At 38.0% G+C, this 50,781-nt stretch overlaps 2 protein-coding genes across 2 annotated transcripts; both read left to right on the forward strand.

The window, feature by feature from the left end:
- The first annotated feature begins 797 nt into the window (after nt 1-797).
- Nucleotides 798-14,745, forward strand: LOC104262160 (prostatic acid phosphatase-like). The gene is made up of 10 exons (XM_009818426.2): nt 798-911; nt 2,246-2,341; nt 4,883-4,969; nt 5,608-5,760; nt 7,904-8,002; nt 9,115-9,210; nt 11,674-11,806; nt 13,063-13,145; nt 14,010-14,116; nt 14,589-14,745. The coding sequence occupies exons 1-10, from the start codon at nt 798-800 to the stop codon at nt 14,743-14,745; spliced, it is 1,125 nt and encodes a 374-aa protein (XP_009816728.2).
- An 8,411-nt stretch (nt 14,746-23,156) lies between these two features.
- LOC104259950 (prostatic acid phosphatase) lies at nt 23,157-42,460 on the forward strand. Its single transcript, XM_059818636.1, has 11 exons — nt 23,157-23,270; nt 29,205-29,300; nt 30,685-30,771; nt 31,726-31,878; nt 34,462-34,560; nt 36,053-36,157; nt 37,170-37,302; nt 38,680-38,762; nt 40,533-40,639; nt 41,212-41,381; nt 42,342-42,460. The coding sequence occupies exons 1-11, from the start codon at nt 23,157-23,159 to the stop codon at nt 42,458-42,460; spliced, it is 1,266 nt and encodes a 421-aa protein (XP_059674619.1).
- Nucleotides 42,461-50,781: the final 8,321 nt, after the last annotated feature.

Genomic DNA, 50,781 nt, shown 5'->3' on the forward strand with positions numbered 1-50,781 from the left:
CTCTTGATTTATGCATGCTCTAACAATGAGAGTGTTTGCAGCAAGAGAAATTTGAAAATAAAAAATTACCTAACTGTATGAAATTCTGGGGGATAGTTCTAGAAAACTGTGGCACAAGCTTTGCCATTAGAGACATAGTCAATCTACTGTAGAGGTGAAAAGTTCATTCATGTATCTTTATTTTTTTACAGTGAATTTAGACTTATCCCTGCTCCCATGCAACAAAACCTTCTGCTGTTTATTCCTCCTACAGACCACAGCCGAATCTGGGGAAAAATCCAGAGATCTTTATAAAAGAACAATTGTCAGCACTGCACCTCCTAGCTTTCTAGTACAAAGGGTTCAGAGAAGACTGTGTGAGCACTAGGAATGAGGATGGTTTACTAGCTCTTTTGCATACAGCAAGAGACAGCATATCTGCAGCATTCTGAATTTTGAGAAGGCTGACTGACCCAGACTAAATCCTAGCTTAAATAATAGAAGGCAACTTCTAGTTCTTTATGTTCACCTGCCTTGCAAGTGCCAGGGGCAGGAATTAGAGGGCTCAGAGATTTCACTTCATGTTATACATGGGACACAGAAGTTGAGTACAAGTGCAAAATACACTTTTCATTTCACAAATCCCCTGAAAAGCACCAACCCAAGAAGGGAAAAAAGGGAGGAGGAGGCAAGCCCACAGCCCACTTTCGGACCTCACTGAGCACAACTGACTCCTCCCCTCTTAGCCACATATCTACTGTATCACCACATCCAGCCAGGGACCTTGGTGTGCAAAATAGCTGAAAGCTACCCTCAGGATGAGAGCAAGGCAGCTGGTGTGTGGTATTTGGAGTCTGTGTTTCATGTTCTGCCTTTTCTGCATCTTTCTTCACCAAACGACAGCTAAAAGAAAACTGAAGTTTGTGTCGATAGTAAGTAGATAGTTCATGGGCAAATGGAATTTCTTCAAAACTTGTCACTTACTGCTTTTCTTCTACTCTAGGGGAGGGGGCACTTTGTGAATATTTAAGTATTTCCTGCATATTCAAAATTCACTATTGCATTGTACAAAAAAAATCCTCAATTTTAAATAAGTTGTTATATTTTATCTCCTTTGTGCAGTCCTAGATGAACTTAACTTTCTGGATTGAGAAAGAATGTTTTTTTAATAGCACTAAGAGAGGAATCACATAGGATTCATTTTTAAATTGTAAAAGAGGATTTCATAACTAAATATCAACAGTGCAAAAACCCCCTTTACCATGGAAGAGTTTCCATTTTCCAGTGGTTTCAATGGATTAACATGCAAAACAAATTTTGTTATGTGAAACCCAAACAAGTGTACAATGGCATTGAATAAGCAACATATAAACAGTGCTGTGAAACTGATGCTATTTGCAATGATTATGACATACCGCTTGTTTGCAGGAAGACTGAATCTTGTTCTGAACATCGCACATGCTTGTAAATCACTTATATACTTTTTGTGCTGCAGTTTTTGATTTTATTTCTCCCTAATTGGATTAAGAAATAAAAAAAATCTGGTGGTAAAATTTTAAAATTATGTGACACATATCTACAGGAATTATGCTGGACAAGGAAAGAATTCATTGCAGGAATGAAAAATCTTGATGTATCTTTATAGATGTATCTTTTATCTGAAGTGAAATTCTGGAATAGGTTCAATGTTTTCAGAGTAACAGTTTAGTCTGTATTTAGATATTAGATGACAGTTTCATCACCTCTTGTGATGAAAAAGTCAACACGTGGCTTTTTAAGGCTAATTTCTGCCAAGAAAGAACACTTCACAGCAGTCAGCCACAGAAACTGTATCTAGAGTAGTAGTTTGGGGTTTTTTCCTTCTGAATTCCCAGTTAGTCCTACCAAAATATTTATGTTCTAATATTTCTGGAAAATTACTTACATGCTTCTGTTTGTTTTCTGTTTATTTGATGTTGTGGTCTATACCTCCTAAAATATATAAAGCCTCTTTAAAATATATTAAGATATTCTATAGTTTTTATAACTTGCAAAAATTTATTTGAGCTAATTACTTTTCAAATGCTAGGAAAAAAAGACGAGTTACATTTGTCTAAATAAATCAAACAGTTCTTGTAGCTATTTAGACCCAAGAAAAGCACCATGAATATATTTATCATCTGTCAGATACAGTATTCACTGTCATTGCATATTCCTTGTGACTGCACTGATTATATCCATCACAAAAATCCCAGTAATGCGAAGGGAATTCCATCTGTTTTATCAGGTATTTCGCCATGGTGATCACACTCCACAGGAGTTTTTTCCAACTGACAAGCACAAAGAAGTTGCAAGGCAGCAGGGATATGGACAGCTTACCAAGGTGCGTTTGCTTACCTGGGCCAATATACTGAAATATTGGAATGTGGTCTGTTGATATCTGGTTTTTGGAACTTTGTTTTCACTTGGAGAAAGCCCATATTAAATTGCCGTATACAGATCTCCAAAAGGACAGCCAAAGAACTTACTAGGAAGCTACAGCTACGAGCAGTCACTGATTTTAAATTACACTGAGTCAGCCTGTTCTAGTCCAATAGCAGCATATGTTGAGCTGTTTGATTGCAGACTAGGGTCTTCTGGGAGGAGCCAGGTACTGGTGACCATAACAGTTCACCTGAGACCAAACATGAAGCTTTAACCATCAGTAGCATAAGGTGGTGGAAGTGCTCACAGACCACCCTCAATCTCTGCTGAGTAGGAGTGCTTCCTAGCTCGTGAACTACTAAGATCAGTACTAGCAGAAATTTCTCCCACGCTGTGCCAGGGACAGCTGATTTAAAGCTCAGCTATTTTAGTGCAGGCATTGGTGGAATACAGCAGAGCTGAGCTCACACACAAGTATCAGCTGATGGTAGTAACTAGCAGCAGCTAAGGCGGCTGCGGAGTTTAGCTGCAGAAACTGTGTCTCTGCATTAACTGTAATGTGTATTAGCTGCCTCCTCTTGTGAATGGACACATGAGTGAACTCCTGTACTATCAGGCTGTACGGGAATATGTGGGCACCAGGTGGTTTTAACCCTACTTCTGCTCCACTCACACCAGCACGACCTACTGTGTCTGTGCTTCGTTCCTTTTTCCCCAAGATTGTTTGGATGGAAAAATTCACAAGTTATTTGCCCAGGATTCTGGGAACCAGGCAGCCTCACTGGAGTAGTTTAGATGTGCCAAAATTCTGGATGTCCCAGATAAATGGCTATTGTGCATGTGTAGGCAGACTGTGAGGTGTGTGTCTGCTATGCTGCTGCAGAATAAGTTCACTCACACACCTAATGACCAGTGGGTCCAGCACAATGCACATGTTTCTCTCTCCTGGGGGAACTAGTCACTTGCTAGGTCTCCACCAAAATCAGAATAGAACAAACTGCCTGAGGGTTTCCTCTTCCTCGCCATTCTTAGGAGGCCAAACTGATCTCCAATGCAAGATCAGGCCTCTTTCCTCTCACATCACCTCCCTTGAAGAAACTGGAGTAACAGACCAGCTTCCTATGCCTTAACTCAGCTGTGGCTCAGTCATTCCACATATACATTATGCAAGTTCAGCACTACATGCCAGCTTGCTCCAGGGCACGGAAGGCTGCAAGACCCAGGTGTCAGGATTTAACAACACACATATTAGGCAAGTTGGGGCAGAAGCCTAGGACAAGCATACACCCTAGGAAATGGGATGCACAATTGCAGCAACAGAAAGAGGTGATCACATACACCCACTGTGGGCCGTGCCTGGCCCTCTGAGTAACTTGGTCTGACCTCATAGCTGACTCTGCTTCGAACAGGAGGTTGGACTAGAGACTTCCTGATGTCCCTTTCAACCTGAATTATCCTATGATCCTATGACTTAGAAAAGGACTTTAGGAAGCAATATGTAATCACTGTACTTGAGATCCCAGTGCAGAGTAGTGATCACATGAGCAAAGCTGAATATATTTCAATTTAGGCCAGGAAACACCAGGTACAAGTAAAAAGATGACAATATTGAGGCCATTACAGGGACATTGCATGCAATTCTAATGTCATCTGTTTACAAAATTATGTTGGTAAGTTGGAAAATGTTCAGCAAAGAGCTACTAAAACGCTGAGGCTGGAAAACCCATTTCGCTGTGAGAATAGAGAATTTTCATCTATTTAGTTTAACACAGAGATCAAGGGACTTGATTCTATCTTATTGGTTATTATCTTACTGGGAATAAGATCTGTGATGGTAAAGAATGTGCCATTCAAAACCGTAACAAGATCCAGTGGCGGAAAGCTGGGGACATAGTCAGGCAAGAATCAAGAATCAAATGTTTCAGCCTGTCGATATTAATTAACCATCGCAGCAAAATACCTGAAGGCTTGGAGGACTTTTACTTGAAGTCTTCTATTCAAGATTTTCTGTCTTCCTGAAAAATAAGATCTTACTCAAGCTAAAACTGTAGCCTCCATACAGAATCACTGGTGATATTCTATGGGATTCATATCCTGGACGTGTCTTCGTGGACAGGTGGTTGCTCTGTCTGCACTTCCAGTTCATCAGCTGTAAGCCAGCAACAGAGCAGAAACTAGAAAGACAGTCTTGGGACATCTCTATGCCTGCTTTAAGTCACCCTGCCCCTCAGCCAGTCTTACTAGCTTGGATAACACACACATAGCTTTCCATAGAGCAAAATGCAAAACTGCATCCATCAGGAAGACTTATCTAATACTATCCAATACTGTAAAGGCAGCAACTTTACTGCTTTTTTCTCCTGTCTTCTTTCCTCCTTCATTTTAGAAAGGAAAAAGGTATTTATCAAAATAATATGAAATATTATCTAATTTTTTCATTGAAGGAATAGATGCATAGCACACTTCTTGAGCCTCTAACACTATTCTGTTACTTCTACAGCTTGGCATACAGCAGCAGTATGAGCTTGGCCAGTACATACGGAGGAGATACTCTTATTTCCTGAGTGTTGTATACAAGCAGTGTGAGGCAAGTACTGGATCTGGGAGGGAGGATGTTTTTCATGGATGTTAATGGGACTTCCTGAATGCATGAGAGTCTGAACCTGGTACGGTTGGAGATAACGTAATACCCATTTAATTCAATGTAATTTCAAAGTATCCCTGAAACTGTGGCTCAACTTTTATACAGGCTGATGGTTAACTGAAAACCATGCGAAAGGTTTTTTAGGCTGTCTATCAGGTTCAGATGCCTCACTGTTGTATGGCAGGGTATCTGTGTCGGATATCTCCAATTCTACACTTCCATATGGGGTGCAGATACAGCTTAGTTTTCATTTAGGACACATTTCATCAGTGCATACATGATGTCCCAAAGCCTAGATCGTCAAATAGAGTCAGTCTTATGCTTTTCACTAGGACTCCTAAGGGAACTGCTACCATATTGCAGTTCCCTTGTCCACCAAAATTTTATCCCAAGGCCCTATTCCAGTTTCGCTATTTCTCCCTCCCCCTTCTTTCTCATGGTCCTTCTTCATCCCACTCTACTTTAATGCCGTCTTTCCCAGCACAGTACTAGTCCCCTTCTTTTCTACCAAGAGAAAAAAAAAACTAACAGGAGAAATGACTGTCCAAAACTTTTTTCTTTTTTTTTTTTTCTTGCTTCAGATTTATGTTCAAAGCACTGACTGTGATCACACGCTTATGAGTGCTCAGGCAAGTCTTGCCGGGCTGTACCTACCAACACAAGGCCAGATTTGGAACCCCAGAATCCTTTGGCAGCCAATTCCAGTTCACACGGTACCACTGTCACATGATAATGTGAGTATAAACTAGAAGCATTTGCTTTCCCTTAATCATTAGTAAAATACCTAGGATATGAGGTGAAGGGACAGGATAAAGGGCATGGTAAAGGCAATGAAAAGTACATTATTGTTACAAGCATTGTGCAGAAAAGGCCTGATAAGCTGAGTAGAAACATTGTCAAGAGTTTCCACAGGAATGGACTTACATATCAGAGACCTGGAGTTAACAAAAAAGGAAGACAGACAGAAGTCCTAGGTACAGAGAAAAAGAATTAAGCTATAATGTGAGTAAACCACTATAGAAGTATATTAATCCTAAACTTATCACAAACATTACTTTTTTTGTGTGAGAAGAGGAAGCATACCTATTCTCACCAGTGCTTCAACATTTCTTAGTCTGCAGCCAACAGAAAAGATAAAAGAATTATTCTGGGATTTTCATTACAGCGAGAATTGAGTCACAGGTTGGTTTTTAATGCACTTTGAAGGTCAGTGCATGCATTTTGAGGGTTGGTGGAAAAAGTAAAAGGGAAAAGGAAGGAGGACTCGGAGCTTTTGAGAGCATGAGTTCATAGGGCAATATATTTATTCATCTCCCTTCCTTAACTCCTCACCTTGGAGCTGTAAGGAATTGTGGGGATAGCAGCTCTGTAGCCTGCATATACTAGTCCTAGAGGGGAAAGCTGGGCAGCTGAGTGGAGCTGGAGTTTCCCATTTGTGGATAACCTATGGTAAAAAGGTAGGAAATATCAGGCGTGTACAGTATGAGTCCCAGTTTGGGAGAGAAGGTTTGCACATGTGATGCAAGATAAATTGTGTGGGCTTACAAGTCTAGTTAACACAGTCTGTGATGACAGGGGAATCAGGTTAAATAGGGACATGGAGAAATGGTTGTCATCTCAAGGTGAAGAAAGCATGAAGATGGAGGATATGGAGACACGTGTCTTCCCGTACATGCACACAGCTTGGTGTAGAGTCAGGGGCTGCTTCTGACACTGGTACCCCAGCAAACAGTTAAGAATACCTGGCCAGTATTAGTATCACTAGCAAACTCAGCAAGCAGGTGCTGCACCTCATTCCCATCTAGGGGAGCAAGTAAGTTTATTCAAACAAATCATAAAGTCATGAAAACATACACATTTTTCATACTTTTTTCAACTATTTGTGTTTTAACTCTATTCATCTTTACTACATACACAGGCTAAGCTTGAGACCACATGTATCCTACTACCCAAAACAAGGGTCCATCAGGTATTGGTAAAGTCATGCCTGTTCATGAACGTATGGTTATAATTCAGAAATACTTTCCTACCTTCTGGAATAGATAATTATATTTCTAAAAAGATCAAGGAGCTGCTGTGAAACTTTCCAAGCTAATTATCCCTTCAGGACTCTCAAGTTCTTTTAACTGTGGGACTATATAGATAGAGCTTTATTACTGGAAAAAGGACAAAAAGCACATTAGAGAAAAATGCTAAGAATATCCCAGTGTCAAATTTTGTTTTAACTTTTGTTTAAAATGGAATACAAAAAACTTCAAACAAGAATAAACTCAGTTTAGCTTAGATAAATGAACGAACAGATTCTTAAGTTATCCCAGTCACATGTAACATTTAACCTTCAGATGTCTTGAATTAATGAAAGACAATTGAGTTATAGAAACTGCACAAGTTTCTGTGATTTAGATGAACTAAATGAAGCTGTGGTAAGTCCATTTAATACAGCTGAGTATGCACAAAGACTCCTATTGCTGTCTGCTTGCTGCTTGGTAATTTATTGCAAAAAGGTGACGATGTGTTTAAAGAAAGACTGAACATAGTGAGTGAAATCATCCCTGGGGAAGCCAAGCACAAAGCAGTTTGTGAGGGCTTGTGTTAGTCTTCTGTCAAGGGACAAATTTAGTTGTGTGCAAATGAATCCTTTAACTTTGAACTACTGCAGCTATTACTCCTCTGAACATTTAAAGATTATTTTGATAGTAGTCATCAGTATGACTCTTACAGTCCTGAAGATGAATATTCTTGAAAACTACATTCCCAAATTATTTTTCAGCTTGTCCTAACTAGTGCAGACAATCAGAACAACAATCCTGCAAGGGTATATTGAATTGCAGAACGAGAAGCACTTGCCTAACTAATGTTTTGCAATTTTCTTTTCAGTTGCTATACTTACCTTTCTCACACTGCCCAAAATACAATGAGCTTCTGAGAGAAACCTTTGCAACAAGGGATTTCCAAAGGCAACTCAAGCAGTACAGGGTAAAGTATTTTCAGTTCTGGAAATCTAATTAAAATGTACCACTTCTGTCAACATTGTCTAACAGGTAGGTTTAAAAAATGGCAGTCAATATGCTCCTTCCAGATCTCTAATCTTCACAGTGGGTGTAGACAACATACCCAAAAAACAATTACAACATTATAGATCCAGCTGGACTGGGCTATTCCCATCAACTGAAAGTTGCAAAGATAAATTATTGACTACTTTGCAAAAAAACAGTCCAAGTACCTTCTAGAAGAGCAGACAAAACAAAAACTCAGATCAAATCAGTGCCAGTATCTCTCAAATCACTCCAGTACCTCTCTCTGTTTACTTCTACGTAAAGCAACTCCTCTGATGTCTCTGACTATATAACTCTCTGCTAGTTCAGATTCCTCTTCCACCACAAAACGCTCACAGCTCAATTCCCCAGATTTTCTACAACAGCCTCGGTGCTTTCTTCAAGTACCTATTCATGTCTCACACCCAAAGTCTTCAGGTGTTCACTTATGTTCTGTTCTTGCCTCTATATGGTATCCTTTCCTTTCTTTCTCCACCATCAAAATCTTTGCCATGAGTGTGCAATCACTTGTCTATTCTGCTGCAACCTTATTCTTCACAGGTTTATGCAAAATGACACTAACAAACTCACCTGTTTTTCTATAATCTTTAACCACTGACCTCAGTCATCTATCTCCGGCTCTGCATCTGGGTATTATATGCAAGTGAATCATAATTCCCAGTTTTACCAAATTTACATCATACCTCCCTTCTGCTCAGTACCAACATCAGAATAATTCTGTTTCTCATGCTTCCTTTAAGCACTTTTTGGATTTCTGCCAGACTTCCTCATATAGCTGTGTCCCCTCTGTAACCCCTTCTGAGCATTGCCACCAAGCATAAACCACCACCATACTTCAAATCTGAACGCAGGTCACCAACTTTGTCTAGATGAAGAGGCCAAATTGTCTTACCACTAGGCGATGGTTCATTGCTTAAGCGCAAAGTGGAAAGACTATCTTTTTTCTAAAAATTATTATGTACTAGTATAGCAATGTGTAGAAATGATGTTAAAAGGCCCTGTGTACTACAAGTTTGCTTTTTTGTATTCCAGCCATTTCTGAAGTTTTTAGCCACTCATACAGGATACCCATTGAAGAAGTTGAACACTGAAAGAATTTGGAAGCTCTCTGACACTTTACAATATGAGGTAATTAATATAAAGAAAATTCCCAAGGTCCAATAGAAATACTTACAACTTCCTCAAAACAGGTTTTAGCTCTTATTTCTATTGTTTGTTAGACAACAAAAGAGCGTAGGTCTGTGCTTCCAAACTTTTTTGAACCACAGACTATTCTCAGCTTCTTCCCCAGAAACCCTCACCTAACATCAAACTTACAACTGAAAATCCTGTAAAGACACTATGACTGTGTGAGGCTGCCGTGGGTCATCCACCACTATAAGGAACACCAACTAATGGCCTACCAAATCCAATATTCTGTCAGTGACTGCATATGGAGAATTAGGCAAAAGCATACCTTTGGATTAAATTGTCTTGTTACTCCTCCAAACTCCATCACAGAGATACACGGGAACAAAATTTGTTGTTGGCAAAGAAACATAAGCATCCTTCCACAAAGACTTTATGCAAATTGTGTAAGCAAGAGAAGTAATAATTTGCATATGGACAGTAGTGGTCAGAGTATTTTCAGGAATTAAGCACCCATTGGAATGACACAAATGGCTATTTGTGCAAGTTTTGGAACCTGTTCTTAGCAAAGGAACCAGGCACATCACAAAGCAGCATGGATTTTATAACAAAAGGGATACTGTAGTGCCCAGCTGTCATGGGTATTTGGGTCCCACAGTCCAGTACCTCTGACTGGGATTTGAAAAAATCCTGAGTGCCCTTAATTTAGCAACAAGCCTCACTTCATGTCACTTCAAAGTCTAGACTTATCTCAGCTGAAGGAAGCAAAAATTGCAGTCTTGTGTTAAAAAGTTTTTGTTGCAGCCAGCATTTGCTACAAATGCTTTAATGCATAATTATTTTTAAACTCAAATATTAATGATAAATTGGTACTCAGATATCCCCTAAAAAACTGAGGCAGTTTTAAGGTGGATTTCACAAGCAGCATGTAATACTCGGGTGCGATGGTAATGAATTTACCTCCGTCCTGCAGTTTCTGCAAGGTCCAACTTCGGTGAAAGCAGTCTTGAATGGAATGTTAGCCAGGGCCTTAAGTTAAATGAAATGCTAACATGCTGGGACACCTCACCATAATTTCAGTGAGGTCACCCTTCCATATTTTCCAAATGCAGGACTGCTCAGGACCACAACTTTTTATTTCAATCGTTATATCATACTGAGAAACCTGTGTCACCAGAGAAATGTGCAAAATTGACAGCTACCATCAGGGATCTAGATAAATGCTGGAAGACCAAACCAATTAGTTGGGTTTTTCCTTCCAGTGTTAAGAGTTGATCAGCTTTGGTCTTTCATACTACCCAGTGAAGACTCTGGGGGTATCAATTAAGACATCTGCCATAAAAGCCACTCTCACCCTTTCAAGCATACAAAGAAACCTTTCTTACATAGCTTTTTAAACACAATTCATGAAACTACAGTAGCATACATCTCTATGTATTTGTTATTACTGGCTAAATGTCATCTGACTTCCAGGTGACCTGGAGACTGAGGTGCTTGCTCACCTACAGCACTGTCTTAAATAGCATGCAACTAGCCAATTCTTTCCTCAAGACACAAAGCACATTTGTTAAAAGAGAAAATGATACATTGTGACCTGAGCTGGTTTAACATAACATGTTCTATTGTTTCACTTGTTTAAACAAATCCTTTAAGTAGTTGGCATTTTACTTGGAACTTGTTATTACACAGGCACTGCCTCTGGTGAGCTTAGTCCAATGGCTCACATTCACAGAGGTTACATTGAACTAAAGGAAAGACACCAACCTTGTTTCAACAGGAATTCAGGGTAGTGCAAACCAGGAGTGTTGGGTATACCTTTCCTTCTCACAGTTGTGACCATTAACATATCTTGGGCTGCATTTCTAAGGAAAGACTAATCCATTCCACTTTATCTTCAGGACTGCATCAGTATCCAATACACCTGGTATACGTAGGTATGAATTCCATCTATATGTCTAATCCCTATACATACACCTCATACTCCGGTACATCCGAATTACAACTATAAATATTTCTACTTGATCTCTGGATCTCACTTATATCTCACAGCTGCCAGCCCTTGAAATCCTGGCATCTATATAGGATTTGTTTCAGTAAAGATCTCAGATACATCTCAGTAGATGGCTGAAAAAGAGTCATAAAGTTAATTTTTTTCACCTGACAACTGCATTAGCAATTAGCATAAATAAAGCCAGTTGCTTTTTGCATAATAATTTTTAGTATCATACTTTCTCTTCTTGTTGAACATTGCCCTTCAAATTTGTTTTAAGCAGTGTGATTCTATAAATAAGAATTCTACAGCTGTCTAAATGCAAAATACAGTCATCATTTTATTATAAAGAGAAAACGTTACTTGAGTGAAACATTCAGAATTTGTTCTGACAAGAATTTTGTGCCACAACAAACAACATTTAGCAGTAGGAATCAGTAAGAAAATCACCATGTTTTCTTTCTTCACTGTAGGATATTAACAATTACACTTTACCTGTTTGGGCTACTCATGGTGTCAGGACCAAGCTGATAAAGCTCTCAGAATTGTTATTGCAGGCGGAATTCGGGTTCCACAAACAAATACAAAAATCACGTGTGCAGGGAGGTAAGCTGAATTCTTACCCCATTTAAAATCAAGAGTAGAATGAGAAAGAAGAAAGGGTATATAATAAACATTGCTACTGATTCCATAGTAGAACTATGAAAAGATGCCATGATGTGGATATTGGTGATCAGCACTGAAAGATTTTGATTAATGGGAAGAGAGATGGTGAGGATATGTATCACGAATATCCTAATCCAACATTATAAAGGTGATACTGTTTTCGTTACACTGTATAAGAAATCCAAAGTAATACACAGATTCTTGCTGAACTGAATCAAGTCTGAAATTAATGTAAGCCACCATGCTTAACTTACTTAACAAGATATCATTTGTAATAATCTCTAGGATGGTAACTTTGTTGCCTAACAGTCTTCATATTCTATTACTTAGAGTACTAAAACGAGATTATTAAACTGCTTCTAAACTCAGCAAATAGTAGCTGAAATTTAAAAATAGTTGATACCTTTTTAATCACTTACTCTCCTCCATTCATCCACTGTCACTCTTTGGGCCTTGTTTTTGTTTTATATGGACACTGTACTGTCAGGGTCTGTGAGCTACAAGGACAAATCACATATAAGCATGGATTAATTTGTTTGCATTTTTGGACCTCCAACTTACAAAACTAAGCACAAAGTTCAAACCTCTGCTCTTGCTTCACTAACAATTGCTATTAAAAAATGTGCTAGTGGCTCAAGACAATACATGTCTAATTTTGCTAGAGTGTATAGTTTTTGTTTTAGGATTTTAATTCGTTGAGATTCCAACCTTATGCTAACATACTAGCACAGCCATTGATTTAATTCATATAGTTTGTCTTACAACTTTTCAACAGTTAACATTAACAAACTACAGACAGCCACATAATTTAAGAATGCTCAGAGTCCAAAGGATGTACTCTTTCTTTTTCTCTGGAAATCAGAAAGTCAATGGTGTTACACACGAAAGAGGGTAGTATTCATTACCATGCTCTTCTTGCACTGTTCTGCTGGCACAAAGCAGCTCTGAATGCACTGTTTGGAGCTGTTGAGGCTATGAGGGATCCCCAAAACATTTTACACAGAAGCAAAATAGGCCCACTCTTCATATAAAAGATAGTATCAAAATTAACCAGGGCACTCCGCACAAATTATCTATAAAGTCAATTGAATAAACCTGGTGGATTTAAAGACAGATTGTGTTAAAACAGTAACAAATGATACAGATGTTAACACAAGCATCCCTTTCATTGTCATTGCTTCCCCATTTTCTTTCAGGTATTCTTTTAAAAACTATTCTAAAGCATATCTCAGGTGCTAGAAAGCCTTCACACCAGCAAAAAATGGTTATGTATTCTGCGGTGAGTCAAGTCCTTTCTGTTTCTGCTATACGCCCTTTCTGCAGTTATCAAATACAGTGACAGCCATGAAACTTTATTATTGCCTTCATGAAATACAGCTACAAGCATTTTTTATTCGGTTAACCTTAAATATCATTGGATTATTTTCACTCTTTAATGAACAAATACTACTTTGAAACCTGCAGGATTCCATTTTCCACCTGATGTCATGTTTCATTGTAATATTGTTTTGATTGAGCAGAGAACTGGAAAAACCATGCCTCATGTTTTATTGAACCTCTATCACAAAGATAATTTAGAAACAAACCTCCTGCTTCTTGCATCTTTTTCAGATGCAAAAGGAAAAAAAAAAATTAAATTAAAGTTAGTTATTTTAGAAGTTCTTATGAAGGCTGTTACTCAATTGTGACTTTATACTTCTGTTTAGAATGTGCAAACACTGTTATTGGAGAAGGAAACTTTTGGATTGCTCTTGATGAAAAGCTCTTATTTCTAAACTGCAGTTAGATTATGACCTATCAGGTATATATCAGCTGATCTCGAATACTGTTTATTTAACAAGCAAAATCACTAGTTCTTTTTAAAAGAAGTTTTAACAGCTCATACTAACTTTGATAAGAACTGCAAGTGACTAAGACTTCTTAAATATTTACATATACATATCCTTTACACATGCAGCATTTCAGTTTGTACAGCCATAAAAGGACAGTATTTGCTCAACATTGCAGAGGGAAGAGAGCAAGTATTAATGAGGCCACACAATTAATGTTAAGTGGACAGATAATGTGTGGACATATTGTTAAATAATAGGTACATGCAATCATTTTCAATAGGTCTTTAATTAAAGGTTTCTTGTATTTACAGCATGCAGCCACTATTGTTGCCTTACAGATGGCACTTAATGTCTTCAATGGGAAATTGCCTCCTTACAGTGCCTGTCATTTTTTTGAACTTTATCAGGAAAAAAATGGGCAAGTATCTGCAAGCTGCACTGTTAACATATTCTTTTTCTAAAAAGCGATTTACTGATACCCCAGACTAATTAAACTGGATACACAAGGTTCATTACACAGGAAAAGATTATAGATTGATTTTAATTATTATAATTGGACTCAATTTAGCAGTTATTGACAGTAGCAGAATCACAGCACTGCAGCCTGAAAACCCTCTATATATTGCTTCATTGCAGTTACGAGAGGTTTTACTCTACGCTTTTTATCTATTTAACTCCTTGACTCTCTACCAAGAAGACAAACTACATGCAAATTGGTGCAGACCATCTGTTGCTTAAAAAGATCTCTTCAGAGTACTAATGATACATACTAATAGCCAGACAAATAAGCTAGCTAAAAGTTTTTCCCAAAGTACGATCACTACAACATGGAAAGGCTGATTGGTTCTGCACACCTAACTTTATTTTGACCCTTCTGTATTTTGAAACAGGCAATACACCATAGAAATGTACTATCGGAATAATTCTTTGAGAGATCCTCACCCCCTCACTCTCCCTGGCTGTAAATTTCGCTGTCCACTGGAGAGATTTACTCAGTTGGTCTCCCCAGTCCTAGTACACCATTGGACAAGAGAATGTATGATGTAGGACATAAAAAGAGGTAAGTTAAGTGTTTTGGGCACATGTATCCAAAAGTAAGGTCAGGGTTACATCTTCTGCCAAGAGCTCATTTGCAGTATCAATCATTTTCACAAGGGTCTGGTCCGAAATGAAAAATATTCAGGTCCTGCAAGACAGATTGTACTCATGGCCATAATTTCTACTCCATTGATACATTTATCTATTCCAGCCCAACTTCCTGGTGAAATGAAAATAAGGCTGATTAGACTTCAGGGTACTATTTTTCATGGGATTTTTTGTTTTGGTACAGTCAAAAAGACTTTCAGTTACTGAGGAAGCAGATACAAATGCACTGAATTATAAAAATTCACCTTATCTTCTCTCACTGTAGAGTATTTGTCTGAGCTGGTTAACAACATTATGCATTCCCTTGACTTTAGGAGACATTCAGAGATCAAACCAGGTAAATATTGAATAGTATACCAGACTGGTACTTACCAGAATGTCAGACATATACAGACACACATTGGCATACTAACACATTCCCTAGTAGGTTGTCTGTACCTCCATATTAGGATGTCTAGCTTTCCATTTTGACGACTGATGATATTTATATTTGCAGGAAGAGGGAACAGGAAGGCAGAGAATTACATTGTCTCTCTTGTATCTAGCTCTATATTCCTTAAAGGAAAAGCAAACAGGCCCCATGATTCAAAAGTGTCCCCACTGTTTTGATGATCAAATGTTGTACCTAACATTAAAAAAATCCCATATGGCTTTCTGAATCACTGATATCAAGAAGAATTTGAAATGTCAGAGATTAGAAGAATGCAGGCAAGCCAACTCACCTGGTTGCAAATAATTTCCTGTTAAATATCTTGAATCCATGAACAAATGGGAGATAGTTTAGCCAGAATGAATGAATAATTAGCAACTAATGATTCACTAAACACATTTCTTGACTATATTAATTGCTCACAAACATATCAGGAAATTACCACATTTAATTGCAAAAGGCAATTCGTCAGGGAGAGGGGGAGGTTGGTTCTGACTATTTTTTTTTTGGCAAAGCAACCAATACCGTCATGGAAGATAGTGATAAATACTTCATATTTATACTGTGGTGATTAGTAATCTTAGTATCTAAGTTTTGTGGAAATTAGTTCCCCTTCTTCACAAAGCAAACTGTGTAACTGACCAAGTAAATAAACAAAAAACCCCATCTATCATATAATAAAAATTTGTCATTAATAAAGACACAAATATTTAGCCTTTAAGTTCAACACAAAGGTTGCACATTGTTTCAGTTCTCAGATTTTGCTTAAGTAGAAGTTAGATGGTGTTCAGGCATTTTACATGAGTTCCAGCATCGCTGCTCATGACTGCCTTCATTAGTAATCCTGAGTGCTGAAAACACATATGGACCACAAAAGAGATTACAACCAAAATTGACAATGCAATCAAAATATTTGCCATGTTGTCATATCAAAATTTGACACTTTCCCTTATTTTATCCTGGTTCAGAATGGTTCCATCTCAGTAACTGTTGGGGCCAGATCCTAATTTTGGGGCTCATAACTCTTTTCCTGCAGGCAGAAGTTTTAAACTCTCTGCCCACAGTGCAGCACGCTAATAGAGGGACTGCACTCTGCTAAACCACTGTGCATTACCAATTCTCAGAGAATGCAGGTAGGCTGGAACAGCTGATCTTTAACACCAGGAAGATAAACCAAGCTGCACAGTGATGCAAAGAGTTTACAGGTCACATTTACACCTAACGTACACAGCTGCAACATCACTGATTTCAGCTGTTTTCAGCTTTGTCAAAAATAATATCAAATATTATCCTTTGCTAATGCATATGTTAATATTTTGATTATACATACATCAGAGCATTTGATGAATAGTAGCCGATAAATGCGATTTTTCTGAATGAAATCCAGGAATGTGGCTGAGCTCAAAAATTTACCTTACATACCTATTCTACATGTAGACACCATTTCCCAAACACAGAGCTGTTTCCAGAAAATGCGTAATTGAAGTTTCACGGAGATGACTTACGTCCTCAGTACAGGGAAATACAGGAGTTAGGCAAGTATTGCTATTACAGGTTACACAAGAGAGTAGCAGTATTTGAGCGTGGTATAAATGAAACCCAAGTTCCTCCACATAACAATGACCACAGTGTGGAACATAGGGAGTGAAGACAGCTCAGCATATCTGGGAAGAAGATAAAACTTTTCTCTGTGCTCTTTTGGCTGCTCAGGAAGGCTTCAGTGTAGCTCACCATTTCAACAGACTTTTCCTAATTACTTCAAAATGGGAGCAAATTTATTACTCTTCCGTGCTTAGTCTGAGCTACCCACTTGTTGAGGTGCTATTAACAGATTTGCCACGTTTTCGGAGAATGAGGCCATATGCTAAGAATTATTCTCTCTTTTTGTCTTACCTTTAGGTGTTCCCTCCATGATCTTCAGTGTGATTAGCTTTATGAAAAAACTCCTCCCACATTGTGATGTGACTACAGTCTAACATTTCTCATTATCATCCATCAGCATGACCAACAGTCTCCTGATCTCTATCAAAAGAAAACATTCCTCAGTACAACAAACCAAAATTATAGTAAGCAGTGACTTATCCTCCATGAACATTCACTTTATTTTACCAAGTGGTAAAACCCAAGTGCAATACAAAACCAGAGTAATTTTTCAAAATCTATTTATTCCAAAGGGACTTTGGCAGAACCAATTCAAGGATGTAATCATAGTTACAGCGTTTTGAAGGGCTATAGCCTTAATTTACAGCAAAATTGGAAAATACTTCTGAAGAACTGTTGCACTCTTTTGAAGAACGAGACAAGAACTTCCAGAATTGGTGAGGGAAGCAGTGCTTCAAAAGGACCCCCCAAAAGACGGAGTCATTCCAGTGTCCTTACACTTTATTTTATTCAAGAAGTAATGAAGCATTTTAAACAAACAGATCCCAGAAGCTACAAAAATGAGGATAATGGCTGTTTACTTACCTAAGAGATGTCTGTCTTTCTTTTCTCTGTCTTATACATGCTCAAATATCCCATCTCTATACAGAAGGAAGGTGAGACTTATGGAAAGAATGGACCATGGATCTAGACATAAAAGAAGCCTACAAACAGCCAGGCTGGCTACCATGAATACCTGGCAGGCAATTAGCTGACCCAACGAGGCTTTCAGATATTGAGACATTCTATCTCTTTCCAAAAAGACAGCAAGGCCAAGTGTCAATTTTGAAAGAAAAATCATTTGTGGTTTCAAACAGCTTTTCAAACACCTTCCTTTTATTATGTTACCTTGATTGTATACTCAAATCTGATCATATAAAGTCTGTACTTCAGGGAAGTCTGTAAGTCCATGCTGTTCTTGACATTAACAACAAAAAGATCCTACTGGCAACACAAAATAAAAAAATTCAGAGCTAGTTAAAACATGCAGAACGTGCTGGGCAATCCTTCACTAGTTACATTTTCTAATATTGCTATTGCGAAAACAGTTCATGTTCTTACTACAAAAGCTGTATCAGAACAATCAGATACAAGTAACTTCTGAAAATAGTGGACACTTCTTTGCTTGAAAAACTAGCCTTTTTTATCTTTTATTTTCTCACAGAGGATAGGACCTTTGTCAACAGCCTTGTTGCCTGCAGGGCATTTCAAAGAGAACCAGAGTAATAGATGAGATGCAGAAAATTTTAACATTTTAGCTTCCTTTCCTTGGATCAGGTTTTTAAAATGGATACTAGGCCTATGAAATGTATATTCCTTTTTAGAACTGCAGCATAAGCAGATAACTGTTGCTCCATAAGCTACAAAAGAATAAAAAGATCCATTTCCCGTCTAGCAAGAATCCAAGTTTCAGAATTCTCACTGTAAAAGCCCATTCTCTTCTCAGCAGGGCCCAAGCTGAGTTCAGCAAGAAGAGTTGTAGTTAGATTTCACAGCAAAGAAGTTAAAACACATAGATAAAAATAAATTATTCCCTCTAGTGAAAAAATGCAACCCCTTTTACCATAGCATCCAAACAAGGGTAAAAATGTTTTCCAACAGCAGGAGACAAACAGTTCTAGCTGCTTCTTAATGCAAATAACAAGCTTGTTTTTTCCAATATTACCTTAACATCCATAATGGACACCAGCAGAAAGTCTTCCTAGGTCTGGCAGCCCACATAGGAGAGTTACTGCAAGCCATTTAAATTATTCATCTCAAAACCATGCAGTTGATCATCACAACTCCCTTAACAAGAAGTAATTAAAAAACAAATTGCTAAAAGAAAGCAAATAGAGAGGAAAATTTAAGAGTCCATCTTTATTGGCATTGGACTACTAACAAGATTGTAGCCCTGGCTGCCAAAAAAATAATTTCTAGGCATCCTCTCTTCTATTCTGAACCTGTTCCTATTTCTCCTTTTTCTGAACCTGGGCAAGCTTGAGTTGCTTTTAATGTTTTGTTTGCCAGATATTTAGAAGTGGAAGTTCAAGAGCTGTAAAGGCAGGGGTAACTTTTCTGATGGTTTCCTAGATTGGACAAGGCTCACATAGATAATGCAATACAAAGCTGAGACATTCTTCATGATTCCTTTCAGCCTCCAGTTCCCAGTTTCTCCCCTCCTTCCTCACCCAAATCCATCTCTAAAAAATTTTAAGAACGGCATGAAGACCCTTCTTCTGTCCCACAGATTTATCTGGTATGGGGGATCATGAAGCTGGACCCTGGCCTCAGCACTTCAGTTCAGTTATGGAAGTGCATCCTAGCTAAAGCCACTGCTCACAGAACACCTATAGAAGGTCTTCCTTTTCCATCACAGCATCAGACCATGTTCCGTTCCCTGCTACATGCCCCAGTGAATATACCTTGAACATTCTGATTTCTGTTGAGCAAAATTAAGCTTCAAATTTAATTTCCAAATTAAGATATTTCTAAATTATTTTACTCTCCTTATCCCTATTCAGTAGAAACCCCATCACACACATTCTTTACCATGTGTTTTGTTCTTAGCGCTATCATTGCAGAAACACAGAAAGGAAGACTTCCTTTATACCTTGCTTACTCCAAGGAAAAATAAACATCAGCGTTCATGAAGGCTGAAACATCAAGCCCAGATCTTGCTGTATGAATACAAATTGGGGACGTCAGTGAACGAATAATAAAACACTTTAAATGATGTTTTTCTATAACTGCACCAGCTGACTTCATTTGAAAAGTCTGTCCCATAGTGTTTTGCAGGTATGAAATCATAAACAGTTTCATTTCAGTTCCTCTTAAAGAAGAAATGAGCAAAAAATTACAGTTCAACTCTGGAATTTTTTAGAATGTAAAGGAAAATATTTTTTTTTTCTTTGCATCATGTTGCAAAAGCAGGATCACATGAAAATGCAACTCCCTCCCTTCTTTCACAAACAATGCATAGACAGTCCAGTCATATTTTAAAGAATACTTGCTATAATACGATAACCTGAATAGTCATAGATGCTGTAATATAGGTGAGACGTAGCTCATGATGTTCACTATTTTTCCTGTCATACACCGAAACAATGTCAGCAAGATGGGGAATGAACAACAACAGAAAAGCAACAGTAATTTTGTGCTGCCTGGGAAATGTGGCAGTGGACTGCCTGGACTATAATTTTTGTTCTTTTCACCACCTCCTTTTCTCTTTGGGTTATTTACTGAGCTGAGTGACTACCAAAAAAGAAAGGAAAAAAACCTAAACTCCACATAATTCACAAATATGGATCAAATTCATTGACTGCTTTTGATTTGTTTGACAGGAGTGTTACAAGTAGGTGTTCCTTCTTTTTACTTAGTGCTTAGGCTACACATCTAAGATGTGACAGACACAAGTTCAAATCCCTCCTTTACCAAATGGATCTAACTTCACATCTTCCAGAAAATAAAATCACCACCAGGCTGAAGATTTTCAGAGGGGAAAGTGAAGATGAATAGTGCTTTCTGCCTCTTTCTCGCTGCTGTTCACTTTGTTTTGTTCACTCTCCTGGTGTGAAAATTAGGCTTCCTAAGTCTCAGGCAAACATCTTAATCATAAGGTCAGAAAGAAATTCTCTGAGTGCCCTGTAACCAGGTGAATATTACAAATTTGGGACAAACTAAGAAATTATTAGAAGACACTGAGTAGACACTTTCTCCTGTAGTGCAAGACACAGGTTCACATCCTGTCACCAGCCTAAGTAAGTTAATTCTTCCTGTGTCACAAATGAACTCCTTTGTCCCTTCCCACTCCCCACAACTGGGTGAAATCACTCCAACACAGGACTGCAAGACAGCCTTTTGCTTTTGTCACAAGTGCTTTGAAATTGTGCTTAGAAAATGTGTCACTTTGTTTACTGAAACCAACATTTTTCTTTTCTTTCCCTTTTTCAGCTCAAAAAATGATTGCAGGTAAATCCAAACTAGGTTAAGTGCTGATCTAAAGATTCAGTCAGTGACAGTACCTGAGGTGTTTCCCCATATGAGCAGTCTGGTCCGTGAATGCAGGCAGCTGTTTCCGCATGTAAGCAGCCTGGTCCATGAGTGCAGGCAGCAGTTTCATATCCAGCTGCCTTGACTGCAATGACTTCCACCCTTTCAGTGTGTAGGTTGTGCTCCACCAGCAGCAGTTACCTAAGGTAACCCTTGCACACATTAAAGCAAGGGTTCTTTTGCAACCAGTCCACTTCAAAGCAAAAAAAATTGAGTTCATGTCTACAATGAAGTTACCATAAGGCTTCCATAATAATAAGACTTCATTAGTCATAGTCACTCATCAAAGAATCATAATAAAACAGCAAATCTTATAAAAACTGATCAGTTATGAATTTCATGGTGAGGGCTTAGGAAGGACGTGAAAAATTCTGAAAGCCAACAAGAATTCCTTGATACAAAAAGTTTAGGAACCACCTATCTAAAAAGCTATATAGACTAAAAAAGTAGGACGTCTTTTCTTCTTTTTTGAGAAATATTAAAATATTCTAAAGAAAGTATATTTTATGGTCTGGACTTTTAAATAATAGAGGAAGAGACCATCTTACATTTATTTTCAGAAAGACAAAGTATTATATACTTATGAAGTATGAATTACTCTCTTTCTTACACCTTCTGCATAGGCACAATCACACCAGGAGACACCAAAAAGGAGGGTGGGAACATAAGAGTGGAGGAAGAAAGAAGTTTGAGTATGTGCTGAAAACTGGGCATGGATTGACAAGAGAGGTGGGGAAGCCTGGGAGCTGTGGTCCTCCTCCTTTCCACTCCCATCCATCAGAGGAAATGTATACACAATGGTCATTCACACAACTCAGAGAAGAGAGCACTTGAGGCTTAGTGAGGTTTAGGGCCCTAGAGACAGAATTTCTGGTAGATGGTAAAATACCTGTTGTAGAGAATACTGTTGCAGAGAGCTCAAGAGAAGACCCTGAGAAACATTTGGGTATGACAGGAATGGGATGACTCAGACAATACACAGAGGATCTTACATTTTGACATTTAGAGAACACTACTTATAGGTCTCTGCAAACTGTAATTCATTTACTCAGAAAATCCTTATGAAATCAAATCTAGAAGTATCGTTCTTATTTTATAGAAAGGAAGTCAGCAGAGGCAAGCTGAGCAATCTTCTCAAAGCCAGTGAGCTACTGTCAGAAACAGTGTTCTTAATCAGTAACAATAAAAATGTGAGCTTCAGGGCTTGTTCACAAGAAATTTCTTAGAGAATTGAGGCCAAAAAAAAACTTGTCATAAGCAGTTACAAAAGGGGAAGTATAGATATACTCCAAGGGAAAAGAAAAGCAACACACACAAACTGAAGAGCAAATAACCGCCCTGCAAGGAGCTTAAAGAACATACTTGTTGCAAGGTTTATTCAACTATTTTATCTGAGGGAATGGTAATTTTAACCTACATGAAGTGGTGTTTGAAATAATTATTCTGATTTCACAGTGACAATGGAGAAGAAGAAAGAAAAAAGGAGGGGAGGGAAGCTGAAAAGAGGACTAACTGAGCAGCAAAGAGAAAAGAGAAACAGTATTGCCTGGGTCTTGGTTCCAAGTTAATCCTCGTGGCCATGCTATAGTCTGGAAAAATTCCAAGCCCTGACAAATGGAAACAGAACAGGTAGGTTGAAACATTAGGAATGGTTAGCAACTCCTTCGTATTTTAACCTCATCCTTACACTCCAAAAGAGAAAAATATCATGAAGGAAAAGGAACTGAATTATGATTTGATTAAATAGAATGTAAACAGTAATTTGAAAACAAAGGGCAATGCAATTTGTTGCGTAGTCACACAACATTCCTCTTGGATTTGAAATTCACCGGCAGCAGTTCCACCCCTTTTGAAAGTACAGCCTGGCGTCTGGGCTGTTCAGCCTGAGCAGCTGCTGGAGCTACGAAGCCTTTTTTCATCCTCTGCCAGGATGGGAGTGATATGGCTTCCCAACCCATCTAGGATGCTGTGTTTTTCTTTTCTTATTATCCTCATTCTACTTCAACAGACTACTGCAGAAAGAGAACTGAAGTTTGTGGTTGTAGTAAGTAGATTTGTTTTCTGTTTTGTTGCGGGGAATACAGGGATTTTGATATGGCTGTCAAATCAAACAAGCTGTGCTGTTGCTTTGCCTCTTTTTACACTTAGAAATAACTACTGCTGCCCTTTTGCTTACTGAGCTTAAAGACTTTACTTAAAGAAGATAAAAAGGCCTCTAGTTATAAGAATTTTCATCTCCTAATTGCTAGTTATTATTTCAAGATAAGTAAATAACTTAGCTTTGTGGTAGACACACAGTGCACAGGAGTTAAGAGGTCTAGTTTACCTGTTCTTGCTTAATTTAGCTGACAGTCTGATGCATTGTCTGAGAGCTGGCGATCATGGCCTACCTTCTCTATGCTTGGAAGCTGAAGCTTATGATGTTACAGAAGTTACCAGAAAAACAAAAGTATTTTCCGTTTCAGAATAACTGAATTGGCACAGTAGTATACTGAGAAACAGAAAAGGGCATTTATACGTAGAGATTTGAGATACATGTTGTATTAGCTGCAGTTAGGTTGAAAACAGACTGCAAATGTTTTTTTGCTGGGCCATCTCTTATTTTAAAGTAACTAGACACTACTTCAATGTCACTTTCCCCAAGAGCTCAGGTAAAAGAGAGATTAATTCAATGAAATAGTTTGGATCGTGAGGGTTGCATCATAGTCCTTTTCATTCTAATTTCCTTTTTTTATAAGAGGTATACTGATAAAGAATAGTTAGTCTAAAGCGATATTTTCAAAATAAAGTTGTGGGGATTGGAATTCACATTTATAAGTAGGAATTTTAAGATCATCTTCCACCTTTCTCTATTTGAGACATTATGTGCACATACAGATGACAGTACTGTGTTCAAAACATATAATCTAGGTCTAGATAAAGTACTTCATATCTAGTTGTATATTGGCTGCATTGTAGATGTGCCACTTGGAGAGAGGCCAGAGTGCACAGGAAAAACCAGTTCCTATTCCTGCTGAGGCTTATTGCTGTATCAGACACAACACACGGCAAGGACTCAACGCTAATTCCAGTAACGTTCTGTGTAAAGCAATATACTTAAATGTTGTTTCAATGATAAGAGGGAGAACTGGACACACAGATGAAATCAGGCAGTCAGCAACCCTTGGAGAATTAACTCTTTGAAAGGAAGGAGACTTTTATTGAATTGCAGCTGTTACTGTGTTTGAACAAGCAATGGTTTTGCAGAAAGAGTTACAGGAAATGCTCACCATTATGGAGATAGAGGCTTCCTATCCAAAATCAGCTGCTTACCACAGTTATGCAGCCACCTTCCCCACCTACCAAAAAAAAAAAAAAAGATAGCACTTTAATTTATTTATAGGGTAGCTTATCACAATTAATATTAAAATAATAGGTAAATTTCATTTTGACTGTCTTCCTTTTAACCCTGATACTTTTCCTCAGACTGATCAAGCTGCCTAAAAAGTTACAATAGGCTTAATCTTATTATCAACATACATCTCTTTTCTCAAGGCATAGTTTCTGTGTGTTCGATTGAATTTTGCCTTCTGAACTCACTGATTGAATTTTCATGGGAACAGAATTGCTACCATAAATAAATAGGATAGGAATTGGCCCCAGAACATTTCATTGACATAATGGGATATAATGAGGGTATGGCTACAGTCGAGGTAAGTCTAAAAGGCATCTTTCTGAGATAATTCAATAGCCATTTTCCAGCTGTACTCTGTAAGTTGCTATGTTTCCACCTGACAGCATTACTGCATTGTGAAAATATGTCATAATGACTTTTTAAAACTTTCTTAGCAGAATTACACAATATAAAATACATCTGCAGGGTAGAAAAAACAGACAAATGTTACATTTTGCTCACTTCTAGAATTGTGCGATGCTCTGGGAAGGTGTCTTGCTATCTCCTCATGATTTCCATCTCTGTTCTGATTCTGTGTGTTTTGATTATTGGCCACAAGTCCTTTTGGCTGAAAAGTTCTAATTCAAGCCAATTGTCAGAATGCTATCTTATTTTATTTTCTCACATGTAAACATTAGCCATCACCGTAATTCTTGTGCACTGAACTTAAACGAGACATAAGAGAGCAAAATAGGAAATATGTAGGACCATTGGGTACCCAAGTAGAAATGAAATACTGATTTACTGCCTCTGTATAAAGAAGTTCTGACCCGCAACTTGTGCCTCCACACAGGCACTCATTTAACCTGTTGTGGTTTCTGAGGTACTGTGACTGCATGATGTCTTTCTTCTTGTAACTCAGGATAGGAAGTGTTGACTGAGCATGTTATCTATTTGCCTAATCAAGTCAAGCCATTCGAAACCTTGACTAAACATGCTCAGTGTTTCTGCATCTATGGTTTACCCGAATTGGCAGCATGACTGGTTCCATTTCTCTCTTGTTTCTTCATTCCTATTGCTGACTTCAAAATAAGAAATCTTTTTGTTTGAAGTTGAGTCTGTCAATAAAAATGTCTGTAAGAGACTCACTATTACTCAGAGACAGATAATTCACTGTAATTCATGGCATTTCTGAATGAAGTTGTTATATATATGCCATATTCTTAGTTCACCCGCTTCTCTGCATCAGTTTTTCTCCAATATGATTTTTCACCTGACAACGCTGGCCAAAATCTGAGTCATGTGGCCATTTTGATCTGAAGTGATCACCCTCACAAAGTTAGAAAGAGTGAATGGGAGAACCCAGACACCAAATCAGGTTCAAGCTGTATTCCAGTTGAAGGAGAGGGTATTTGGTAACTATCCATTTATTGCTTTTGAGAACTGACTGAGGTGAAGCACTTCAGATAGAAGTGCTGAAATGAATATACCAAATAGGTGTGCTTTGCTCTTTTTGTGTACATCCTCCTTGCCTTCCCTTTCTTCTTGATTTCTAGTGTCTTTTCACCTTTTACAATGCCTCCTTGTTCCTTTTCTCTCATCCTGGCATGTTCTATGTCTTCTGAAAGGTCAGGAAGGCAATCTGTAGGCCAGGAGTAATAAATGCTGCAGCACATGTATTTTTAAAATAATTTGAAGGATCAACTCCTTTTTAACAAAATCCAAATGATGAGTGTTGAGAAATACATATTGATGAGCAAGGCAAGCTTTGTAGGGATACATTTTCTTGCCCTAACAGTATCAGTTGTTCTAATGAAAAAGACTTTCAAATACACAAGCTCTTCTTAAAGTTTTAAATAAAATAAAAAAAAAAACTCCTAAAATGTACTGACTATGACTGAACAAGTTAGTCTTTTAGGTTAAGTGGTTGTTCATAAGGTCATTTTTTCATTTCCAACTGCAGCTGAAGCAAGGTAATTTTCAGAAGTAGCAAGCAAGAAGGAGGTTTGAGCACAAACAAAAATTCAGTTGGCTGAGAAGCTTAGTCCTTCAATTCCGAAAACCAGGGTTCTGCTCTTAGAAGTATCTGTTTCTTTCTTGCTACTTCCAACTTAGTGTTAATATCATATTTATATGTCACTGTGCAATGAAGATGCAGAAATACAAACAAGGAACTGATTTTTTTTCTATTTTGTGTGGACTTAAAGAAGCTGTGCTGCTTTTTAGAGGAGAACACCCTCCATTGCTTCCATTTCTTAAGTTTACAAAGTGAGAAAACATTTTTCTTTACATCTCCTGCTCCCACATATGTTTGAATATCTTTTGATCTTTATGTCTTTGCTCTCTCACCTCTGTTCAGGTAAAATGCTACTCTGTTCTGGCTTACTGAAAGTTTTTAGGGGTTGACTCTTGTGACAGTGAAATATACACTGACAGTTATGTATGTGGCACATTAAGTATAAAGCATCATGAACCAGTATGTAAAACCTAACACATTTGCAGTATTTTTTCACTAATAAAAAGGGCATATTTATTGGCCAAGTGTTGATCCATTGCTACATATTGCCTGCAAAAATAGTCATTTAATCATGCCAGTCAGTTCGAGCAACTGTCAGTTACTCATAAAAATGCTTTTCTGTGAAGCTGCATAATTTAAGATGAAAGTATGCAGCTACATTATAATTGGGAATTTAACCTTCATTCTTTAGAGAGGCATCAGCTTGTCCAGAAAAGCTAATGAATCCTACCTGACACCTATGTATGTCAGCATGTTAAAACACCAAGGAAATAAGCAGTGACACAAAAGTCCTCCTCACTCATTTTTCTTGCATGCAACTGAATCAATCACCAGACAATGTAGCTCTTTACCTATTCTCCTGTTCACTACAGGTGCACTGAGAAATTATTATAAAGAATCAGCTGAGATTCCAGATTAGTAAAAAAAGACATGTACAGAATTAAAAATTGCATAGACAAGTAAAAATAAAATATTTAAGGAAGATTTTATAGACTATTTTGTTGTACTTGAACTCAGGAAAAAAGATGGGTCTTTTTGTTGAAACTGTGCAATTTCATGTTGATCAACACGTTGTGGGTGATGGTGAAAAAACCTCCTTGATTTGCTGAAAAATATTCATTTCAGGGTGGCCACATCTTCAGTGAAATTCAACTAGCAAAGCAAAAAAATAATAAGCAGTTTTCTACATGGTTCTAATAGTAACATTTACTTTAGCAAACCTAGCTGTCTATTGTAGAAAATTAACAGAGGGAGAAATCCAATTATAGTTGCCTTTAAAGGATAGTCTTTTCCATCTCTGAAGTACCTGTTCTAGCACAGGTTTGTGCACATTAGTACAGAAGGCTGATGAAAAGGGTGTGTATTGTAATTAAAACATTAAGCCACACTGCTTGTCTTTACTTTGAAAAAATATAAACGTAAAACACCTCCCACTGGGAGTGGCGAACTAACTCACGTTTACAAACCTCTCTGATGTTTGAGCAAGAATGATGTGGCTTAATGAGGCAATGGAGAGTATTAATTATAATCAAGTTGTATACCAGTGAGGTATTATGGAATAAATGTAATTTTATGAACAAATACACTGTGCTTCCACATTGTCATTTTATTCTGCGAAGTCAGGAATGAGGTTGGTTATGTGAACATTGACACAAGCAAAGGTACCTTTTGCAACAGTTTGGAACAGCATCCTGGAAGATTGTCTGGAGCCCTGTAAATTTGTATTCCAGCATTTTCTTTCATGTGACTTTTGTGGACCTCATTTTTCTAAGCCCACACATGACAAACTTAGGGATGGTAATTCAGTTTTTCAGAACTATTTAATCTAGGGTTGGCACTTTCTTTGTAAGCTGTAGTAAACACACAAAAAGGCTCATTTAAGGTTTCTGATGTAAAAATCATACGATTGAACGTATCACACTAATTTTCACCATGCTGGAGTGTCCAGGATAGGAAAGCAACCAAACTCTTTGCTCTCATGGAATTTAACAGAAAAAAAAAATCCTACAGACTTTCAAAAATATTTTCATACATGTATGTAAAAATCTTAATAAATATTAAGTAAGCTAACAGTGTAAATGTTTATACTTTTTCACCTTCATATTTTAGGATAATTGAGAAATCAAACATAAGATCCATGTGTACACTGAATTACTTTTAAAGATATTGCTATGAAAAAAGCAGTTACCAAAGGTTTCAAGTGTCTATGCCAAGGTAATTAAATCCTTGTATAAGCACATCAGTAACTGGTTTAACATTCAGAGGTGCTGAGCGTCCAAAATTCAGACAGATTTCTTGTCTAGGTGCCTAGCTATGGATGTAATCTCAGCATTAACATCTTGGCTGATTAATTTTATATTCTAGGTGGAAGAATCATCAGGCTCAATCCCACTAAATTCCTACATAATTATACCTATTCTTGTGTGTAAAGAATGTACTCCAATCCTACTTGACTAGGTTTCTGCAGACTCTCCAATATTTTCATTTGAAAAATGGCACTGGAAGTATAATGTATGCTTGACTTCTAGCTAGGTAAGAAAGGCATGTTAACAGTAATTGACTCATTTTTTTGCTGGTAATTTTGTTAGGTTTTCCGACATGGTGACCGAACACCAATTGTAAACTTTCCAACTGATCTACACAAAGAAAGTGAATGGCCCCAGGGATTTGGACAACTTACCAAGGTATGTTGACTTTCTTAGAAGCACTTATATATGCTACTAAAATAAGAAGTGGGCAGATTTTTCTATGTGTGCCTCGGAAACATTAGCAAATCCCAAGTACTGATAGTTGGTATTAGCAATACCCCGTAATTCATAAACATTTTTGCAACGTTATTCATCCAACTACTGTAAAATTAAAATCTCCATCATAGTTTTATAACTACCTTCCTAAAAACAACAACTTCCTGGTAGTGTGTCTGCATTCAAATAAATGGCAAGTTTAAACATTGTCTATACTGTTAACATTGATGAAGTTCTAATGACATTAAGCACTGGGCCCTGTGACAGGGTAAAAGAATGACACCTGCCCACCTCGTCAAGTGATGAGTCCACACCTCATCATTTGACAGGCAACCACCGACTCACAAAACAAGGGAAGTCTTGCAGGTGAAGGCTGCTTCTGGGGACAATGTGTCTTTTAATAAGGCTGCTTTCAGCCCAGAGTTTCACTAGGATGCATTGAACCTACTTCTTGCTCTGGCATTTGAACATCAAGCCTTAGTTCTTTAACTGTATTGGACATATGAAATTCTGGAGCAAAGACAGGCCAAAGCGTTTCCTAATAATACTTCATCATGATGCAGAAGTATAAATCAGAGACAGTTCAGCATTTAGTGTTTGAAGTGAGGCTTGAAAGATCTGTAAAATTCAGACACTCAGACAACACATTACTATCCCCAAGGACATAGCTTATGTTGTAAGAAGAAAAAAATTTTCTGCTTTGGCACAGATTTTTTTGAGAGCTTTTTGCTATTTTATTATCTTTTTAGCAACAGTAGTAAGAATGTTCTTCTCTGACAGCTAAAAGTTAAAAAATTCAGCTCACAGCTTTGGAAAAGAATAACAGAAAAGACTGTGCAATCTAAGACAACTGCAGGTGCACCAAGGCAGATGGAAGAATGTTACTTGAGGCATGACATGCAAGCCACAAATTTATCAGGTTGATCAAATAGCAGAGCAATGACAATAATAAATACCAGGTTATCAATCATCCTTTCTCAGCTGTCACTAACTGACATACTCTTTATAATGTTGATCATTAATAACTCCAGGAGCATCTACAGAGCTACAGCACTGTGGAAACAGTATTTGTATAGAATCAGGCACATTGCCTTTCCTGTAGCAGATGTTGGAGTCTTAGCATTTCGGAACATATCATTTTTTCATAGGTATGAGTATTTCTGTTAAAAATTCTAGATCACCTACAACATATACATTATACAATTGGTTAATGATCACTTAAAAACTGATTGCTGAAGACAAAAAAGAAAATAGAAAAGAAACTTCTACATTAAGATTCTCCAGCCACCTTAATCTAATAGTCATCTGTATGCTTGCCTCGCAGACTGGAATGCAGCAGCTATTTGAACTTGGACAGTACATGAGAGAAAGATATTCCAACTTTTTGAACAGCACATACAACCGGCAAGAGGTATATAGCAGAACCGTCTGGAGGATATTTCTCTGGCATAGAGGAACTATGGACTTGTGCTAGATAAAAGCACATCATCATATTAATTTCATTAATGGAAAAATTAAGGTAATAGAAGAACATTTTTGAAAGTCAGGCTTTTATGTCAAGGTAAAAACATTGACTAAAGTCTAACTTTCAGCTCCTACATTCAGTTCAGTTCTACCACTGCCCAGTTTTCCAGGACTGAACAGCTCCACACCACTGAATGAATTGGGAATTTATACATAGTGACTCAATATTGTTCTACCCTGCTGGAAGGTGAATGCATATCCAGCCATGTGATGGGCCATGCTCACATACTTCATCCTGTAAAAGAGAGGCCTAACAGTTGTTTGGGTGTGCTTGTCATATGGTACAGATCCATTGTGGGGAAGATACCACTACCATTTTGGTCAATACATGAGGGACGAATTGATGGGAAGGCATAAAAGGCTATAGCTTTGCCATCCAAGAGAGGTTTACGGTTTTAAGTGCCGTTATTCCTGAGGTATAGCAGATAGATCATAGAATCATAGAATCATTTAGGTGGGAAAAGACCTTTAAGATCGAGTCCAACCGTAAACCTAACACTGCCAAGTCCACCACTAAACCATGTTCCTAAGTGCCACATCTACACATATCAATGTTCCTCTGAATCTCAGAAAATGGAGAGCTTCCTTCTTTTAAATCATGCTTTCTTATCCTTCTTAGTTCAGTCTGAGGGTCAGATTCCAAATGGAAAGATGCTTTGGCAATTCCATTTATGCAAATGAAGTAGGGCCCTAGAAAGCTGAGTTACGGTTTCATGGTTTTGACTTTATGCCAAAACATAAAACTGAAAACAAGAAGCCAGGATTGATGAGTTGGGTAAAATTTCCTTATTATTTTTATTGTTTCTTTATTATTTTTAACCCTTTGCCATTCTATCTTCAGTTTTACATCCAAAGCACAGATTATGATCGTACCATTATGAGTGCCCAGTCATACCTTTCTGGCCTTTTTCCGCCAACTAGCAGCCAAATTTGGAACCCTGAGCTTCTCTGGCAACCCATTCCAGTTCATACTTTGCAAAAGTCAACAGACCGGGTGAGTACTGGCTGGACACTTCCTACAACGCCTTAAACTTTCCAGAAGGAAAAAAGAGAAAAAAGGGGGGAAAAAGCTAAAAAATATTTTCTATTCTTTTTGAGTTCAATATAACAGAAAACATCAACTGCAGCTACTGGCTGACAAGCATGTCATAGGTCAACTGTAATAGCTGCATAAAAATCCTCCTTCTATAGTTGCAAAATACCTGAATAGCCATCCACACTACCATTTTCTTCAAGGTACAGCTCTAACATTTCTCCTGGCAAGGACGCTTTTGGACAGTATTATAGGGAAGTTGCCCTAAACCTTTATAGAGAACAAGTGCTTTTCTAAACACCAATCAGCTAGACAGACCTCCCCTCCTTGGCAAGTTTGTTTCTTAGTTTATTCAAGGAATGGAATTTTCACCAGCCACTGTAATGGCCTCTCAATTTTTACTTTCCTATTCTGGTAGCACTTAGGCACCCCTATTACAGACAAGGGCCCTTTTTTGCTCATTGCTATACAAATATTTAATGAAACCCCAGCATTTGCCTTGCAGTTCATAATAAGAGCAGACCTACCTGAATAATAGGTCTTGTAGAAGTTTTACTATATGTAGCTCTCTCTGACTCAGTTTTAGATTTTAATTTCACTGGCTCCTGTGACAAGGACTGTGTAAGGAATAGCGTGTTGAACAAGGACAAAAAGTTATTGAGTGTAATGACAGAAAGGCTAATTTTCTTCTGCCTTTGAGGACAGAAGTTGACTTTAAGGAAATGTACACAAAAACCCTATTAAACAGCTGCCTGTCCAGTCACCAACATCAGAGAATGGACTCTGTCATTAGGGAGCGGCCACACCTGCCTCCCATTGGCATTCCTCCATTCTTGGAAGCCATGCTTAAAAGCAGGTATATGACGTGATTCAGCTTGAAACTTGACTCTGTCCCACAACAGAAAAGAATGCTGTCACTGTTATTTAAATGTGGGACAATAGGGGAAGTTCTTTCACTAGAAGACCAAAGAAGCATCAGAGTGGTCAGAGCTTTGGCCAAATAAAATTTCAAAGCCCTTAGGGGAATCACAGTGCAGTGCAATGACCTGTTTAGAGAAGCCAAGCTCCTTTGTAGGAATCTCTAGTACATCATCACTTCTGCAGCTGCTTCAGGAGTCAGTATTGATGTTTCACTGAAACACACCTCTGAGGCAACTCAAAATTCCTGTTGAATATGCAAACCACCTGGAAAAAAATTTGTTCCCTTGTTAAACCAAGCAGATGTTTGAGGGTATTTTCAAGCCTTAAGAAACACAAAGTGGGAAATTGAGACCAAGTACAGTCCTTTAAAAAACCTAATCACAGTTTATTTTTCAGCCACTGTGATCTATCAAAACCTGATGGGCAACAGTACTGAGTACTGCTGAGTGAGGCCAAAAGGAGTGGCTTAATAACACCTGGATGGGGATAATTAAGCCATACAGTAAGAGAAACATTTGTTATTGTGTAATTAAACAACATTCCCCAGTTTCATATTGCAGCTTTGAGCCTTCACCCTCCAGTGTGCTGCTGTTACAGAAAAAACGCACCCTTGGAAGTCTGTCCAAGTGAAAGTGTGCTAGTGTCAGCTGGTGGCTGCTGCAAGCTTCACACTGATAAATCAAAGAGAAAAGAGAAGCACGGGAAGTGCAGTCTGCTAATGTTCACCCCAAGACAGAGTAGACCTTCTTGCACATACGTAAGCCATAGATATTGAAGTTAGTTTCTCCACTGTATATTAAGTTAGTTCCTTGTCATGATTTGCATGGTTATAGGATAATATTAGTGCTGGGTCAAAAAAGCTCTAGTGATGTGTCACCAAGTGCTGAACCAGCACAAACTTATTTTGCTCATCATAACTTTTTACTGACACTTTATGCTGGATCAGGTATCATCTGTCCTTCTGCAATTGGCATAAACCATATTTGCCAGAGCACAGAGTTTGATGGACATCTCATAATGCATACACTTGGAGTTATTAAAAGTGAACCATACCCCTAAACAAGAACAAAGCCATTAGGCTCATAGCTTTTTGATATTTCAGGAGTATAATTTATTTTTCTCTCTTGTTTCGAGTTCTGTCCATTAAGTGGTACTTAAAATGCTTACCATAATACACTGTTTACCTCCAAAGAGATGAGAGTAGGATGTGTAGATGCAGAAGCAATTCAGATTCCAGTACCAGCTGGAGTCAAGCTGCATCTGGGGCAATTAAGAAATTAAGAGGCAAATGGTAGCTTTTTTAAATACCTGATCATTGACCCTGATCCATTTCCCAAAGTAATCCCTTGACAGATGTACATAATTGCTTTTTGCCAAAATCAGTTAAACTGAGGGAAATCAAGCTATCATAGCCACAAGTAGTCACTGAAAAGTCAAGTTACCACAGTCCATCACTTATGTTAACGGAATGCATGAACAAGGTACCCAAACCAACCATTATGGTGTAGCTGTAGCATGGCCGTGAATCTAACAAATATTACATCAGCAATCTCAGCAATAGAAAAACTAGAGGTGTGTTGATTAATTTTAGAACTATTCTAAGTTTCACTTCTCTTGTTTCAGAGGCTGTATTTTCCTCTGCCTGACTGTCCCCGTTTTGATGAACTTCAGAATGAAACGCAAACATCTAGTGAATTTCAAAATAGAATACAACCATACATGGTAAGATAAAATAAAAAGGAAACAAAATCTAAAAAGAAGGAAAGTAACTAAGATGTAGAAGTTATGGAATTGCATTGTTTCCTTTTGCTAAAATGCAAAAATAAATAAATGCAAAAAAAAATATCCTGAGGACTCTCTTAAAATCAGAAATTTAGGCCAATATGATCAAAAAGTATGTTTGATATGCTTCTTTCTATATTAATATTTTAAAATGTGAATTTAACATTAATTTTCTGAGACTATTTAGAGTTGCATATAATTAAAGTTCCGTGATCTGAGGGGAGAAGAAACTTCTGGATGCAGCAGTTTCCAGTTTTACAGGGTAGAACAAAACCAATTCTAAAAAATCTGATAAATCTGAAACTTCAGAAGGTTTATGCCTTCCTGCTGTGACTTTCTGAAGTTGACACTGCAACAGAGCACTAAAGCAAGCCCAACCAGGTAAAGATTCTGACTTATGTAAATTTCTCTGAGAAGCATTGTGGATCCATCACAAGACATGCTTCTGGTTTGGCCCTGACACAAATCTTCACACTCAGAGATTCAAAATTTCCCATTCCAGTGCTGCAGCACAATATAGGTACATGGATGGTATACCTGCCTCAAACAACCATGTTCTTGTAGATAATAATTGCTTTAGACAGGGGTTGCTGCTGCTCTCTTTTTTGCCTACCATGCACTTTGTAATAGCACTACTGCACAAATAAAGCAGGGGTCTTGTGTTCCTCATACCCTGACTGCACCTGTACACATTCTCTCAAAGTCACTTCTGGCTTACTGCTTGGGCTAACCCCATCATTTTCCTTTTTTGGTTTATTTCTAACTTCCTGCAAGCTCAGCTACTCTGGTCAGCCTCACTCACCTGCAATGGGATGTGAATTATGACTTCATAGCTATTCTCTCTCTCAGCCACTAGTATGAAACAGGTAACATGGGAATAAGGGATATTAAGGAGAGCCTTTATTCTTCTGTTGTAGCACATAGCAAGAATCCCTGTGGGAAATGTTGTGGAACTATTACTTAGATATTCAGCTTCCCTTCAATGGCAGATAGAAACCCTACTTTCCTTTTCAATTCCTTTTGGCCTCATCCTGAATATTTGCTTCAGCTCTCCATAATTTTCTATTTTCTCCTCATCTTTTTTCTCACATTCCTTTTCCCTTAGTGCCTTCCTCTTCCTTATATCTCGAGGCTTGAGGTGACTGAGGTAGCCTCCTGGAACAGTCAGAAGAGGGAGAGAAGAGTGCAGCAGAGAGAGCACCAGACTTATTCATAGCAGGACTGAGAAAAAACAGTGTCTGAAACAGAGATCAGTACCTTGAAATGGCTACAAAATGAAATCCGCAACCAAAATCTTCCACTACAAGGGTTTCACCTGTGTAAAATTAAACACTGCTGTGTTGCCAGGTTGGGTGCTAATGAATCTGTATGCATATATGTTCCATATGTATTGAATATTTGTGGTATACTCTTCACTTTTTTTTCCCCCCAGGATTTTTTACAAACAATGGCAGTTAACACAGGACTTGAACTAAATCATCTTAAAATATTGGACAATTTCCAGCTCTGGAATACATATGATACTCTACATTGTGAGGTAAAAATAAGGCAATAGAGGTCGGGAAAGAATATAACTCCTAAACTGGGTTTCAGTTAAGCCATGGCAATGTGATTTCATAGGAATGAGTTGCCTTCTCTCTTGGATTTGCTTTTTTTTTTTTTAATTTGAATCTATGTTCTAATTCAGTGCATTGCTAAAAGATAACCCCAAAACATGGTTTACAAGCTTGGGAAAGTGTTGTTTCCATTTGATGTTTTATCCTGAAGCACCAGTACCAAAATCCATTCCTTTTATTCCCTCATTTTCCTTCCCAATATGCTACTATAGAATTATTTAAGCATACTGCCTAGGACATATTTATGATTTTTAACAGGAAAATGAAATTATTTGCTTTAGCCTATCAACAGGAAGACATCAAAATACTTAGATGTTGAAAATGAGAGGTAAGATTATGATCTATCAATTAGAAAATTAGGAGATGACGATTGCTGCCAGTGAATAAAATCAGACTGGCCCCAAGCATGCGATTATTGCTTTTGTCCCCCGTCATTAGCAGCAACACATGAAGGCTGTTGAACATATCCTTCACACACTATAAGACATTGTCACTCTTACATGACTGGAAAGTGACACTTGTCTGTAAATGGCCAGTGATGCAACTGGTATCTGGACAACTGTATGGAAAAGGCAGGAAAAGTCGGAGGTAGGTTATACCCTGAAGACCCAGAGGAAAGGAAGAGGATAAGACATATGTCTGCAATCTTTCACACTAGCAAAACCGAAAACATGTATCTCTATAGCAAGAAAACATTATACCTACAAGGAATCCACTTCACACAGATGTTTCCCCTCTTCCAATACAACCACTTCAGGCTGATCCCCATTCCCACAAAAGGTATTTCAGGGCATGCTGATGAGTGAAACCACACTGGGCAAAGAATTGCAGTACAGCCTGAGAGAGTCTAAATGTAGTAGTGTAAGGCTGGGCAATAGGATGATGGAAACCAGTAGAAGAAAAAAATATTATTTTGTTTTCCTTTATCACTAGGGTATTCACAATTATACTCTTCCTGTATGGGCCACCAAAGATGTAATCGACAAGATGGAAAAACTGGCAGAATTGTCCTTATTATCACTATTTGGGCTTTATAAAACAGAAGAGAAATCACGACTACAAGGAGGTAAATCAGAAAATGCATAGCTCTCAGAAAGGAGGCGACAATGCTTATGATAACATGCAACATTCTGCAACCTTACTCATGCGAAATTATTGATACAGAACCTTGATTTGTAACTATGGACATTGGATGCCATATTAAGCATGAAAATATGTGCTGAAAACTGGAATTTCCATGGATGAGATATTGAAACAAGGTGTAAACTTTAATGTCTTTAGTTATCCTATAGTTTTTAAGGAATTAGGATTTTAAGAAAGACTATAGAAATCCAAGGGAAAAAATCAAGCTCTCATGGGTATGATCGTTAACTTATCTGATATTAAGTTAGATTAAGCTTAAGTTCTGTTTCTCTAACATTTATTCTAATTGTTTCCTGATCTTTGGTTTTCCTTTTAATGTATTGGTTATATATTGTGTCAAAACCTTGGCAACACATTGGTAGCTCTCTGAGAGACTGATATAAAGCTGCTCCAGATCAGAATAGAAGATGAGAGATTCAAGTTATGTCTATACTGCAAGAACTGGAACTACTGCTTAGCCCCAAAATTGGGGCGCACAAGCTATGCACATTCTGACCCTAATTCAGGACACAACCCAGGCATTTATCATATGACACCCAGGTGTCCATGAGCAGGAAACCCAAGTGAGCTTGATTATCTGCAGGCTGGACTGTTTGGAGCTAGGCTTTGTAATGCACCTCCCCTGCAGCCTAGACCTAGGTAAAGAATTATTAGCAGCCTCATCATCTAGGCATATACATCACTGGATGAAGTCATATAGTAACTACAGGCTCAGATCTGCATTAAAACCTGCTAGCTGGTAGCTGGCCATATCATGTGGTCAGGACTTTTTTCCTAGTGTTCATGGGCATACCAGTTATGCCCTCTTTCCCTAGAATGGTACAAATTGTGCTACAGGGAATTTCTGCTGCCCTTATCCCATTGGCTTTAGAATATCTCTGGTCTGGAGGAGTAATACAAAAGAGTTTTGGAAAAATGAAGAATTGGTACTGTGTGACTTGTTGGAAGTAAACAGTTAAAAATATTTCTTCAGCATCTAAAGAGGAAGACGCTAGCACAGCTGTCATTATTGCAACACCCTAAACAGACAAAAAATGATGGAGAGGAGGTCTCAGCAAAACTGGAAGTGTCATTAGCCTCAGTTCTCCAGATAGTTCTAGATGATATCCTGTAAATCCTGCCACTTGACCTGGATGATGAATTATATTTTCTCTCTAGTTATGAACTTGTAGTAAGCTAAAAAATTAGTATGAGGCCTGAGTAGATCTCTTCTATTTGATACTCAGAAACTTTTGCCTGTTTGGTTTCTATGCCAATGTTATATCTTCATTTTCCTCTTCTTTGTTCCCATTTTTTTAAGGTGTCCTTGTGAATAGTATTTTAAATAGTATTAAACAAGCTGCCAATTCTTCAAAACAAAGAAAAATGGAGGTCTACTCTGCAGTGAGTATTTTCATCTTTCATAAAGAGAATTTTTTCTCTTTCATAAAGAGAATAATCAGAGTGTCCCTGTAAGTTAAATGAAAGAATAATGTAATACAGTTCAATTCAGCTAACAAGCTGAACACCAGGTGGTACAAGAACACTGCAGGAGCACGGATCTCACATCAGTTTCAGTCAAACTGTACTTGGTAAAGAAAACTGTATTTTATCATCCATTTTTTCTGCAACTTAATGGTGCAGTTTCTATAAGTTGCATCTTTCGTGAAGTGCTCCTGACCCAGAGATGCTGGCACATAGTAGAACTTCAGCTGCTCCTCGAAAACCTTCCTCTGCTTAGAAAGGGATGATACAGCTGTGGATTCTTTTTTTTTTTATTTTAGAGGATGAAGAAGGCCATTTGGGTCAGACCGAGATCCACTTAGCTCATTCATTATCCTGTCTCTAACAATGGCCAACAGCAGGGAAGAATGTGGGAATAATGCCAGCACAGATACACCCCTGATACAGCCTTCTACCATTCTGTGGCTTAGGGACTTCCTGAGATAGAATGTGCGTCTGTGTGTTTAATAGCTCTTGACAGACTTTCTTCCATCAATTTATCTAATCACTTTTTTAATGCCTTTATACTTTTGGCCTCTGCAGCATCCTGTGGCAATGACTTGTGTGTTAAAAGAAAAAAAGAGCTTCCTTTTTTTTTTTTTTGAAACATAATACTGATTTAGCTCCTTCCTACCCTTTCTATTGTGAGAAACAGGGAATAGTCATTCTTTATTCACTTTTCCTGGGTCAGTCATGAATTTACTATTTTGTCACACCTCTTCCATCTTTTCTTTTCCAAGACAGAGTCCTACCCTATTTAATCTTTCCTCATATAAAAACTGCTCAATACCTTAAACTTTTCTTGCTGTCTTTTCTATGTGTTTTCTAGCCCTACTATATTATTTTTGAAAAGGAAGAAGTGCATCCATAATTTTCACTGCTGCTTTAATGCCTTGCGGTCAAGTATACTCTTATTTTTGAAACTGATCCATCTAAAAAGTTCCAGATCCTGAATACTAATTAAAACATAGCTGCTAGACTATAATATAAATAAGCCTAGCAAATATGTATATAAAGAAGCTTGCAAAATTTAGCCATCAAGGTGTTTGGACTCCTCCTGGGATACCCTGCAAGAGGAGGGATAATGGGGAGAGGAAGAGACTGCAGGTGGGTGGGTAACTGATTCCATCAAAATAGAAGCAAAAGTGAGATTTTATTGTAAAAATCCAAACAGAGGGAACAACAATTTAAAAAGTTCTGGAGTGTGTGTGAAGGCGAGGAGAATAGTCTTTGTACACAACTATTTGTCTGGTATACTATCTAAAAAAAGTACCCGTATCTTCACTTGAAATGCCATAGGATATACTACCTTATATTGCTTTAATCTGACTTTGGAACCGAAAACACTCCTGAAGGAAGAAGTAGCAAAATGCACTGAAAAACTAGATTTATTTCTCAGACCACATCTTGCTTCCCCCCCGGTATCTCTGTCTCCAAAATATTGCCAGGTAGTGTAAGACACATACTGCAGTAACTATTTGGAAATGCCCCCTGCTGTCTGAAGTAATCTGTTAACATGTTTTTCCTAATGGTGAATATACTGAATATATTTTATGGTCGAATTTACACAGGTTTTGTTTTATCTTGATTTCCAGTCCCTCTCTACTCGTCTCATTACTCTGGATAGTTGACTTAACTGACTTTCAAGGATGGATTTTTTTTTTCCAATAGCATGACACCACAGTTGGGGCCCTCCAGATTGCTCTCAATATTTTCAATGGAAAACTGCCACCTTACGCTGCTTGCCAGTTTTTTGAACTCTACCAAGAAAGCAGTGGGCAAGTATCTTCTTACCTATGCAAGAAAAAGGAGTGTTTGGAATTTGGTTTCCCCTTCCCCAAAATAATTTTGCTCTCAAATATTGTGAGGAGATACAAATTCATTTCAAACTGATACTTCACTGACCAGTCCACAGGCACAAAGTTATATTAAAACTAGGAAAAATTACATTTGCTGGACGTGCATGTATCTGTGTGCTTTGAAAGATAGGAAGATTCCACCAGCTGGAAGTAAATGGTAAAATAAATTTTCCTGCTTCTTCAAATAAAAGCAACAACATTTCCAAGATATCTCATAAATCGCAAGGTAAACCAGTTGGCTTAGAAGAGCCTGGTGCTGTTGCCATTCAAGGAACTTTCAGAAGGACCTTTTGAGCTGACTGGTGATCTGTGCAGTAATGTAACCAGCTTTGGCAAAGTGGGCTTTGCAGATGTCTTTCACAAAGCCTCCATTCTTGAAGAACAGGTTCTAGAGCAGGATGTTAGAGCCTATTTCCAACATTCTGTCTCTGAATAAGAAACCTTGTGTTTAAGAACTTTTTTTTAAAAATCTTTTCAATGTTGTTAATTAGGCGATACAGCATTGAACTGTATTATCGGAATGACTCTTCAAAGGATCCTTACCTACTCACTCTGCCAGGATGCACCTCTTCTTGTCCACTTGAGAAGTTTGCCGAACTAGTTTCTCCTGTGATTACAGAAAATTGGTCAAAAGAATGTGGGAAGAAAGACAAAATGAAAGGTAGTCTAACAGCTCTGTATTTTCTACATAAGATGTTGAGGCAGAAATTGTATCAATGGCTCTAAACTTTGTACTTTCACACAATAGACAGATCTTCCTTTAACAAGTGTGCACCAGGTTTACAATGGACAGGGAAAGCCGACAGAAATTAAATTTCTCTGAAAATGTGAAGACTAGACTTGCCCACCAGTCTGAAGGCAGTGCTATTATTAGCATACTCGCATAAGGACCTACCTAAAGGCCGTGGCCAAAACTAGAGCTCCGCTTGTTGAAAATGTCCAACAGAAATATGGGTGTGCATGCTATGCAAGGAGTCCTGTGTATGTTGGACGCATCAGATCTTCTGTAGATGCAAAGCAAAAATGGCTTGCACATGTACAGTAAGATTTATGCATGTGCACAGTAGGATTGATGCATCTGTATTTCTGTCATGTGTACTATGTTTTGAGGATACCTTAACCTCCACGGTACACACAGAGTGCAGCTGATCCACGCAGATATAGCAGCTGTTTGCCTCAGACTACCAGCAGCTGACAGCTGATAACCTCTCCCTGCCTGAATATTATTTCCAGGAAGGAAGTGAAGGGCAACACATGCTACTTTCCAATAGTCCTGGTATTTCCCCCTTCCTACATATATTCAGTGTTTGCTGATCCCTGATGAAACTCCTAGTTTGCATTAACTAGATGTGGTCTCTCTTGCCCTGTGAAAACCTAGGAGTAAGATTTACCCATGCACAAGAAGCTATCTATCCATTTCCAGGATTTAAGTACATGTTTTTACACTTAGGTTGCATACGTCAGTAAATGCAGGCCATGTGATCTTGCCAAAAATATGAACAAAATGTAACTATATTTCCATTGTACATATTTTTAATTAGACTGTTATCTCTGTATCCAGAATGATATACATTTATGTCTTTCATTAACTCCCTTTTCCTTTATTGTTTTTCCTTCACAGATATTTTTATCGGATTTGACGTTGCTATTGGTTTGTTGTTCATTTTTGACCTTGTACTGCTCTACCTCCTTTATCATTACGGACGCTGCAGGCGCAGAAACAGTTACCAAGACATTTAAAGGGGAGGTAAAGAAATGAAAGAGAGAGAAGCTAGACATCAAGCAATCCTTTAAGTTGCTTATATCCATCAGTTTGGTCTGGCCAAATTAATCTACAACGCATATTCAATAAACTTGAAGAGCTGAGGTACCTGCAGCCTAGCTCCTAAAAGACTAAACATCTGCAGTAAGGAATACTGTAGAAATACATTATTGTTAAGAATTTACTTTTGTAGGAAGATGGAATTACTTCAGTTCCTATCTTTAGGTTTTCCACTACTATTAATCACTCTTAATTCAACCAATGGGGTGAAGGGATGGTATTGCCTATGCTTTTTTTTTATATTGCCTACTACCATTTAGCCCTCTGCTTCTCTCTTACCCTGCTCAGCAAGTCTTTCTTGAAAATCACAGTCTGTAATATTTTCCTTACTTCTTATAAACGGCTATTTTGTTGATGCACAGGAAAATGTTTTCAGTGTGCAGAAGCTGCAATTATTATGTGAAAAAGATTAATACCAGCACTTGGGCATACTGTTTCTGCATTTATTCATGCAAATCTATGCATGAGTTTTGACCTTGGCCTTCAGCTAATAAAAGTCTGCAGCCTGCTTTTCAAAGGAGTTACACTACTATAGCTCTCGCTGAAATTAGTAGAAACTGGGGGGAGCTCTGTCACATATCCAGGCATCAAGCAAGAAGTTTAGTGCAACAGGATCTTGGTCAGTGTCCACAGCTTCAATAATATGGATATGTAAACACTTTAAAATCTATTTTCTGTTGCTACACTGCTTCCTATTTTTCTGAGCTCCCAGTCATAAATGATCCTTTGCTCTGCATCTTTTCTACAATGCATCTGTTCTCTGTCCTGCATCAGATCCCTTCTATAATCTTATTTCTTTGAGCCACTCTTAAAATAACTCCTCAAGCTATCACTCTGTTCATCACCCTTCATTTTAATTTACAGTAACTCCTTTAGCTCCTTACTCTGTGCAAAATCCCTTGTGTTAGCAACACATGCACTGAAAGTAAGAAAACAATAATTCTGGTTTTTGTATGTTGATCTCTTCTGTGCAATATATTTTACTTAGATTGTAAGCTCCTAAGGGCAGGGAATGTGTTTCCATAATTGCTCTCTAGTATCATAAACTAGTATCATAAGCACTAATATCGCTGTATAAAATACTGCTTATCATCATATGTTTCAAGGTCTGAATCAAGATTTTTTTTATCCTGTAGTCCAGCAGAGGATACTGTGAATTACATTACCATGGAGAAGCCTTTTTAAAAATCAAGACAACTATACAGACAGGTGCCAACAGCAGGTTCAGCCCAACAGATATAATGAGCAATCATGTGCTCAAGCTAGTAAGTCCTGTTGAGGAGCAGAAATCTGGAGAAGGCTGAGAGATGGAGCTGCTTAGCTCAGGCATAGCATCACATCAATGTGAATGCACTGCTTCTGGACTGGCTTTGACTCACATCTGTGGGTTGCACAGCCCGGAGCCCGGGAGCCTGGGTCAGCTACCACTGATCTAGAGATCGGCCCTCAACATTACAGCTATGGACACATTTTAAATGTGATGTAGTTAGATGTGTTGGTATTAAATAGCATAAATAAAACAGAATAGTAAAGGCTTGTGGGAATATAGCACTTTCCAAACATCATTGCTTTTTCTTGTAGTAACTTCAGCTACTGAGGTGTCTACCTTTTGGAGCAGCATTTCCCACTCAGTGAAAAGCTTTTACATCCCTGACATTTCCTTTTTATCTATTTTAGGAAATACCATAATCAAGTGATGGATTTGATTCTTACATGGTAAGGACATTTTATTGTATAACAATTTGGGCCAAAGCTGTCAAAAAGATGAAACACTAGCCTTAATCAGATGTTTTGGATGTACAAGCTTCAGCTTGTAACTAGTAGTTCTGATCCTCGGTGCAAAAACTTAAAGGAATGTCTATAGTGCAGTCAAAAGTGTTACAGCAGGTCTAGGAAACCAGCCTGAGCTGGCTTGGTTGCTATTAGCAGTGTACTAACAGTGGGGAAAAGCTCAAGAAAAACTGCAAAACTGATCCTGGCTCCTGAATATATATGTACTCAGTGATTACCTGGGGCTGAGCTCTGTATTACTATGGCCACAGTCCTGCTGGTACTCACTTAAGGATAGAGTATGTCTTTTATTAGAGGCAGCCAGATGCTTGACAAGTGAAGATGTATTGTTGACTGATAATGTGCAGTAAGAACTGGTTTTGAGATATTATAAAGTCAGTCGGTTGCACTCCACAAGAAGTAGAATGGGGCATGTTTTTCCCAAGATTGCTTCTTACAAAAAGAAGTACATCCAGACAGAAAGTGAAATGTGAAGTGTCTGAGACATCACTTGTGGTTTATGCTACTGAAGCCTAAGCTGTTATAGAGAATTTCAGGAGATGAGGCAATTCTAGCTGCGGCCGGAGCTGTCATGAAGTAATTTTATTGTAGGGACACCTTTTTGTTAGTCACACTTGAAAATGTCCACGCACTTTTAGAAAGGATCCACTGAACACAAGTTACACAGAATGTAATGGATAGGTTCAGATGATATAACTTCAGAATTAATGAAGGTACAGTAGAGATGTAAGACATTGGTAATGTAGGCCCCGAATCTCACTTGTAGTAAAGATGCTTTGTCTTGCTGTGATTAAATCAAGTATAATTTCTCCAGTGGAGTAAAAGGTTGTAAGTGTCATACAAGCTTGTGGCTTTTTAAATTTTTCAGCCATATTTACAATTTGCTTAGCATAATCTGCAGACTGTTTGTGATTAGAAAATATCTTGTCTCCAAGCAACTTATAGCACTGCAATAAAGTACATTAAAGAAACAATTCAACATTTGCAATTGTATTTGAGTGCGAAATAATAGAGCTTTCAGTATGCCTAGAGTTTCCAAACAGAAGTGAATATTCAGGTTTGCTCATTCTGTAAGAACAGATTTTTTTAAAGTGCCTCTACGATAATTATGGTAGCAACTAGCAGCTCTGTAGCAGGGCTTTGTGGTGCATATGGTAGACAGCAGTGCATACACAGCACTTTTCAGCTCTGTCAGCAACAACCTCCTCTTACTGAATTGATTTCATTCTGGAACTTGTTTATTCACAGTCCTGAATATTGCACACCCTGGGTCAGCACAGCATAGCTATCTGACTTCCAGAGTAACACCAGCTCAGTCTGGAGCACTCATGTTCATTTGTACCTGTAATGGAGGGACATTTGATCCAAATTGTTTTATTTCTTCTCACTTAAATACATTTTCTTAGGCGTGGTAAGATACAGAAAACAGAATAACGAATACATTCTATTAAAACAAAACCAAAAACCTGCTCAGTCCAAAAAATTTTGAGTTTGGATTAAACCCCAAAAGACAAAGGTTATGTTTCTAAATTTTTCTCCACAAACAAAAAATGCTAAAAATTCTACTGTAAAAAGGAGAATAAAGATTTACAGTGATGGAATTTCAGAGTGATGAGGAGGGTAGAGGCTGGCTTATTCTTAGGCATATAACTTTCGCCCTTATGAATCCATGTTGAGGTGATGTCAGCAATATTGCATAGGATTGTATTCTTGGCACGAAATAGCTGAAACTACTGTACTCCTTAAAGCATTTCTATAAAGAAAGATGGGGATGGAAGGCGGACATTTCCTTATGAAGGGCTAGCTTTATTGATTTAGACAATAATGCTTCTGCATCAGAAGTTGCCAAGTATTAACACTCAAATAAATAAACATGAGTTGCTACTGAAATAATAGCAAATCATTTGAACTATTGCATTACATGGTCTCTTCTATGACTCGGCAAATTGACTTCCAAAGGGACTTTAGCACTGGCAAGGCCTGCAAGATCACATCTAGGAGATCAGGTACAGTTGGAAAGACAGTTAAAAAGACATGTCCAAAGTCCAGTTGTGCTAATTTCTGTAATTTCTCTTAAAGTAGAATAATGACACTACTTCCTCGCCTGAGACTGACAGTACATTGTCAAATTCATCCATGCTACAGACTGAGGTTCCAGTGATCTTTTAAAAAATCTGTAGAGAGAAGAAAGATACCATTTATCAATTCAAAATAGATACTGACAAAAGAAAATGGTCCATCTCTCTTTCTCTATATTTAGCCGGAGTCATGTCCATGTCAAAAAAAGGTAATTTCTCTGTGCTCTGGTTACGGCAGCTAAAGCTCTTGCCCTCTTCCTATAGGGAGCCCTTGACTCCAAAGGACATAGCAATTCTGCTAGCTCATGTACCCTATAAACTACAGAAAGAAAGGTTGTAAGATGCAGGATGTTCATGAAGCTTTTTCTTTAGGAAGATAAAAATTAAAAGGATATATGGGCTCAAAAACCCAAATAAGTGAGCGTATGTCTTCCATTCTCTAAAATACTAGTCTTGACAGCATTTGGATCAAGAATAACAGGAAGACTAGCAAAATTCTGTAATACTCATGACTATTGAGCTGACCGAGGACATTTCCAGTACTTCTTTCCATTCTAAGGCATTCTCAAAGCTTCTCCTGGCTGGTCTTCAAGAAGCAGCAAGAGCTGAAGCAGATCTGAAGCCTACTTCGTGTTCAGAAGTTTTGAACCACATGCACTTAAGATTAAAATGGATGTGATTAGTAAATTACTGCTTGTTGTATGACAGTTTCTTCACTTGTGAAATTAATACAGAAGTACTTTTACAGTACAGGCCACCTCCTCCAGGGCAGAAGAGTTAAATGAACAATTCAAACATAGCAAGTTACACTTGTAAAAAGACAAGAGCATTTGCTACTGATATAAGCAGCCCTTTGCAAGAATCTTGTGTATCTTCTGTAATATCCTGGTGGAAGAGAGCTTTATCAATCCATTTATGCACAAAAAACAAAAACCCCTCTTTTCTTGGTAAAGGAGGATGTGGATCAAAAAACACCTTAGTCTGTAAGTTAAGACCCTTCAAATAAGCACATGAAAATCTCCTTCTGACAAATTAAGACCTAATCTTCACTTCACTTCACTGTTTGGAAAGATAGAGTTGGCAAAGACAGGATGTATTAAGCCACACTATGTGGTGAGCCTATCTATCTCCAGCACAGTTACTGAGTTGTCTCTCACCTCTGAACTACTGGTAGGACGGAGGTGAAGGACAACAAATATATTAAATTGTAGTGAGCAATACAAGCTGCTGTTGCTTACTCTTACACATTTTAAGCACCAAAACTATTTGGTCCTAGGTGTGAACCAAATGGGTCTTTAATCCCCTCAACTCTTCATTCTAACTTCCACACTCAACCTTAGTATACGTACCAAAGCATAGTCTCTTTTGATTTATATCTCTCCTTTCTTACAAGTTCAGTAATATCAATATCGTTAAAAAGCCATTAGCTGAGTTGCAGCAGTCTTTGTTGGTCTCATTGTCTGGTTGATGTTTCACTATGATTTCAATACCAATTCTCTGTAAGGAAGCCCATTCTCCACCATGAATTGCTGTTGTCATTAATGATTGTCTCACTTGATCCTTAAGAAGAATCCTATTTTCTGCTGACAAGTATCTCAACGAAAAGCTAGGAGATTTCCATAACCATAGCTTGCATTATCAAAAGCAGACTAAGCACTCTATATAAACTTTCTTCTTTATTTCGATGAAGTAACTGCCACTTTGGAGAGTGCAAACGCACTCTGACTCTTCTTGAGTGTGTCATTTTATAATGACATATCTTTCTGTCTTAGGATGTAGTTTTACAAAGTAGTCCTAAGTATGTTTGTTCTCAGAGAAAACACAAAGACTTATATGAGGCTCTTGATGATGATGGGTCTTGACCATTCAAAAAAGTGACCAAATATCCTGAAGTAACGATGACAAACTTTGAAAGAACTGCATTACTGAGACAGAAGGATATTACAGACTCTTATCTGTTCAAAGCAAATCCTAAGACAACTGGAAATACTATAGGAATGGACACAGAATAGTACGATTTTGGGACGTTTCTAATAATAAAATCTAACACTTTTGAAAGTGAGCTTTTCCATCAGGAAAAAAACATCTTGGAGATGTTTTTGTTTTCCACCACATGCTTACATGTGCATTGAACCCTAGTAAATGTTAGTGTGACAGGACCACTCAAGATTTCCCCTAAGTATGAATAAATGGGAGGGAGGGAGGAAGGAGGGGAACTGTGCACAGATAGACACCCCATTCTCAAATCAATCTTTCATTTATATGCTAAGCAAGTGATGCAAAACTGACAGCAAGCTAACACTGCAAATGGAAAGTAACTCAGACAACCTATATGTTTCATGATGTTGTAAAGTTATTCCATCATGTTTTAAGGAAGATACAAGCAGGAGACAGCATCTTGAAGACTAATGGCATAATCTTAGTCTAACCAAAGCATGCAGTAGAGATGTTAAATAGCCTGAGAAGGAAAGCAAAAAGAAAAGAACTGAGTTTCTGCATACCCATGTGATGTTCCAGTAACCATTAGCAGAGCCTAAAGATCAGTCTCAGAAGCCAACCTAAATACAGAAGCAGCTGAGGAGGTATAATTTTAAAAATAGTATAATCTTAACAGAAATATAATTTCCATAATGTTTTATTATTTTGTAGTTTTATAATGCTTTTCCCATTATGGAAAATCTATGTTTATAGATTCTTTTGCTTTTAAATCTTGTCTGGTGACAAAACTAGTTCTAGATAATCTGGTGAATGCTAAGCATATCATTCCATAAATCAGATCCAACCTTTTTGCGTAGTGGATGGGCAGCTCCCCCAAGTGTTTACCAACAGTTGCGTTGTGTAGTTTTCAGCAGTCTTTGGGCAGTCCCCTACTTTGACACATCAGCCTAGTCCTAGGTGGGTAATGAAATATCTCCGTATGTACTAGATACAGTCAGCAAAACAATGGCATGAAAAACAAATGTGATGGGAGAGACAGTTTGTGGAAGCACCACAAGCTTCCTTTGCAATGGAACATATGAGACAAAAGCTAAGGGACAAGGTATTTCCCTAAGTGCATTAGTTACTAGTAGCAGGGCATTGTGGAAACCCATCAAGGTGAATTTAAGCTTGAAAAAAATCTGCTAAGTAGAGAAAAGGAGATTTGTTCCAGGCTAGCATCATTTAAGGAAGGGCAAGCGTGAAAAAAAGCTTTGTCAAAAGACTGGATCCCAGCTTTTTCAGTCCTGACAGAAGCTATTTTAATGGGACGGTCTGCTGTTTGGCGAATACTTTAGACACATGATTTATGCCACATATATGTAGAGAGCAGTGGAGGCCTTGGTTTATCTGTAGACATCTTCAGACATAATCCATGTGTTAAACTGTTTTGGTTAAAAAAATCCTTGAGGTATGTGGAGTTAAGAAGGATTTTCGAGTAGTGAGTAAACTATAGGCATATTGTTCTGTAGGGGGGGCAAAGCCGTGAGGGCACTAACATCATCAGTGGCAAATCCTCCAAAGCAAGATCAAGGTCACCCAACAGCTGCAGGGCAGGGTAAGCTGTCACAGTTAGTTTAGGAACTGGTAATGCAGGGTGCATAGAAGCAACATCCCCTCTCTTGGCAAGTCCTTACCAGAGTATCCCTGGCATGCTTTATAAAAGTAGGTAGTCTGTTTGAACCTTAGGAATCTCTCCACCTTTGCATTTCTCTTTACATCACCTTTAACTACAGCCACGTGGACATTAAAAAAAGCTGGAGTCACAACTTCCTACTGATTAGTGGGAGCAGTCTGCCACCTACCGCCTATACAAGCTCTCTGTGTTTGCAGTTTTCCACCTAAATTGTAAGAAAGCTTGTTTTAAATGGGATTTAGCTCACTTCGATGCTTCAGAATCTGGAGCCAAACTCATCTTGGATGTTAAAAGGCCAGTTCTGCCCTTCCAGAACTAACTTCTTTTTTAAAGGAGTAGAAAAGAGATTGTTAACAATTTTCTTCTAGATCATGTATGCAGGAAGTCGATAGGTAAGTTAGTGTCAAAAGAATGGATCGTGCTGCCTCAGAAAATATGACTTCACTACACACTTGGTTCAGGGATTAATCAGTATTTTTTTTCACAGACAAAAACTCCTATTCAGTCATATTCAATGGCTAAACTTCAGAGGATGATTACATTTTTCTGACCTTCTGTTAGTCTGCGTCCATCTTAACCTGTGTTATATAAAAGAAAGAAATAATTACATTGTGCTTGATATATCAGTATCTCCCCGGTGCTATGTGCTATTTTTTCAGTATCTTCTACTCTGCTGAAGTGGTGTGTGACATTTTTCAGTTACATTCTCCAACAAGTTAGATGTTCTTTCTTCCTTTCTTTTTTTTTTTTTTATAAA

Source organism: Gavia stellata, chromosome 6, assembly GCF_030936135.1.
Source record: "Gavia stellata isolate bGavSte3 chromosome 6, bGavSte3.hap2, whole genome shotgun sequence".
NCBI lineage: Eukaryota > Metazoa > Chordata > Aves > Gaviiformes > Gaviidae > Gavia > Gavia stellata.

Bases quoted from the DNA above. Each gene is read 5' to 3' on its own strand.
- LOC104262160 (XM_009818426.2), top strand. From the start codon at position 798: ATGAGAGCAAGGCAGCTGGTGTGTGGTATTTGGAGTCTGTGTTTCATG. The intron at 2,342-4,882 runs GTGCGTTTGCTT...TTACTTCTACAG, and splicing joins GATATGGACAGCTTACCAAG to CTTGGCATACAGCAGCAGTA. The intron at 13,146-14,009 runs GTGAGTCAAGTC...TTGTATTTACAG, and splicing joins AAATGGTTATGTATTCTGCG to CATGCAGCCACTATTGTTGC.
- LOC104259950 (XM_059818636.1), top strand. From the start codon at position 23,157: ATGGGAGTGATATGGCTTCCCAACCCATCTAGGATGCTGTGTTTTTCT. The intron at 34,561-36,052 runs GTAAGATAAAAT...TTTTCCCCCCAG, and splicing joins ATAGAATACAACCATACATG to GATTTTTTACAAACAATGGC. The intron at 36,158-37,169 runs GTAAAAATAAGG...CTTTATCACTAG, and splicing joins ATGATACTCTACATTGTGAG to GGTATTCACAATTATACTCT.